The sequence below is a fragment of the Sinohyriopsis cumingii genome, chromosome 4 (assembly GCF_028554795.1).
Source record: "Sinohyriopsis cumingii isolate HCF-2022 chromosome 4, ASM2855479v2, whole genome shotgun sequence".
Lineage (NCBI taxonomy): Eukaryota > Metazoa > Mollusca > Bivalvia > Unionida > Unionidae > Sinohyriopsis > Sinohyriopsis cumingii.
Genome location: NC_142964.1, coordinates 138,717,251 through 138,779,842, shown reverse-complemented (window position 1 = coordinate 138,779,842; position 62,592 = coordinate 138,717,251). Strand labels below are relative to the sequence as shown.

General features: G+C 36.1%; 1 protein-coding gene across 2 annotated transcripts; it reads left to right on the top strand.

The window, feature by feature from the left end:
* Positions 1-29,566: 29,566 nt before the first annotated feature.
* Positions 29,567-57,120, top strand: LOC149802177 (queuosine 5'-phosphate N-glycosylase/hydrolase-like). 2 transcript variants are annotated; one of them, XM_089956593.1, is made up of 7 exons: positions 29,567-29,593; positions 31,856-32,019; positions 43,381-43,475; positions 44,994-45,126; positions 46,688-46,837; positions 54,232-54,355; positions 56,977-57,120. In XM_089956593.1, exons 2-7 carry the CDS (start codon positions 31,873-31,875, stop codon positions 57,093-57,095), a joined length of 768 nt encoding a protein of 255 aa, XP_089812719.1. In that variant the 5' UTR covers positions 29,567-29,593; positions 31,856-31,872; the 3' UTR covers positions 57,096-57,120. The 2 variants fall into 2 exon arrangements, with proteins under 2 accessions (XP_089812719.1, XP_089812717.1); XM_089956591.1 differs by having other exon boundaries at positions 29,573-29,694.
* Positions 57,121-62,592: the final 5,472 nt, after the last annotated feature.

Here is a 62,592-nt window from a genome sequence, read left to right as displayed (position 1 = left end):
GCACCGATGACACAATACACCACGAAGATTTGGCAGAAAAAGACGATTTGCGTTTTAGGCACAGGTTCTCCACACCACACCCACAAGGGTTGTTTTTGTAAATCTTGCAGAGAAGAACTGGGTGAAGGGGTGGTCGCAGTAGCTGAGTCTGTGTGAAAGGGCATGATGGTCACTTCTTTTTATAGTCGATGACTTGCGAAGCGTCGATCCAAGAGTCAAAACTGGGTGGATATCCTTACCAACGTACTTTGACTTCTTTGACACGTCGTTTGCCCACTTTACGGGTTCTGCGTTCGAGAATGCTTTCGATGTCGTACACGTAGTCTTCTTTTCTGGTGACACGTTGTAACTCGGGCAAATAAAACGTTCCTTTGAGCACTTCTCCGTTCATGTCTTCCAATTTATAGACGGCAGGATGACGGCCATGCACTCGTCCAGTGACACGAAACAATTCGGTGGTCCAGTTAGGTAAGTAACCTTTGTCAAAAGTGCATTTGGTTTTGCCAATGCGCACCCAATCTCCTACGGCTAACACTTCACCTTTCTTGGGGACAGCCACCGTCGGGGACCTACCAAACAGGCGATCAGAAACCAGCACTTCGTTGTCGGGTGTCACTTCTTGCGGGGCGCGTCCAATGCTTCGATGATAAGATTGGTTGTACGCTTGCACCAAGTGCGGTAAGATATCGATGTACTTCAGAGTGTGGTGAAAATATTTCCACATGCGTTCTTTCAAAGTGCGTTGAAAACGTTCCACGATGCTGGCTTTGGTTTCGGGATTCTCGGTGGTGAAAAAGTGAATGTCACGTTTCTTTAATTCTTTTTGGAAAGCTTGGTTCAGAAATTCGGTGCCTTTGTCCGTTTGCCATCGAAGAGGGTGACTACCGCTTTGTTTCAACACTTGTTGCAGGGCTCGCACTAACTCGCTGCTCGATTTGGAAGTCAATGGTATGACCCAGGCGAATTTGGAAAAGACGTCGATGACACAAAATAAATATTTGTAGCCAAGATTGTGGGTGGCCAAATGAGAGACATCGGCTAAATCGGCTTGCCATTGATGAACGATGCCTTCCACTAGGGTGCGACTTCTAGAAAACTTGCGTCGAATGGGTTTGTGCAAAGTGTAGGTAGCTTGTTCTTGTAACCATCGTTGCACTTGAGGTAAACGGAGACTTTTCAGTCGAGTTTTGGAAGCACGATACAATTTCTGAACTCCTCCATAACCTGCAGGATGGGATGGATCGTAGTAAATGCTGGCTAACACCTTCTCCATTTTTGTGTGTGTGTTAATAAGTCACCCACTCTTCGGTGATGCTACTGTGGGCGGGCCGAAAGGGTGGTTTGGAAACGGATTTACGTGTCCGATGGGCTACGGGAGTAGAAGTCGAAGGTAGTGGTGGAGGTGCTAATGGAATGGCTATGGCCTTCTTTTCTTGTTTCACTTCTGGTTTCCCTTCTTTCTTTTTCACTTCTGTCGAAGGAGGAGTGGACATCATCTTTTTAACCCAGGCTTTCATTTCTTCTCGTTGGGGTGTGGGGGATGGGGTCAACAAGGACGCTGTAATCTTACTAGAAATGGGAGCTGCTGACGGTGTTTGAAAGACTTCTCGTATATCTTCTTCCTCAGGCCTTCGTGGGGTAGCGTCTCTCACGATCCCTGGGGATGGTGGTGGTACTGGTGGTGGTAGTGGCGTTTGGGATGGACTTTTCATCAAGGTCTTAAAATCTTTCAGAGTGGGTAGAGATGTTTCGTCTAAAGCTTTTTGTTGAAAGAGTTGCAGTCGTTGCAAGAGTTGACCATACTTTTGCGATTTTTCTGTTTCGGACAAATTGTGGCGATCCATCAACGACTGCAATGCGTGTTGTAACTGGGACATCTCGCTCAAATGGGGATTGGGAGGTAAATGCGGGGTGCGTTGTTCTTGCCAACGATGGTATTCCATCCATCGTTTGTAAGGCACTAAAGCTAGTTTTCGTCCTTCCATTCGATGTCAAGGATCAATTGAGATCTTGGGACTTCAGAGGTCCTTTTTATCTTGCTCCCACCAGTCCTCCCAACATGGTTCCCAAGATTCCTTTCAGCAATGGGCCTAACAAGAGGAGTAAAATGCCTCCACGTTGCACCAACATCTTCTTCTTTTGTCCAATGGGAATTTTCTTTTGAACCATTTGGCGAAGAACGTGACGATGTTTGCCTAAGCATTGTTTCCGGTGTTTGGACAAAGGGATTGTGCCTTTCAAGACGTTCAAACAACATTCGCACACGGTATCGATGACCTCTTTGGAGGCTGAATGAATGAGTTTTTTTCGTAGGAGTGGAGAAGCTTTGGACAGGACAGACAACATGTCCCCATATTTGACTAAACGAGGAGGTAGTCCTTTCCTTTTCTTTCCTTGGGGTTTAGAAGACGGATGTTTTCTGGGGGGTGACATCTTTGGTTCCTCAGGAGCACAAAAAACACTGATACCCAGGCTTTGTCTCAGGTCATTTTTATGCTGGAACGCGTCGCCACTGATTGTCTTTATTTCGTATCAACTTGAGGACAGGCATCACACGTCGTGAAGGGGTTCGCAACGGACTAAATCGAGTCAGTTCTGGCTTGTACAAATCCAGTAAACTCTGTAACATGCCCGATCTCTCCTGGACTTTGATTTTGGGAGCAGGTACTTTGTGAGCAGCGGCCACTGGCACTAAGGAAGAGGAGGAGGGTGTCACCCCTGGAGGAGAAGTTCTTGGAGACACGGGCTTCAGTGGTGTCATCAACGGAGAAGTGGATGAACTTGAGGCTGCCGGAGACGCGGTCACCGCCCTCGCAGGTCGTGGTTTGCGAATGTATGGTTGCGTCCTAGCTGAAGTGCCTCTCTTGCGTGTTTTCTGTGGGCGTTTCTTTTTCTGGGGTGGTGACCTGGTCTTGACACCGTGGCTCTTTTTCTTCTTGGGGCTTCGTTTGGCTTTTTTCTTGGGGAGAACTTTGGGAGCATTAGAATCCCATCTTAAGAGGGAGCGAATGATGACCCCACCTAGAGTACCGCTCCCTCCAGGTTTCAAAATGATTTGCTTTTTGGTTGGAGTGTCGATGCGTGGATCGGCCAGTTGGGTCAAAGCGACTTTGTTTCTATCAAAAAAGCGTTTGGTTTGATGAGGAATCTGAATGATCCCTTGTAGTAATTGACGTGTTGTCACCGTGAACCATCGTAAGACTTCTTTGAGACTGGCTTCTAAGACACGAGCACGTATTTGTGGATTTTTTTCTCGACTGATGCCATACAAGGCACGAATCAATTTGACGGGAAGATGAGACTGAAGGGACGTCATGTTGACGCTGTGTGAGACTGACAAAAAGTGTCTGATGTTTTTATAGATTTTTTTTTTGAGTGAAGTTAAGTCGAGGACGGGGAAGTGTAGAGAACAGGCCCTCCGTCTTGACACCAGTGGTGAAACAAATGGGTACGAAATCGCAAGTCATCGGGGGTAGTGGGTTTCAAATCGACGAGTAAATAGGCATGTGGAGTTTGAGTGGCATCGTCGTACGCCTGAGTGAGCCAAGGCGTTCCTAACTGTTTGGCTAAGACTTGCACTTGCGATTTATCTCGAGGGCTTTTAAACAAGACCACGTAATGCGCATTGAGACTGATGGTACGATGGGCTTTACTTTGTTGAAACAAATTTTGAGTGATGTAAACGACACTGGCATTACGGTGATGCCCTTTGCGCGTAAACCACAGTTTAATTTCTTCTTCGTCTTCTCCTAACATGTCGTCGAAAATGACCAAATGGGTTTGACGGGAGTCAGAGACGATTCCGTCGTCTTCTTTAGGAATGACTTCCACAAACACGATGGAATCACCTTGACTTTCTCGCAAGAGACTGTACGCCGATTGCCACTCTATGTAACACCACACGATGCGTTGAGGTGGTCGATCGATCAAATGATGTTTATGTTCGATCAAACGTTTGACGAATTCGGTTTTGCCTGAACCGCTAGGTCAGGCAATGAGCATGTTAAAGGGATGGCGAAGATACAAAGCCTCCCAACTGGCACGATCTAAGTGTTCGTCGATGACTTTGACAGTGGAGGAAGAGGGAGCAGAGACAGCAGAGGTAGCCATAGTGTCAGGAATGTCACTTGTGACACGAAAACAGACAAGACAAGAGTTTATATACTTTTTCAGGACACGTTTATTGAGGTTTCAAAAATAAACACGTAAGACTAAAATACATCAAAGTCAAATAGTTATGTAGAACGATAAAAGGCACATGAAAACGATCAAAGTGAAATAGAAACAAGTCTCTGTTAAACATGTGTTTGGTCACTAAGATGTCTTAGGGACAGAGTGTAATGTTCTGACAGTCTTTACATGAGGTATTGTCACACAAGTGTCCTCCCGAAAGGGTCTTTTGGGAATGTAAACGACAGTCCTGTCCTGAAGGGAATGGTTGTCCTCGGTAACGGGTTCTTCTGACACTTGACCATTTACTATTGGCCTTGCATATGATTCCTTTTGATATACTGACCAATATCGATGTGACCGTAGGCAAAGTAAAGTGGTTGGGAAGACGCACTCGCTTCTGGTACACGATTTGATAGACTTTTTCCAAGGGTCGACTGAGGATGTGGTGAGTGGGTAAACGTACAATCTTGTTCGGTTGGTGGGTGGTCACTTTAAAGTTTCCATCCTCTCCAGACTGCAAGGCTTCTTTCAATACGCCAAAGTTCACCATTCGACTGGTACGATAATTCACAGTCAATCCTTTCACTTTACACTTCGTGTACACTTCTCCTTGTTTGTCACGGTATTCGTAGCCGTAATTTTTAGGACCGCCACTCGCGAAACTTAGAATCTTGTCATCAGGATGTTCGTCTGTCCAGGCTCCTAATCGGTCTCCTTCGATGTTAGGGTGTTGCTGACCAGGGCGACGGATGTAGATGCAACTGTCCGTGTCAAAGTACAGGACGCGATCCCCTAACAGTTCTAAAGCTTCGTACAATTTTAAGCGAGCATGGGCTGTCACGTAAGCCGCAATGATGACATTTCCAAATGGATCGTCTTGTACAAAGTTCAGATCTTCTTCGTAATTGACTAAGATCAAATCCTTACGAACGACGTCCACGTCTTTGATGAATTTCGTTTTGTCGTGAATCATCTGGAAGTAGCGGGAAGGTTCTGTCAAATATTCCGTCTTGGGTAAACACGGTCGTTGTGCCATTTTACCCCACAAGCAATTTAACATCACTTTGGCAAACGATCGCCTGCCTTCATTTTTCTCGATGTGGTCTAAAGTGATGCCTTCTTGTTCCCAGTATTTCTCTTTGAATTTTATTTGGTCTTCGGCAGTGTGACACCAGGAAGGATAGCCGCTGGCTTCTTGCTTCAGTTTCAAAAAGGCATCCACGTAGTCTGCGAAAATGCCTTTCTGAGTAGGGTCACCCTTGTCGTATTGTTGTGTCTTGGGAAAGTGGCAAATTTCGTACACTTCTAACAGTTGGTATCCCATGTCCCGAGCTTTGAACAATTCTACGCTGACCCAGGTTCCCGTCAAGGCTCGTTCTTCCTGGGTGTGATGACAAGGTTGGTCTTGGTTGCACGTTTCGGCACATGTACGACACAAAGGAAACATCAGTTTGTCTTGGCAATGGTGAGGTAAGACGGGATGGTACAAGTCGGTGGGAGGCAAAACTTTGCACTTGATCAAGCCTTCGTATTGTCGAATGTTGGCCAGGTCGATGTGTTCCGTCAACAATTGCGGGTGCCCTGCAGGAAAGTGACAATATTTGCACACGTAGGGATACAGCGAACACACGTCTAAGTATTTGATTTCTTCTCCTTTCTCTTCGTCTACTTGGTACAGCAAACAGGTGGCATTGGTCCTTCCTCCGTACAAACTATCCCTCGGGTTCAGGGGGTCCATCAGCTTGTAACTTTCCACGACACGTTTAAACTCGGGATCGGTTTTCAAACGGCGATCGTATTCGTGTTCCCACATTTCCACCACTTGGTATCCTTGCTGTTCTAACTTTAGGCGTCGCTGACAAGTGTCCTGGTACAAGTCTTCCATGGTTCGTTGTAAAAACTGGTTTTTAGTGCCACGGTCAGGGTAACAGACGGGACATCCGTGAAATAAGCAACCGTTAAACTCGTACACGATCTTGGGGTTTTCTAAGTCCCAGCCATCCACGGAACAATTTCCGATGGCCTTTTCGCCTCCTCCGTTGCGGACATGTTGAATCCATTTGTCTTCTTTATCGCACAAGTAATGTAACCACCGTAAGGCTTTGACCGAGTATTGACGTTTGACATAGTTGGTCGTTTGAGGACTGATGACAGCCACAGTGTTTACAGGCATGAATCGTTGTCGGTAGACTAAGGAACACGCTTTGGCAAGGGTGCAAGCTTCTTTCAAAGGATCGACCCCTCCGTGTTCCATGAACAGTTCTCGAAATTTTCCACAGCATCGTCGTAAAATGTCCACGTCGGAACGACAATACTTTAACATTTCTTCCTGAAAGTCGAAAGGGTCGGAGGCATGGACCTGGTACCAAGCGTAGAAAACTTCTCGTTGTTCGGTACGCATGTTGTCAGGGTCGTAATAGTTAGCCTCAGGTAAATTGGGATAGAACGGCGTGTTGATTGGCTTCCGTATTGAAAAAGTGAGGAAAGTACCCTTTAGCCATTTCTGTCATTCCAAATGTTTTAGGCATTCGACTCAAAGGCATGGCCAAGTAACTCATCGAATCTTTAAACTGTACTTGTCCCACTTGCATGCAAATGATTTTGGCTCCGTTCAAAGTGACTTTAGGGCGCTCGGTGCCATGTTCCGTATAGTATCTCTAAAGAAACTGTCCATCGTATCCGGTGAAATTGTGAGCCATCACCGAGTCATGACGATGACCATCTCCGTAACGTTCGATGTCCTCTTGGCTCCACGTCTTGTCGATGGGGTCTAAGACCCATCGGGCGATATCGGCTAGCGTGTTCGGTCTCCGAAAGATTTTTTCACGCCCTCCGGGAATCTTACTGCAGTGAGGGCAATGACTGAAGGTTCTTGAATGCACTTCTCGCACGCTCGATGAGCCACGCAGAAATTAGGAATGTGAATACCGGTCTCTTGCATGCATTCGAAATCGAAAAAGATGAAATCGCCTTTCTTCTTGTGTCCATCCTCTTTCTCTGATTGGGATTGGTATTTTTGCACGTAGCATTGGTGTTCCAAGTCCACGATGTGGTGACAAATGTGACATTTTTTCTTTCCTGAACATACGTGTGCCTTGGCACTATTGGTACATATGCCTTGGCCATACGTAGGGCACAATCTTAGCAGTTGACAAGCACATTTCTTCTGTGAACCTTGCGTCTTCAAATGTTGTTGGTAACAGGCAGGGCTGACAAACGTGCGCTGACAAGTTGAACAATGCACTGGTTCTTGCCCTTCGCTCAGACGGTGGAGAGGCCAAACATCCTGAGCATTTCGATCCACAATGCTTGTGTTGCTCTCGAATGTTATAACCATAGTCACATTTCTCACAATAATATCTGTATCCCAGGAATGCAGTGATACTGGTAATGGTATCGAAATGTTCATCGTGATAATAGACATGAATGTATTTTCCGTTCTTAAAGTCTTGGCCTCGAAACAACAGAGGTCCCCGCACTTCTTTAGGGTACACTGTCAAGGTGTAGCGTGGAGCTAGGGCATCTTGCAATTTTTGCATATCAGGAATGCCACAGGGTTTGTCTTTGGGCAAGTCGGCTTGTTGCAACAGGAGTTCTGCTTCGTTTCGTTGTTTGGCTCGGTCCGATTTTCGAATGTTCTCCCAGGCTCTTTTCCATTCTACCGTGTCGTTTTTGTCGACATAGGTTCGTCCCACCACGATAGCCCTGGCTAAACACATCTGGTCTTGAGGGTTGTTAATTCGGACGAGACTTGTTTTGGTGCTGCGAAGCTCGTCCACCAATAAGATCTTTTTGCGTCCAGTCCCTTGAGGAGGAGAGACGTGGGTCATGTCCAGTGTGGCTTTTCCATCGGTGATGTCAAACTGGTCATTGGATTGTTGCACGTGTTGAATTTTGTCCATGACTTTGGAAACGGTCAATTCTACAGGGCTACTAAACTCGATCCAAACAGGGGATTTCAAACCGTCGTGTTGTATGGAAAGTCTCAAGCGATCGTCTTCTTTGGGTTGACATTGTCGCTTGAGTGTGGTGAGCAAAGAATCCCACATGTCGGTGATGAACCCTTCTGCTTTCTCTAACGGTTCTTCGGACTTGAAATCTTTAAACTTCACCGTGTATTTGTGAGCCGTGGCTCAAATTTTTTTAGAGGGTCGCTTTTCCGTCTCTTGAATGGAATAGTAGTTTTCAGGGTTGACTAATGGTGGTGAGCTTTGTTTAAAGGGTTTGGATTCTGGTTCACTCATGTCCTCTTCAAAATCACTGGCATGAATTTGTGCCAAGACTTCAGCCCTGGTACGAGGCGATAGATCACGTTTCTGCCTCTTACTTTCTTCTTCTTTCATCTTGAATGAATTGGATCGTTTCATCTTGATAGCAAAACGTCAAATGACTAAAGTTTAAACACCATGGGCTACTTTATATCCATGGCAGACCAAGCGCCTATATAAAGGGGGTGTGTCTTACGGTCCACTATTCATTTCACTCTCACTGGATCAGAATATACCTGGCATAAAAAGTAAGTGTCTCTTTGTTGTAGAATAAGAACATAGGGGCTAACTAAAACCCTAGAAAAGAAACAGTATTCCATTTACCAATGTGTGAAAGTCGAGATTACTTTTTTTGCTAGAAGATTTGAGGCTTTCTATTGTTGTAACAGTATTTATGCTGTATAGTCTGTTGCTGCAAAATGGAAATATCTAGAGCAAAATGCTTACGTTTGTTCAGTTTTTTATTTCAAGCCCTACAAAAGGATACAAGTTTGTCTTGAAAGAGGATTGAAACTCTAAGTTACACGGACGTGAAGGAAAACACCCCCTTTGTTCCTATAGTTAGCTGCCGATGTGTTCATTCTAATCATGCTTGTCGTATATTTTTGTTATTTTAGAAGTCATATTTCTTCTGAAGTAAATACACGCATCAATAGACAGACAGCTTGGGTCACCATCCTTGAGGTTCACTATACTTTAGTTTATTTACTTCATAAAAACCCCAGATTCACAATTTAAAAAAAAAAAACCATGCTACTCAGTACACTTCTGACTCCACCTATGTTAGTGTGTATGTCAAAATGTTTAAGTGAGGTAAAAAAGAAATTGACAATTTCAGAAAGGTGATCCAGTACTGTGACCTTTCAGTAGTTGATACGGTTAGAAGAAATGGTACAATACACAACAGAGCGATTCAAGTTCATATTCAGTCTGTCTGTACTGCAGCAGCAGAGAGGGCGAACAGACCATATAATTCCGACAAACAAATAAAACAAACAAAAAATAAAATCTCGTAGAAAGGTCCAGATTTTCACAAATAAACGTTTCCTTGAGATGATTTTATTTTTTGTTGAAACCAACCCCATCAATAAAACCCTAGCTTGAAAAGGTAGCTGAAAAAATAAAGTACTCTACGTATTTATTTTTTTTTAATTTAATTACTGGACGACCAACGTTGGTAGGCGCCCTCTCTGCTGCTATATTAATTAAAAAATTTTATCAAGACCCACACGATATCTTGTTCTTGGATCATGTAAATTTATTGTTATTAATCCATGCGGAGTAGCTTGCGCTCGTGAGAAGAAATTTCTGAATTTAATTATATCCATGTCACCACCACACCAAGTTTGATGAATATTTCGCAGCGTGTGTGTGTCTACACCATTAAACACAACTAAAATATTGCAATTGTCTCTAATCACCTTCGGAATTTGTGTATATCGTTGAGTAACATAGATCACATCTGTATTTTTATGTCTACCTCGGGAAAATATTCTAGCTGGATTTGATTGTTTATCTAGCATCACATCGTCGTATACAACTAAATTATTGATAAATCCGTCTAAAACATCTACGGACGGTGCCTCATCAATATCGGTTATAAACTCTATAACATGATTACCTTCATCCAGTAATCGCGCGTTTTCACTGAAATCTTTAAGTACATCATAACATCGTTGATCATCAGCGGATGGTGCTACTAAATACAATTTATCCCATTTCAACCATCTCATTATTAAATTAAGTAATAGCTGCGTCTTACCCGATCCAGATGGTCCTATGATAATCATTCTGATGGAATTCGGTAGCGCAGGATGATGTTTAACTGGCTCTCGTTTTCTTGTCGCTGAGAAATCAATTATATCCATATATATTATATCATGAATTTATATTGTTTACGCTGTAGAGTTAAAACTCCAACTGTTGATTTAGCCACGGTTACAACAAAAAATAAAAAAATAGCGTATGGTGGAAAATGTTCTGTATGCGGTAGGAAGAAATTTTCGTTTTTACCTAATAGGCGCGGTGGTGATATTGCTAATTTGATGTCAAAGCTTCCAGGTACTCCATGGGCTAAATACAGCGGAGAAAAACATCTACCAGGATATAATTATTGCGGTCCCGGTACCAGACTTGATATCAGGCTCGATAATCAAGATCAACCAAAACCAGGCGAGGAACCAATAAACGCTATTGATCGAGCTTGTCACGCTCATGATGTAGCTTATAAAAGTAAAAATCTACAAGATAGACATATTGCGGATGTGAAATTAATTCACGCGCTAGATTCTATAAAAAATAAAAATATCAAAGAAAAATTAGCTAATTGGTTAGTAAGATCCGCGATGAAAAGTAAATTAGCGTTTGGGGATGGTAATATATGAATGGAATCGATTTATTATTCACCAAGAGGATACTGGAGAGGCAAAGCAGCAATTGGTAAACTTGCTGATGCAGCAGCGGTTAAACATTCTACTGCTAAAACGTGGTTATCTAAACAAGCAATATGGCAAATTTATCTACCACGTCCTAAACAAATTCAGTACGCGTATTTCGATGTTAGTGTTCCTAATGAAGTTCATCAAGCAGATATTCTGTTTTTACCGCATGATACTGTGCGTGGAAAAACGTATAAATACGCGTTAACCGTAGTTGATGTTGCAAGTAGATATAAAGAAGCAGAACCGTTATCGACGAAAACATCATCTGAAGTAGCCGATGCGTTTGAACGAATTTATCAACGAGGTGGTCTGCGATGGCCACAGCTACTACAGGTTGATCCTGGTAAGGAATTTCTTGGTCCAGTATCATCGTTGATGAAACAACATAATACCAAAATACGACGAGGGCATACTGCAATTCACCGTGATCAGGCAATTGTTGAGCGATTTAATCGAACACTCGCTGAACGGTTATTTGGATATCAATACTCGAGGGAATTTATTCAGGATAAAAGATCTCGTGAATGGGTTGCAAGATTACCAAGCGTGATAGCTGCATTAAATAATGAGATTACACGAACAACCAACATGAAACCCATTAGCGCAGTCACAAAAAAAAATATACCAACACAACGAAAAGATGTTGAAAAACAGAAAATATTGGGTGATGTCACAGTCAGATATTTATATGAGCCTGGTGAACTTGAAGGTGGTAAAGCGAGAGCGACTGATCCTATTTGGAGTGTTACCACACACAAAATATCCACCGTGACGAGATCCTCAGGTAGACCTGCAATCTACAGATTAGATTCGGCTGCTCCTCAACGCGGATTTGTACGTGAACAACTACAAATAATCCCCACGGATACACAACTACCACCGCGATCACTTAACTAGCACTAGTGCCTGCACCCCGACGTCGATTGCACTCAAGACAGGTCAGCATGGTATTTTCTCGTGTATGACCGCGACTATTATCTTTTCTATCTACGGTAAATTGTCTTGAATCATTACTCGAATACCGCCATAACATTATACAATTGCAACTTGTGCAATGATTATTCTGCTGATGTTTTAACTCAATAATAAATTCAACATCAAGATCAAAGTCGCGTTTATTTTTTTTATCAGATTGTTTATATCCGATTAATTTTTTTCTTATTATATCATCATCGATGATGTTAAATTTATCAACGATTTCAGGAATTATAATTCTACGTAATTGAGATATTTTTCTGACCCTCGATACCGCTAAATAGACTAAATTTGACCACTCGATGTGATCGTCTACAATCCAGACTCGTGTGTCAGAAATAGTTAATCCCTGAGACGAGTGGATCGTCATAGCGTATCCCAACACCCATGGAGATTTGTCAGCGCGCAATGCATCTTCGACCACACTGATATCAACGGCGACAATATTATTTAATACGAGATTCTGTTTTTCAGTCTGTCCTGGAATATCAACATTAATATTTTGTTTTCGTGTATCTGATGGTCTATAACACAGCGGTACGGGTAATTCTGAATATTTTTCTTTATGTAGCTGAAATAACTGCTGTTGTAAATCGTCTCTGATTATTTTTCTGCTTGCTACTATCAAATCGTTGGGTCTCCATAAATTTAAAAAATCACCCACTGAGGTCTCTGAGATTACTCTGCGTAATATTTCACACTGAATTTTGTTTGTTTGTAATCTGATTAATTTTTTAAACTCCTTTAAATTTGCATCGAGAGCTCTATGATCATCATCTATTTCTTCGTAATAATCAACGAAATTGTTTAACCAATCATGTGGAGATGGTCCAACGAAAGGCGGCGGTTGACCATGATCGCCACATATTATTATGGCGGTATTTGTCGTCAACAACCAATCAAGAAACGTTTTTAATGTATCTAATGACACCGTGCATATCTCATCCCAAATAATTATTTTAGGTATATATTTTTCTCCCATTCGATCAGGAGTCCATGTATCCCCGCACCACCGAAAGAAACTATGATACGTGCACGATTGTACTTGCCGTTGTTTCATCTCGCGTGCAAGTCTATGTGTCGGTGTCAGCACGATCATATCTGAATTTCTAAAAACATTAATTGCTCGAGTCGTTTTGCAGCATCCACCAGGTCCATTGAGATATACTGTCTTATATCTAGTTATTGGATCACTCACCGGCGGCGCTTTCGACATTTCTGATATTTTATTACCCTCACGATAAAAATCTCTCATTGGAACATCTGCTGATTCTGTGTAATTGTGTAATATTTCTTTTTTTATTCTCCAAGAACCCCATCGTTCATCATTACTTCTAAATTTCATAACAGATTCTAAATATTTACTCGAAATATAAAACGAATCTGTTGCGACTCTGACTGCGGTCTTAGGAAATCTATTAATCATCGATAATAAATTTATAGAAACATAAGCCAACATGGAAGATCTTAGATGAGTATACTGTGGGGAGACGTCATTTATGTAACTAACGATCGTACCCAATTTTGTTCCGTCGGATAAATAAACATCTTCTCGATTTACAAATATATTTCTCGCTGTTGTATCAGCGATTATAAAATCGTACTCGGCATCATCTAGAATTAATCGTGCGTGATGTCTTTTATGATCATATGCACCACCTTGAGTAAATTTACCTATAATTTTTCTGCCGAGATCTTTTGCGGTTTTGAGTTTAATCTCGAGAATTTTAGGAGTTTCTTTGATAATATCATCTTCGGAAACATCAGGACATTTTTCCTTAAACTCTCTAATAACTTCATCGAGATTAATATAATCTGGCATGGGCAACCAAACTTCGATCTGTGCATGATATGATATAATTGCCTCAATGACCACGAACGATGTCAGTATCGCACAATCTAGCATATATCGTAACAAAACTATAGGTGCCCAACGTTTTTCACAAAAATGTCTGCCAAACCAAACATAACAAATCTTGTGAAGATTTTCGTTAAACTCGAATGATTCAATACAAGCAAATCCAGTCAGATCAAAATCAGGTAATGGTCCATTAATTGCCACTCGCGTCATCTCGTTTGTAGGGTGACCGAATCTTTTAAAGTATACAGAACAATCTCCGTATCCTAGAAAACTTCCTGGATAACATGCAACCATATCAACCGAAATAACATCATCGTAATTATATTTGGTATTCCACAATCCGCCATGTCCGTATTCGACGCAACTTGCGCGTACGTCCTCGAGTAAATCAAATCGTGTTGGTTTCCATGAATTTCGTTCTCTAGCGAAATGAGCCGCAACAGATGGAACGGTAAAACAATTAGTTAGTAATTTGTCAGTATTTTCCGCGAAAAACTTATCCGCGAGATTTTTCATCTCGTCATGGAGGAATTCTGTTCGATATATTTCACCATTTGGTCTAACAAACTGATCAAATTCACCTTCCTCATTACTTTTAAATAACCATACCGATACAGGATCGTTTTTACTTATTTCGTTGATAAAATCAAACATACTATCTGGGGGGTAAAATCTAACAGTTCGATCACGTGGAAATATTGTTACTGCGCTGGTCCATGCGTGCGCGTTATGATCAATAATATTTATTGAAGTTCCTTTCGATTTATGTTTAGATTCGTACAGTACCTCTCCCGTTATTGTCGATACTGCTATTGGAAATTTTAATATTTTTCCTAGTTCAGCAACATCTTTTATTGTAGTACCGGTATCCTTAACTGAATCAGCCCACGAGTTTATTTTTTTACGTCTTAAATCAGTTAATCCGTTTCCACGCATCGCGTTTATAAAGTGTTCTATTACTCGTTCGGCTACACAATTTAACCTTGAAAATTTCATGGGTGCCAGTTTATCAACGTTGGGTTTTTTATTTATCTCATAAATTCCATAAATAACCGCTGTTACAGGATACGCTCGCTCATAATACGGTTTGTCAACACCCGTCAATAGACCCGGTCTGGAATTTTTACTTAATATGACAGTTTTATTATTACCAAGGACAGGATCATATTTGTCACGGATAATCCAACTAACTGTTTCTGTTAATACAATAAATTTTACTTTGAAGAAATATTTTTGATTGCCCTCGTATTCAGTGATGTAGTTAATGATAGTTGCCGCTCGCTTGTCATTCATTGTGGCGTCCTTGACAGTATTGCGAATAATCTTGAACGTCGACCATGTGTGAGATGCACCATCTGTGTAAAATTCTTTCTTGGCGTCGTGAATTTTCGAGATCAGACTTTTATTTTTCGGATCAACCAGATCTCGTACTGGTAAGTCTGGAGATAATCTGTCGAGGTTTAATTTATACTTAACAGGCCTAGCTTGGGATAATTTCTCAAACTCGTTCATATAATTAAAACAAATATTTAAATAAAAAATATTATATATACAATGTCTCAATGCAAATGGTTGATGATCGGTTCAGTAAATCGATGCAACAAATCCTGTAGGGGTGAATTTTGTTGGATGCACTTACAGGGCATACGGCGAGGAAGTCTAGGACCAATACCGTGTTTGCGGTGTGGTATTGGAGTGCGAGGCAAAACAAAATTATGTGGAAAGTGCGGGGGAAAACGGTTCAGAGAGCTTAAAAGATATTATGACAAAAAAAATAATAATGGTGAAAACGCTATAAAATCCGTAGAGGATTATATATCAAGATTTCAGACAAACAATGATTTAAACAAATAATATTATTATAATGGAGCAAAATATATTTGTCCCACATCCCACAATAACAAACTATGAATCAGATCGTAATGGCATGATTAGAAATTGCATGTTGAAGAGACCGGTTGGTACTGTTTCTAATACTGGCTATCTTAGATTCACTGCCCTGAAGAAAAGGTATCTCTGTCATCGATTTACGTACGAATGTTTCTTCGGATTGATCAAAGACGATCTTGTTATTGATCATGTTGACGGAGATCCTCAAAATAATAGTTTATCCAACCTTCGTGTTGTCACGCAAAGCGTGAACTCTGCATGTGGTAATACTGGAAGATGTAAAACAGTTTCTAGAAGGGCGGTAAATTCCACAAACACAGAAAATGGCAAAGTAATTATATTTCGTTCGATATGTTCTGCTGCGAAATACTTTGATATTCACCCGTATTCAGTACAAAAAGTAGCAGAAAATATATATAAAACCGCTTTCTCAAAGAAATATAAGCAGAAAATCACCTTTCAGTATCAATAATTATCATCCCTACTTCGCATTAGATTTATTTTTTGGGGGTCAGAAATTATCATTATTATACTACTTATTTTTTGACTCATGAAAGGGAGGTAATTTATGGTCATAATCATATACAACATCCAAGGTCTGTGATGCCTACCCGTTTATGATTTCTAACTTACAAAAATATACAGTTCGTGTATTTTTCTGTTCTTTTCGTGAAACATTTAGAACAGCGCAACACATAGAATACATGTATATTTTATCTAACCTAGAGAAAACCGACATGTATATTCCAGCTTACTGAGTGCAGAATCCAGCGTCTAGTCTGTATCGATCGTGGCGGGTTAATTTTAGATCTAATGTACAGCACATGGATCCTGCATATACTGACTCGATTACAGAAATACGTGCATAATAGTGTTTGGAATTAAAAATTAGTTGCATTTTTCTTGTTCAGTGCAGAAATATAATGCGAGATTGTGTACGTATGTGTGATTATTTATTTATCGAGTAATACTCCCCTTGACCACGAATGGAAAATCTCGTAATATATATTTCTTCATTGAACAGTTATTACGTGGATGGAAAAATCTAGCAATTAGATGATCTGGACCGGATGTTCTATCATAGATGGCGTGGTGTAGTAAATAGAAAATTCCTTAATCCAGCTTTATAAATCTAACTTGTTTGGTGAGAATATATTGTATAAACATATTTCTTGAATTCAGAATTGTCTTTTGAGCAAATATATTTGAAATTAGTTCCTTAGTCATATATTAACTTTCGAAACATATGTTTGTAATAAGATTTAATAGCTCAATCAGTATCGTATTGGACTGTGACGCTCGCGGTCCAGGATCGAATCCCCATGGCTGACAACTTGTCGGTGGTGTACGCATAATTGCGATTTTTATAATTAATTGGGGCTCCGCCAGCCCCTCTCCGCTCAGAACACCATCCTATCATGTCAAACGTGGTAGATACATGTTTTTGTATTTCCCACGGGTTGATTATTTGGTGGGTGGGTGTTCTGTTGAGCGGAGAAAATGGCCTCATTTCATTCATTACATCTCATTTCATTCATTCATTACATCTCATTACATCTCATTACATATATTTCATCTCATTAGATATATTTCATTCATTACATCTCATTACATATTTACTGAACCTGCTAAAAGACTCGAATAGAGGTTCCATTTCATAATATATGTTTGTGTCGTCATTCATTGCATACTTAAACCTGCTAAAAGACTCGAATAGAGGTTCCATGTGCCGTCCATGCATAATCTGAGCTCGCTAAAGACTCGATAGGGGTTCTTCATTCATTAAATGTTCTGTGTGCCTGGTGAACTTGGTAGAATGCGATGACAGTTCTTGGCTGTACTGTCCTTGAAACATCCCGACGAACTCGCTAAAGACTCGATAGGGGTTCTGTAGGGATAAAAAAAAATTTATTTTAAAGATTTATATATTATATAATGAACCATGAAAATATCGAAGACATTATTTCTGCTATCAAAAAACTAGAAGAAAACAAAATTAATATATCTGATGAACTAAATCCTGAAAAAAATAATATCTGATTTTGAAACGTTAGAAGAGCTTAAGAATGAAAATAAGTACGTTCTATCATCTCAATATAAGTTCATAAAGCGGATTCAGGCAGCTATGTTTCAGTCACTGGCTATGGTGAGCGATGATCAAGTAAATAAATTTGTTCCTCTTTCTGTCGCAGTAGAAAAGGTCAGAATGGGATTATCCAGCGAGTATCAAACGAAAAAGACAATCAGTACCCGCATAAGATACTTAAGAAAAATTATGTCAGCGGGTAACGACCAAAGCAACTCTATCTGAATTATTATTTATTTATTCTGAGATTATATTTATTCTGAGATTATATCCTGAAATATTCTATTTATTCTGAGATTATATTTATTCTGAGATTATATCCTAAAATATTATATTTATTCTGAGATTATATTTATTCTGAAATATTATATTTATAATGAGATTATATTCTGAAATATTATATTTATTCTGAGATTATATTTATTCTGAGATTATATTCTGAAATATTATATTTATTCTGAAATATTTCATTTTTTTCTGAAATTGATGGGTTAGTTGGTACTCAGATTTATGTAAAATGATCAAAATTGCAAATTTGATGGGTTAGTTGGTACTCAGATTTATGTAAAATGATCAAAATTGGGTTAGTTGGTACTCAGATTTATTATATTTATTCTGAAATATTATTATTTTTTCTGAATTATTATTTATTCTGAGATTGATGGGTTAGTTGGTACTCAGATTTATGTAAAATGATCAAATTTGGGTTAGTTGGTACTCAGATTTATTATTTATTTTATTTTCTGAATTATCCATCAGATGGGGGGGGGGCTTGATTCTCTAATTGATTTCAATTGAATAAAATACCAAAACCAACAAAAATTAGAAAAAATCAGTAAAATTAGCTCAAATATCAGTAAAATTAGCTCAAATATCAGTAAAATTAGCTCAAAAAATATGTAATTTTTACCGATTTACTGGTTTTTACTGGTTTTGATATTTTATTCAATTTAAATCAATTAGAGAATCAAGCAACTTACCCCGACGATCTAATGGACAAAATCACCCAAAATGGGTAAAATACCCATCAAAAACACGAAATTTGTTGATTTTTCACTGAAATTCAGAAAAAAAATAAAATATTTCTGATAAAATAAAATATTTCTGTTAAAATAAAATATTTCTAATAAAATAAAATAAAATAAAATAAAATAAAATATTTCTGATAAAATAAAATAATATAAAATATTTGTTAATCCGCTCCTTATTTTATTCATTCTGGAATATTATTTTTTTAAGTTGATCAACTTTAATACAGGAGTGTGCATAATTTAGAATCTGATCTCTGCTACAAATGATCTCGATAATATGTTTTTGACGGAGCTCATCTAACTGTTCTTGTGTTAATAAGAAATCCTCACTTCCGTATTCATCAATAACTAAATTAACGTTAAATTGCTCCATGTTTTGTGAAAACGCTGTTCTGATGGCGTTTTCAAGTACTTCTTTGTCGTGTATAAAAACCCTTACGTGCTGGTACATTATATAATATTTACTTGATTAATTAAGATTTCACATACAGATTTATCACAAGCTCCTCTCCACGTATGTCAATTAAGCAATTGAGGTGGTCTGTGAGCTTAAAATTTATTCGTGTTAACATATTATTGTGACACCGCAGATAAACAGGATTAGTTGGTTCTTGCACGATTAAACTTCCGGGGGAAACTTGTGGTGTAAATGTATATAAAATATATCCTTGTTGAGCCTGATTTGATCTTCCGAGATCTATTTGATAGCTGCCATCGACTACGTCACAAACCAGATTGACCACGATCGTGCTGGTTATATTAACGATTCCCGGAGATACATGTCTGCCGCCGCCATGTGGATCATTATTATGTCTGAGAACAGTTGGAGGTGGTGCTAGTTTTTTCCACGCATCGAGTATTTTAGGGAAGTTTTCGTTGATAATTCTGTCTATTTTATCCTTTTTATATTTTGGTACTATAAATTCGAGATTACCCGGTCCTTCATACTCTTTTTCTGATATTGTATAATGATCAAGAAATGGTCTTCTAGGACGGGGGAAGGAAATAGCATGTTTAAGTGCTGCTTCAACAAAAATATCATTAATATAATTAAGATCTGATCCTACTTGATTTAGATGCTGTATTGACTCAATAATTTGTTGTTTTATATCCTCAAAATAATGTTGCGATAACGACGAAAACAGATTTTGTATTTTGTCAATTGATTGCTGAATCTCAAAATTAATGGGATTAGAATACAGTCTAAAAACATTCATGTAGATTATATCATCACTGAAATTATAAACCCGATACGCATCACCGGCTCTATTCCATGGAAATTTTTCTCTATATTCTGGAGTTGTTATAAATTTTGCTTCTTCCGCGAGAAAATCATTTAATTTCGGTTCTGGTGGTCCTTCATACACCGGGGGAACATCCGGCCAACCTAGTACGGATCTTATCATGGATTGATAAATATCAACGACGTAGTCGGGAGAATGTATCTCAACCGTCGAAGATAGCGTCGGTTCATGAACGTTAATTGATATTTTTGCTTCTTTTCCGGTTATTGATTTTATTCTACGCTGAAATTCCTCATTGATATCTTCAATCTCATAACTACCAGTGGGTATTCCAACATCTATCCAGCCAGGAGTACCATCTGGTTTATTCTTGTTAGCAAATACAAGCAAATTATTTGCTGGTGTACCATGAAATGATTTTGATCTGATATTTGGCCAGCTGTAATATACCCGTAATTGAGCTAACGCTATTTCTTTTACTGGAATTGCAGTAGGAAAATTAATACTAAATTCAGGATCAGATGAGCTTACCGAGATCATCGTTATCTTTGGCGGAGTTGTGTTAGTCACGATCTGCTGGAGTAATTCTGTCATTATTAATACTTTTATCTTTAATACCGATACCTTCGTCGTATATTTTAGTTATCATTGAAAACTCGAAATCAGATATAATTCCATCACTGAGACTCGCTGATAACAACGAGGATAATTTCGAGTATGCTACCGTCGCTGTGTGTAATTTTATTATGTAATCGGATAATTTTTCGTTCGTGCAAGTACATATTTTTTTTGCGATGATATTAAGCACACCTGCAGTAGTTGTTGCCGCTGAAATACAAATAGTTACAGCTACTGGTGCCATCATTGTCACCGCTGATAATATAACACCCGTTCCAGCAACAGCAGCGGATACTGAATAAACAATCACGTCGACGATAACTAATCGTCGTCGATATTTTTTTACTTTTACTGTATATTGTTCGACTTGATCTTTTAGCGCCGCCTGCCATTCACGCGCTTGATTGTACCTGTATTGTGCACCATCCATATATTTTTATGCAGTAACCAATTGAGGTGTTTCAGCTACAAATTCCAAACACCACCAGTAAGATGTTGCGGTTAATTTCTTATCAGCTGCTTCCAGGATAAATGTTTCTTCGGTTCCGCTATTTAATATAATAGATACAACCCCGGAAAACCTGTCGGTGGAATGACGCCATGGAAACGTTGTAAATATTTCAAATCGCGCAGCACTGAACACGGACAACCTGTACACGCCAGTGACTGTTGCGGTATATTTGATAGTATTATTTTGCTGCGACCATGTTGCAAATCCCGATGATACTGTGTATGCGATGTTTGTGATATGTCCGGGAGTTATTCCGGTTGGAATTTTAATCAAGTTGGTTTTGTTAACGATCTCAGGAATTCCCGCTACTACGTTTTGCTGTGTTTGCTTGATCGTGTCAATGTTGGTTTTGATATCTTGCTGTGTTTGTTCGATTGTGTCAATGTTGGTTTTGATATCAGCGAGATTTATGTCAACGACAAACGGAGTGCCGAAGAATTCTTCTGCGGTTCTTTGATGGTTTCTACGAAATCTTGCAAAAGCGCCCACGTGAACGTCATACTCAGCCCGCAGCGTGGATAATTTATTATCTACGGTACCATAGCTAATGTCAACATACTTTTTCGTTGCAGCATCTTCACCGGATGTTGGATCTCTTAAAACTACTATTTTATTTCCGTTCATGCTGAGTTCACCCGTCATTGTGTCGCCGGTGTTTCTCACACGATTATCAACGCTTCTTGCAATTTCATCTCTGATGGTTGTAAATGATATACTTGAATCCCTGATTTTGCCGCTGTCAGTAAACACAGGAATATTATCTGTAACTGCACCGAGTACTCGTCGAACTATATCATTCCATTTAATATTGCTCGTTTTTAGTTTACCATATCGATCCTGAAAAATAACAACTTCATCTGGGTCAACTCCAGCCAGGTTCATGATATCAGCAAGTTCATCTTTAGTTGCGTACTTCGACAGATCAATGTCAGATTTTATTTTCTTACTGGTAGAAGAAGATCTTCCGTAAATATCAACCATTACAATAAGACCTGTTGTTTAAAACGCTTTACGCGCAACGAATCGGTTACTTGTATAATCATGCACGACTTTATGTGGTGGTTTGGATGATTTTGATATAGCGTCGAGTACATTAATTACTTCACGGCCACATATTGGCGGATCTGTCATTGTTTGTGTGGGTAACGTTGAATACCAAACTTTACAACCTCTGGTTCTTGCATGGAGTGGTGCGACATACTTGATAAATTCAACGGGTGGAGCTAACCCATACGAATCAAAATAAACGATTCCACGTGGATCAACCGCGTATGATACCCAATGAGTACCGGGTCCTGAATTCGAGTCTAGATTAATAATACCCGTTTCGAGTTTGTTTGGTTGTTTTGGTAATTGATCTCGCATAAAAACACCTCTAAAGGCTTTTATTTTTAATTTTTTAGCGACATCAAGTAAATCAAAATTTGATGCTGGAGTGTCTAAACTGGAAGCCTCAGACCTCTCCCCCAGCGAGATCCGGGTAATCTTAGACCGCGTCCTTTTTTTTTTGTTATATCGTCCACCAGTAATTTTTTCGAAAACTTTTTTACCCGCCGCTTCAGCAACACCTAACGCAGCAGCTTTTGCTAACGCCGGTGCAGCAGCTGCGGCTATCGCAGGTAACGCAGCAGCTTTTGCTGCAAGTAGTGCTGGTATTGCAGCTAATAGTGGGAAAAATCCACCTATTTTAACCATATCTTTTATAGCGCTCGGAGAAAGATGTATTTGAACTCCGGTTTTTGATTCTAGGGCTTTATTGAAATGTTTAATCTGATTATTTGTCAACGATAATTTGTTTGGACCACCACTAATCTGATCTCGTTTTAGTGATATTTTAGTTCCGCATTTGTTGGCGATTTTTGATTGAAGCTTTTTTACCTGACCAGGAGTCAGAGTAACATTAACATGACCATACGACATTTTTATATAAAATATATTTTTCTAAATAACATGATTAAATATTTTCCACTTGTGCATCAACGACCCTCATTCGACCACTACCGCCTTCAAGTAACATGGCTTTATCGCTAAGTATGACCGCAATTGCTCTGTAGGTGCCTCGAATAAGAGGTGGACCAGCTATATCAGGAGGAGGGTTAGTAACACGAGCTCGAAAGTGTATATCAACGACAGATTGCTTGGATAAATCAAGATGTTCCAACGAAAAGTAATAAATCGGATATAAAGTTCTGAAATCTAATTGTGATATTTGCAAACCAGTATCTATATTTTGATCACGTCCCATGAATGACATTAAACGATGATATGCACGCGCTACATGATTTTGATCAAAATTTAACAATATATCTTCAGTTGGTTCTTGATGTCCATTTATCCGTAAGTAAACTTCATTAACTCCAAGGTTGTCAAATATCATATGTGAACGTTCTTGATTATTCGTCCGAGCATTATCTTGCAGCGCAATAAAAATATGTCGTGGTGCAGAAACACCTTGCTGTGATGCTATATGCCATGTAAATAAACCATTAACATTACTTTGAATAGCATCTGTGGTTACTGTTAACCATGATAGCAATGATTTACCGCCTTGATCCATAAAAGAGAGTAATTTTTGTTCCTCAGTAATTGATGGTGTCATTACTGGCATCCAAAATGATAGTTTTGTTATATTTACTTTACCAGCATCAGCAACACCAGCACCTCGCCAGATTGCATCATTATCATCACCTTTTCTTACGAACACAATTGTGTGTTTAGCTCCAAAGATGACCTTTCTAACATTTCTGCAAAATCCAAAGATGTGAGATAATGGAATTGCACATGAAAAATTTCTATTATCTCCTAGCAGCGCTGCTCGGCGTGTTGCAAATCCTAGGTTGTAAGTCGCATTAACACTTTTTATGATTTCAAATTCAGCTGCTGGTCTACCTTCACGGTCTGGCCAGGCAGCTTCTAACTGATTGGCAACAGAAGTATCCCGTGGTGTGAGTAACTTGATATATTGATAATGGTTGGCGTTGTCGGTGATATCTTTAGCGAACATCATTGTTGGACCAGCTGATCTTGTGAAGTCGTCAGAATATCTCGCCAGACCAATTATTGTTGTAGCAACATCGACATCCTTCTGAATTGATTCAATATTTTTTCCGTCAATCATATATGTGGCGCTATCAAACAACGCCATAATCCCGTTATTGACAAAACCAACACGCAGATTGTCACCATATGGCGTATCATCCCCCTTTACAAGTCTACCTTCTACTTCAATAAACGCCTCAGCGGGCAAGAAATATCTACTTGTATCCTGAACCTGTAATTCGATTCTCCCCCGCTGATTTGGTTGTCTTGCGTCATAAGAATAAAACTGATAATCACGTATAGATTCATACTTAAGGACAGGTGCCTCCATATCAAATGCTGGGTCTGATTCGCGCCTGAACATTTTTATTATAGTTACCATTTTTCAAATGATGATCATCGTCGACGAAGACCGCTTCCTGCTATTAAATTTGCTGTTATATTTTTTTCTGCTTCTTCAGATATCGCCGCTAGTTTTTGATTTGCAGCCTGATTTATTATTTTACTTACGTCTGCTGGCATAATTTCAGTACTTGCCAGTTTCACCGGTGGTTGTTGTTTTCGTCGCAATAATCGTGCTAGTCTTTCTTTGATCGCCGAGAACGCCTTACCAGCAACATTGACAATTGCACTAGGAGCTTTATCACGAACAATATCAATAGCTTTCATCGATAATTGTTTTGCAACGGGTGCTACTTTTGGGGCTATTCTTGTAAATAATCCCTGAATAACATCACCAAGTCCATCTCCGTAAGTAGCTCTGTAGATTGGTAATCGTCAGTTTACCGCTCTGACCTGCATGGGTTTACGATGATTATTATGTATGATCATCTTATTTTTATTTACCATTTATTTAACAACTAGTCATCAACAAGTTCATCGATAAGTTCTCGGTAAACTCCAATATCCATGATACCACCTTGAAATAATCGCCGACAAATATCAGATGCTTCATTAATTATTTCTGGTGAATTATTTCCAGCACGTTTTCCTCCTATGAGAACCTCTAACCGTGACACATCATTAATGATATTATCAGGACATAAACCAGATCCTGTTTTAGGTTCATCTTGAGGTGTTTTAAATACTGGTGGTTGCATTACCGGAGAAAGTACTTCAGTGGTGACCGGGGGGTCACTTTTTCGAAATCCATGTGGTGATTCTACCGGTGAATATGTCATTGCCGGCGCAGAAATTTTTTTACGTTGTAAAGGTGGAGGAAGCTGATACTGGGAGAGTTGTTCTTGTTGTTTCAGTACCCCTCTAAGTTTTTCTACTTCTTCTTTAATAATTTCATATTTTTGACCTCTAGCTTGTTTTTTGTTGTAATATAAGCGATATATATATTTAATAAGATTATCATCATTTATTTTTTCATGACGGGGTTTTAAAATACTAGATTTATTAAATATGATATTTAATATTACCTCGGGTAATTGTTCTTCTTTAGTATTTCTAATTTCTTCAATAACTCCTTCCCTAAATTTTGCAATCAATTCCACGTTTACTTCTACTGGTTCGGGTTTACGTGCATGCTCTTTTTGCACGTCGGCGACTTCAGTACGAAGTTTTCCGATTCTTTCAAGTACTTCTTCGCCGACAGGTGGAGGTTGAGCCGCAGCTATTTCCCTGGCTATGCCAGGTGGAAGATCTCGTAAAATCTTCTTTGTTTGTTTAGTTCTTCTTGCTATTTTTGCGGTTTGTTCCGCTGTTTGTTTTGATACCGGAAGAAGATCCTCTTTGATGACTGTTGTAACTTTCTCAGTAGCTGCAGTGACGGGCTTAAACAGTTTTTTAGTGTCCTCTTCGTACTCAACTCGTGCTTCTTGCCATGCTTGTAGATTTTTTCTAAATGAATCTCGCACGGGAAGAAATTTTTTGATTGCTTCTAATCGTTCTCGTGCTATTCTTGCAGTATGAGATTCTGGATGTACCATTATTTTTTAACATAACAATTTTTTAATTAATATAGCAGCAGAGAGGGCGCCTACCAACGTTGGTAGTCCAGTAATTAAACCAAAAAAATAAATAAATACGTAGAGTACTTTATTTTTTCAGCTACCTTTTCAAGCTAGGGTTTTATTGATGGGGTTGGTTTCAACAAAAAATAAAATCATCTCAAGGAAACGTTTATTTGTGAAAATCTGGACCTTTCTACGAGATTTTATTTTTTGTTTGTTTTATTTGTTTGTCGGAATTATATGGTCTGTTCGCCCTCTCTGCTGCTACTGCAATGGTAACATTGCAAGAGCGTGGGCATTATTTTGCCACACTAACTTCGAACAAAACAATGCATCGCTCATCATGAACGATTTCATTGGCTAGACTTATTTTCTGACCGCGTTCACTACGAATTGACTTCAGTATCTCTTCACACAGTGTCGAGATAAGTCGTGTCTCACTGCTAGTCGATTAATAAAATAATTAAAAAAAGTAAAATTAACGCAAGAGCAATCGTACCCTGGGCGATCCCGCAGAAACTGTATCAGTTTTATAGTCTAATACATCACTGCATATTTTGGATGAACTATTCTGTGAGAACTTTCCATCCACGTTATCAAAAAAGGAGAGAATTTTAGTTGCCTAAATCTGCAATTCACTCTGGTGATATTTAATAATGGTGAAATTTTTCTATGGCTGTGATTATCTGAGTGGAATGAGTGTTTCTTTGAATCTTTCTTCATGAAAATAGACTGTAAAAACAAACGTAAGTGTCTTGATATGTTCTACAGTAGGAATAACTCTCTCTCTCTCTCTCTCTCTCTCTCTCCGTCATAGTAGTGTTGTTTGAAATCTTAAAGGTATCCGTTCCCGTGTGAAGATACCTCTCCAAAATTGTGACCAGTAGTCACCCTATTTCTGTGAAATGTTCCGTTTGTCATGTAATTTTTTTTTTTATTTTTTTTTTTTTGAAACACTTACATCCTTACAAATTGTAAATCAGTAAATCGGTGGATGAAATAAAATCTGGAGTGGACGAGCTTGTACAATTCAGGTATCGTAGCTTTCTCTTTATTTTGGCACTGCAATGTGTCACGGAAAAATTCTAACCTTAGATCTACCGTTTTTTCAAGAAAGGAAACAAACACAAGGCTTTTTCAAGAATGACGCGAGTGACATTGCGCTGTATAACCCTGCTTATGGTTAACTCTGAAATCTAAAACCAAAACACACGTTCGGAAAAAAAATTGTAACAATGTTGAAGAATGACGCGAGTGACATTGCACTGTATAACCCTGCCCATAGATTGTGGTTATGTTTTTAACTTGTCAGCGTGTGAATAGAATACTGGGGTTTGATTTGGCTGCTTAGCGTGTGTGGATCGTAGATTAAGGTTTGATTTGGCTGATTAGCGTGTGTAGAAAGTATATGATTGGGTTTTGTATGCCTTCACGTACGTTTGTGTTGATAGTATATGATTGGGTTTTGTATGCCCTCAGGTACGTTTGTGTGGATAGTAGAGTGTGTGGTTATTTAACCTTCCCCTTCTATGTGGATAATAGGGCTTGGGGTTAGATTTGGCTTGTCAACTCAGTTTTTGTCTCTTGTCTGTGTTATTTCCATCTCCCATGTTCATTTTCCCTTGACGCTATGCAAACCCAAGATATATTCCCATGTTCATTTTCCCTTGTCGCTATACAGACCCATCCCTGTTCAAATTCCCATGTTAAATTCCCATTGTCGCTAGACAGTCCCTGGCGACAAGGTGAAATTTAACATAGGCAATACACCCTGGTTAGGGGCTTGTGAATAGTAAAGCAAGAGTTTGTTTTGTTTCTAGCGTGATTTTTACCATTGTCCCTAGACAGTCCTAATACCTTTTGTCTCTCTATAGTCCCACCCATGTTAAAGTCCCATTGTCCCTAGACAAACCCACCATGTTACAGTCCCATTGTCCCCCAAGTACCGGTCCTGTATTCCTATGTTACATTTCCACTGTCCCTATACAAACCCATCCATGTTCCATTCCCTTGGGACTGTAGAGCCACAATGGGAAACTAATGTTATTTTCCCCCCATGTTCAATTTCCTTGTCCCTATAATACCTATGATTTTTTGTAAAGTTATTTGTACTCTAGGGACTATGGGAAAATAACATTATGTTGTCCCTATAGTACAACGGATTTTTTCCTATAGTCCCTACGGTACAAAACCCATGTTTTTAATGATAAGTCCCCTAGTCCCTACGGTATCCCCATTTACTACTTCTGTCATCATCTTGTTATCAGCAAGTGTGAACTTCACTCATGTCAAATGTAATTTATTTTAGACTCCAGCCAACTGTCCAGTTATAACGCCCCTATTTGAGTTCCCTGTTTTGATACGTTAGCTTTAATACAGCATTAGATAGTAGTTCTATATTGCTAAATGCATATTAGAAGTAACATTGATAGTGACTCTGTTATATATGTTTGTAAACGAGCATGGAAGTTTATACAAGCATTTAATCATAAAATTGATCATAATTAACACAAGCCTTGTGTAAATAACATTCAAACAACAAGTTGAAGAAATCTGTATGATGATCAGGTTTTTTTTTTTGGTTTTTTTTTTTGTATTTTATATTTCTTGCCATCTCTCATCTCTTTCATCAGTCATACTTGTAGTATTTTATCATCCAATTAAAAGGTCTAATACCAAAATTCTGACTTTATATTTTATGCTAATATCTAGTTCGACTGAATTATTGACGTCAAAATAGTTAAATAATTTCATTCTTCAACAGGTCTCCATCTCTATACCATCACTGAGTCTCTACCTTTCAACAAAAATGAAGATGGAACATTCATAGTCATAGATGAGCCTGTAAAGTTCATTAAATCTGACCATTCGATTCATGACAAGAAAAAAATTGTGAAGAAAGAAAATATTTTACAAGAACTACAGAGACATGATAATGGTATAACACAAAGAGAAGAAAAGGTAGACTCAGGCGTCGATCATCAGATGGTCTACACTTAAAAACTGGCCTCTTGGTATTGCCATGTTAATTCATCACGGAACATACTTAACAGAAACTACAGTGGTCTAAAACAAGATATTATCACGTTATGAGTTGTTCATAAACTACTATAACATTACAGCTGGTTTTGTTTCTTTCCAATCACACCAGCTTCCAATGTAAACCAAAGTCTGCGAAATGGAGACTCACGTCTAAAGAAAGCAGCCGATCCAGAGCTTTGTCGCGTTAAAACACATATGAAACCGTATCCACCATGCTACGTAAACTCAAGTACATACGTATTGGTCGTATGAGCAAAAAGTCATAAAGTTCATGTTGTAAATACATTTGTCAGTGTGCTTTATCATTATCTTTCATTAAAAAAAAAAATTCATTGAATTTTATAAAGAAGAAAGAAAACATGGGTTCTTTTCGCACTTCTTTCTTCTTTCCGCGAAAAGAAGTTCTTTTCGCACTTTAGTACTACCGCCGCCCGGAACTACACATCACATTAAGTTTGTAACGTTGGTTTGCGCATCTCTAAACACATATTTCGATTTCGATGACCAGAAGTTGATTTTGAGTTTATGTTGCATTTGCTCTAAATTTTCTTATGGTATTGATTGTCAAAAATTGGATTTGAGTGTTGTCACAAGATCTGCACTTCTCTGTTATATGAGTATCGACAGCGAAAGCTGTTGATGTTTCACGAGTTAAATCACACTCACAGCACAGGGGTTCGTTACAAAGAAAATCGAGTGTTATATTATTACGGGTTAGAACCCCCATCCCTTGATTTTCTTTGTAACGAGCCCCTGTGTTCACAGTGTGTGTGTGTGTGTGTGTGTGTGTGTGTGTTAATGTGCCCATCGCATGGTCGACCATTATTCCTAGGCTCTACAATCTAAGACATCGACCTTTATATTTATGTTTTGGGGGTCAGGCCCCCAAAATTTACATGTCAGTGTCGATGTCTTGCATTGTAGGACTTAGTCCAACAATGTAAGACATAGCACATGTTTTTGTTTTAGTGCTATGTCTTACTACCCAAAGAACGGCCTTGTATAGCGTGTTCCAATGTCGGTTGACATTGGACTGAGTAGTCAAAGTTTCAGGAATATCTCACACACTTGACAGCATATGTCGACACTCTTCCACTAATTTATGTGTAATTATTATACTTACTGTGCTGTCTTTATCCTGGTGGAATGAAAATATGACAGTAGCAAATGAACTCATTTTCATGTTCCATTGACATACATTTGAATTTGTTGGTAGTTGAGGTTTACCAAAGTATGTTTAAGTAGGTTCTTGTGGGGGATATGTTTCTTGAATGAAACAAAATGTTGCTTACAGTTCCAATAGGAATAATATATTTTTATTCATTTTGTTAAAGAATGATATTTAAATCTAATATGATTTTGGCATTCATCGCTTTCCAGCGAACTGAAATTTATGCCAACAAAACTTGAAAACAGGTTCATTTCTTTTGTGAGAATTTGAATTTATTACAGAAAAGACACCATGGTAAGTAAAGTCTAACAAAAACATTATAACTTTACTTTGTAGAAAGGCATCATTATTGGTTGCCAGTTGTGTGTGATATTCCTGAAAATTTGACTTTCATTACACTGTTAGTCGACACAAAAACACGCTACACGGCGCTGTTAGTTGACCAATAACACCCATCACCCCCCAGAACAAAAATATAAGGTGATGTGCCTTACATTATAGGACTATGTAGGATTAGGTCGATCTTGATATGCATGGTCAGCTGTATCAGAATTGACGTCGTACATTGTGTTAGATTAAGTCATCTTCATATTGAAAGAGAACTGGAAGGTTGATTGAATTGCTTCATGTGTAGACCCCATCCTTAAGAAAACCAAACTCTGCATATTCTTATCTCGTGACCCTAAGTCCTACAAAGTAAGACATAGCACATGTTAATTTTATCTCATGACCCTAGTCCTACAATGTAAGACATAGCACATGTTATTCTTATCTCATGACCCTAGTCCTACAATCTAAGACATAGCACGTTATTTTTATCTCATGACCCTAGTCCTACAATGCAAGACATAGCACATGATAATTTTATCTCATGACCCTAGTCCTACAATGTAAGACATAGCATGTTATTTTTATCTCATGACCCTAGTCCTACAGTGTAAGACATAGCACATGTTATTCTTATCTCATGACCCTAGTCATACAATGTGAGACATCACATGTTATTTTTATCTCATGACCCTAGTCCTACAATGTAAGACATAGCACATGTTATTCTTATCTCATGACGCTAGTCCTACAATGCAAGACATAGCACATGTTATTCTTATCTCGTGACCCTAGTCCTACAGTGTAAGACATAGCACATGTTATTTTTGTTTTAGTGCCTGACACACACAACATAAATATGTGTCGAGGTCTTACATGTTGGACTACTCATGACCCATACCTAGTTGGAGATGTCATTTATCAGTGCTTAGCGCTACCTTATGAAATGTACGGTCATGTAGTCTTTCAGATTTGTTTCACATTGTGCAACATTGATCATTGCACATTTCTTGTGAAGTGTCGGCAACATCAGCGTGAAATAAAAATCCTACATGCATTACGCACAGTTTAAATATAGTGACATTGGTACTGCATTTAACAGTTTGTCTCATTTTAAGTTGTTCCATCTACAGTATTATTCTTTTGCACTCTTGTATTTTATCTGTGGGTGAAACATTATTGAATGTGTTATTCAGTTTTATGTTTCTCTTTCCCAGGCTAATACTGTGCTTTAATGATCAAGAGAGCATATATGATTGCACACCACATTCACCGAGGTATGGAGGGGATCCTGAGTCCAAAAAGTACAGGGAAGCTGATTGCTGAAACCAGCAAAGATGTTAAAATAAATACCAACAAAATTAAACAAGTTGCAACAATGGTAAGAAAACACCATACACACATTCTGTAAATTTCACTCTACTTCTTGCTTAAATATGTAAAAGTATCCTGTGTCATGCAGTTGGAATTAGTGTTTTTGGCGAGAAAGATATTGCCATTTTTTGTTTTAACTGGTATAATACAAGAACTCGGATCAGTCCATCATAACTATTTGAGAACTGCCAGGTTGAGAATATATATAGTTAAATAAAGGAAGAGCATGAATGCTTGTGGTAAGGGTTGAATATATCTAGTCAAATAAAGGAAGAGCATGAATGCCTGTGGTAGGGGTTGAATATATATAGTCAAATAAAGGAAGAGCATGAATGCCTGTGGTAGGGGTTGAATATATATAGTCAAATAAAGGAAGAGCATGAATGCCTGTGGTAGGGGTTGAATATATATAGTCAAATAAAGGAAGAGCATGAATGCCTGTGGTAGGGGTTGAATATATATAGTCAAATAAAGGAAGAGCATGAATGCCTGTGGTAGGGGTTGAATATATATAGTCAAATAAAGGAAGAGCATGAATGCCTGTGGTAGGGGTTGAATATATATAGTCAAATAAAGGAAGAGCATGAATGCCTGTGGTAGGGGTTGAAAAAATATAGTCAAATAAAGGAAGAGCATGAATGCCTGTGGTAGGGGTTGAAAAAATATAGTCAAATAAAGGAAGAGCATGAATGCCTGTGGTAGGGGTTGAATATATATAGTCAAATAAAGGAAGAGCATGAATGCCTGTGGTAGGGGTTGAAAAAATATAGTCAAATAAAGGAAGAGCATGAATGCCTGTGGTAGGGGTTGAAAAAATATAGTCAAATAAAGGAAGAGCATGAATGCCTGTGGTAGGGGTTGAATATATATAGTCAAATAAAGGAAGAGCATGAATGCCTGTGGTAGGGGTCAAGCTAGAGTTTAATTTTAGGGAGAGGTGACTTTTGTTGGACAAAATTAGGGAGGAGTGAGAGCTGAAGAGGAAGAAATGGGAGCAAAGCAAGAAAAGCAATATACACATATACCTGTCTGCAGCGGCAACCCATGTTGAAAGAAAAAAGTGACCTAGTAGCACCTAAACTGTAAGGGATATCACTAGTGCCTTGCATCTCTTATGGATTAAATGTATTTTTTACTTACTTAGAGATAGCTTTGATTCAAAATTTTAAAATAACAGTTAATGGGTTCATCCTAATAGCAGTGAAAAGACACTGTATTATGGTAAGTGCAGCAAATTATGAAATGTTTAAACATTGAATCATGTAATATAGCTTTATATATACCATGCTTTGCTCATGAAACAAAAGAGGTTCATTCTGCATACTTGGAGCAATCACTGCTGATAAGCTTTAGTGACCATGGAAAACAGGGTGAAACCACTGCATGGTTAGGAAACACATATTTGCTGACTGCAGAAGACATTACATGACATAAAGATAAGGAGGGGTAGAATGGAAATTTTTACCAGGTTTCTGCTGATCTTGGGTGACCATTAAGACAGGTTTGACTTGTATGTGTGTGTGCTTTGGTCTCGTATTTGAACTATGTCATCTGTCTCTCAGCATGCATATTTGCATTTAACATGGTTTTGAGCAATATTTTATTTTTATGTCGAAATTCTCTGTGTTGTTTGTATATTATAAACACATTTTGTATGTGTATGAATGTTATTATATTCATATGCAGTGTAGTCATACTTTAAAGCTTGCTTGTTAGGATGGAGAGGTACATGAATCATTTTTGTCAAATGACTTTAAAAGAGCACAGTAGAGCTTTACATTGTAATTAATTGTAACTAATTTTGATCAACTACTACAGTACTTAAGACTTTTTTACTTTCTTAAATTGCATTATAAAATGATTTCAGAATTTGTTTGAAACGACTGCATAACAGGTACATGAGAGCTCATGCACATGTGTCTTGACACCATACTATTTGCTCCAATTTCATTCTTACTGATTAAACATTACCATAACTATCCGTTGATGACAAACTGAAGCATTAAAGTCAACATATGAATGAACTAGCCAATTCTTTTCAACCGAATTGACACAGGCAAGAACAGATATGATGCGCATGATATGTGGGTACATCTGTTTCTAGAAAAAGGGATTTTCTTAATACAACCACTCATATTGTAGCTTCTGGTTTTAATATTTGTATGTGTACTTTTAATATCATTGTATATTGGTTAGATATTATTTAATTTACTGCATTTTTCATATTTACAAAAAAAAATCTGAAAATAACATTGACCTTACTGTACAACACTTCTCAAATTCCCCAACATAGCATTGCCCTTTATGTTCCTGACCCATGTATTTATATTTTTAGGCTAAATCTTCAATCACATAATATTTAGATTTGCTTTCTATGAATTGTATATTTTCCCTAATTTATTTGCCCAACGATGTATGAAAACATGATATAACGAAGCGGTACTTTCTAGACAGCCATGTCTGTCATTATTACTCCAAAGCAAGTTGACTTACGGTTTTATGAACAAATTTCTATTTACATATTGATGTTTTAAAAAACCCACAGTTGATATGTTTTCATCATCAAATGATAACTTAATACATCTGGCAGTGATTGCTTGAGAAATAGTCAATGGTCAGTCCGCTATCAAAACACATGCCTGTGAATGTGCAAGAGTTTGTTTGTTGGTGCAGTTGATATCAACACCAGCTACATGTATTATTAAGATTATGAGACTTTGCTGTGCAGTTTTCATACCCTTGAGAAATGCTGTGACCAGTTGGAATCTCGATGGAACAACTCAATATTTTACAGATTTGATGAACTGAATGATCATGAAAGCTGGGAAGATTGCGAGGAGAAAATAAAAACATACATACAGGATGTACATGAGATGAACATTGATCAAGTACATATGGATTGTGCACATAGACTTGGAGATGTTGCCAAGCCATTACCAGTAACTGCCAAATATATGAACTTTAAAACAAATGAAGTGTGCAGTCATATCTTGAGATAATAAAAAAAAACATAAAGGAAGTCACATCTTAACAAAACGCATAAAGGAAAAAGTACAAACTTGTCAAATCCCCACCATATTATGAAATATTGTGTACATAACATGAGAGACAATAGGAGGGCATTGGTATAATTTATTATTAAAGCTGGACACGATAACTAAATTCATTGAACTAGTGATAGGCTGAAAGCCATTCAGGAATCCAGGAAAAATCTGGGGGAAAAATACAATGGAAGCTGTACATAATCTGAGCAAGTATGTGTTGGTGTGCATAGCAGTGTTTACCACAACCCACATCAGGGATGGTCCTGGCTTTTAAAAAGCTGTCGCCAAAAAAATCGCCAACCTCAATATTTTGTCGCCAATTTTCAAAAAGTGTTGCCAAAACAAGTAATGTACATTTTTCCAAGTGTTAATTTAGTCTTTTAATGTAACAGGCAATGAAAATTACAAAAGATGGGTTAATTAATACTTTAATTACAACAAGCATTAACAAAATGTTACAAAGTGTTACATGAAGATCCGTCACGATTTTAGGGCTGCCCACTTGTTGAATGCAGTTTCAAAATCTAATTTTTCACGTCTGTACATGCTGATTCTCATTAAATTCTCGAGAGATGAGATGCAGAGTTTATTTCTGATGTCAGTTTTTATGAGGTTCATCTTACTGAATCCACATTCACAGTCTACAGTGCTGACAGGTGACACCAGTAGTCTCTCAGCAGCCCCCCCCACCCCCTTATGGCTAGCTCCACAAAGCTTGTAGTGACTTGCTTCCTAAATCCCAAGAATGATCACTGAATGCTGTATAAATTTCCTTGACAAGCAAAATAGGATCTCCATTCCCACGAATGAAACTTGCACGAGTCAACACCTGGCAATATTGGACCGTATATATAAGCATAAATTCACACCCAATTTAGGGATTCTTTCACTCCTGTATTTTGAGAAATAAATAATTATTATTAATTATGCAAAACTGTTTGTTTTTTTTTTGCTATTTCTTGTTGCGAAGTTTAAGTCTCTGCAGCCATAACACGGAATGATGGCAAAAGGAAAAGATCAATGAGTAGAATGCTGCACTGGTGACAGATATAATTGTGATTGAGATTTTTTCCATTTGCTTTGTATTTATACACAGTAGTCAGTACTCTGTTTTCTATGAAGGTTCAGCAAAACTATTGTATTGGTATATGTAAAAAAACCAAAAAAAACAAACAAAAAAAACCAGAAGGATTAGCCATTCAATTAATTGTATCTGTTCTATTCGCGTCTTCAGAAGTCGGTCAGTTGTAGGTATAGTTCGGTAGCATGATTGACAGTATCACAGCATACAGTACTCAGCCCAGATGTCAGCATAAGCAGATTATGATGTAACAATGCACTGTAAAGATGGGGTTGTCAATACGAACAAAGGATCGCTTGTGTAACAGATTGATTCCAATGCATTGCTTAGTCAAGTTTGTGGCTTCCATTCGTTCTCCCTTTTAATTTATCCAGTCCAAATCCATGATTGTATGTACAAATTAAATAACCAAAAAGTCTGTCTCCAAAAAAATTGCCAGATAGGATATTTTTGTTGCCAATAAGGAAAAAAAAATCGCAATTTGCGACATTGGCGAAGCCCAGGACGATCCCTGCCACATGATGGCAGCAGAATACCCATGGACACTGGCAATACTTAGCCATTGGCCAGAAATAATCAACCTGAAATGTGGAAACAGCAATACAGATATGTATTTGGAACATTGAAGGATTGCTTGAATATACATCAGAATCAATCTTGTAGTTGTTTACCCCATGATTTGACATCTGTGCTTATATGAAACTTGGGTCTAATCAGAAAGTCAGTTTGATTGTTTTGCAGAAGAATATGTTTAAATTTTAATAGTAAAATCAGGAAGAAAACAAATGTTTGGCAGATACTTAGGAGGTTGACAGTAAGTCGAAATTGGTAGTAGAAATATTGTGAACAAAAATTTGCCTAAAATTGGAGGATTGCATCTATCTTCACTATTAAGGAAACCATTGAGATTTAGATAAAGAGTTGATACTGTGCTTTGCATATATATCACCACAAAAGGTCTCCAATATGGCTCGATTAACGATTAAGAGAATGGGATTGACTTATTTGAAAAAATAGTTCTGTCAAAAATAGTAACCTCCTATTACGATGCTTGTCTTGTTTTGGCCAGATACTTCATTTATAGAACTGGTGAACTTTATGGGTTTTTTTATATAGAAAATGGTGTTGCTGGTTTTATATTAGAAAAAAAATGCTTTCAATAAATCAATTGATTTTTACATGGAAAGAAGATCGAAGAATCTGTTTATATTGCATTCAGTATATCACTGATTGATGTATGTAAAACATGCTTTATATGTGTTCTAAATGGTAGAATGCACTAAGATCCTGAGGGAAACTTAATATTTATTACAAAAATGATCAGGCTGGCATAATTGATTATATGATTGCTTTAGCTTGCCTAAATTTTGTTCAGATTTTGAACTTTGTTCTGTGAGTGAATCTGTATACTTCCCTACCATATGTGAGGTGCAGCTAGATGGAATGAAAAAAAAAATTATTTATTCATTACAGCATTTGCTTTCTAAATTTTGATATAATTTTAATACTTCTTTGTCTCATGGGATTGATGAAGCTGATTTGTGAAGGTGGACATTGTATCATTGATAAGTATCACAAGTCAGCCCAATGTATGTTATAATGTTAAAAAAATAAGAAAATAGCTTTTCTGGTGGGATAAACAGTGTTATCTTTTTTTTTAAAAGGAAAGAAAATATATCCTCTCCATAAAATTTAGATTTAAGCAACAAGTCTCTGTGAACATTGAGTATTATTCTATGTAAGTTTGGCAGAGTTTCTGTGACTGAAATTTCCAAATTAGTTAATGCTATCATCACACATGTATTACCTTATGCCACTGAAATTTGGGGGTATAAATATTAACATACAAATGAAAAGGTACATGATTTATTCTGTACTAGGTTGCCGAACCTTCTGAGACATACATATAGAGATCTTAGGAACAGATTCATGACAGGGATTTTGTGGCACAAAACACCCATAATATCTCAACTTGCACAATATGACTTTGCAGGATTCCATAGAAGACATAATGTACATGTAACTATATTATTTCTTTTACCTTTGTGCAATATTACAGCTGTGTAATTCTATTTTAGTTTTATCTTCTTATATACTTCTGCTGTGAATGCTGGATTATGCATACATGCCAACCATTACACTTTTGGCGTAATCATTATGCTTTATTTCAGAAAATTATGTTTTGCGCAAGACTGCACATGGATTATGCCTTTTTGCTACATCACAAAATAAAATTAAAATAAAGCAAAAAAAAGTTTTTTTCGTGATTTTCTTATTATTTCTTTAATTCCGTTCATATAAATTTGAGAATATTCTTGAAAAGGTTACTGCTACATAAGAAAAGCTTTAGAGCACTTTCCTTATTTGCTATTTATAGCAACTTTATATGACCCATTTCCAAGGAAAAAGACAGGGTTTCTTCATAAGTGAACTTTACTGATCAGATTCATTTTGTTGATAAGCTAGCTACTTATTGAACCTGTCTATTTTTTAAAAAGAAAATGGCACCAGACGTTAAGTGAAATGCCATGTCTTACAGTTTTAATTTTGGTTCATATATAATTTTGGTTGATATAAGCTTGTATTTTGCATTTATGTTAAGTTACTATATCACAAACGTTTCTGAGGTCTTAAATAAAGTTAGTTTTAAAATCAACAATGATTATTCTATGGCTTTTAGGGGGCTGAAAATTAGTGCAATTCCAAATTTCCCACATTGATCTACTGTATGTACAATGTTCATTGACCTACAGTATGTAAAAATGATAAACTCCATTGGCCCTTGACCTTGTTTTGAAAATAGTAGAAGAAAATCCCTGTAAATCTAGTTTGAGAGATTACCCTTCGGCCAGAAAAAGTTGTTCACGCTGATAACAGTACAGTCAAACCCGGTTATCTCGATTACGTCGGGGGTGTAAAAAAATCATCGACATAACCGGGTCCCGAGATATCCGGGTTCATAAAAACCGGTAATTTTAAAAATGTCCTTGAACATTACTCCTGTCTCTTGCTGGTGTTTACTGGAATCCCCTCCCACTGCATGTTACAATAAAATAAACAAAACGCTTAATTGATAATAAAATGAAATGAACTAACCTAGTGTTGTTATCATTTATTCCTTTTTTATCATCATAAGTAATTTATTAAAGAAAAAATATATCTATGAACTCCTTATATCACATGTAGCGTATGCATCCATTACTGTAGTGTGCATCACTTATGTCAGATAACACACGACGCATTTTTATAATTGATGTGAATATTGAAAAACAAATCATGTTTGGTTGTACTCAGAGGTTTGAATATGTTATCAGATTGAAAAATGGATCAAAGAAAATCACAAACGAGAGAGTGAGAGAGAAACATCCACCGATTGCTTTCAGGCACCCGCCATTCACGCATAACGCGGTGTTAGGTGCAAAATAACCAAGATTGTATTATATCCAGGTTAATATATGACAGTATCTCGCAGATAAAGATCAATAAATGTTTTTGAAAATACATGTACATGTACATGTACATTGACTGTGAGTGCAAATGAGGAAAAGCGATCCTATAAACCAACTCTGCTAGACGCCATCATGTATGCCCGTGCAGCTTGGAACAGTGTATCGCCGAAAACCATTCAAAACTGCTGGTTCCATTGTATTTTTCCGGAAATTTCTGATGAAGAATTTCACCAGCAGTGTTTAATTGCACAAGAAATTAAAGAGCCTCAATCAGAAATAGGTCTTGAAGCGATGGCTGATGAGATTGCGGACTCCATAGGCATTGCTCGGGATGAATTTTCTAATTATGTTCACGTGGATGATGATGCCAATGCCTATGGTGAACTTACTGATGAGGAAATAATCCAATCGGTGACAACGAAGCAGATACAATCATGCAAGCAAGATGATGATGATGATGATGATGATCAGCCTATCACTATCCCAAGCTACAGTGAAATGGCTGAATGCATTAAAAAAATGAAATTGTTTGTGGCAAGTGTCGACGGTGCCGAGCATATGTATGAAAACGTAAGTGCTTTTGAATCGTTCGTTACAGATCAGCACCGGAGTAAACAAAAGCAGACTGATATTACTTCATATTTTCTACAAATCGATCGCTTTTGCTGACTATTTCTTGTACAATTTCTGTGAGATTGACGTTAAAAAGTTGCATTTCGTCGAATTAAGCGGGTCCACATGTTACTTCGGACCGAAACTTATGCCCGACATAACCGGGTTATCGACTTAACAGAGGTCGAGATAAGCGGGTAAAAAATAGCATAACAAAGAAGAATTTTTTCGGGACCGGACCAAAACGCTCGACATAAGCGGGTTGTCGAGATAACCGAGGTCGAGATAAGTGGGTTTGACTGTATGTTATGGTCAGAGCATATCAGTAATGTTACCAAAAAAGATTGCAAAGAATATCTGGTTACTATAAAAAATTAAAGAACTTCTAACCTTAAATCACAGGATAGTTTAAACAAAGTTATATTAACCTTCATCTGCAGTTTTGAAAGGTGGGTGGGTAGCAGGAATTTGTAAGGGCTGTGAGGAATCTTAAAATATATCTTTATCCTAAATGATCCATATTGAACATTATACTTTAGAATCCTACAGAAATGTACTGTTGACTTTGTATTTCCATTTATCAGATATCTTTTAATGTCTGAGTCTCATTTTTAATCACCCATAACGATTCTAGGAATTCTTTACTGAGAGAAGATTGGTACATTCTGTTTGAAGATTGCTAATGATAACTGTGTTACATCTTTGTTCTTTGTATTTACTTATACATGTAGTAAATGTGTGAAGATACTGAAGAAGGACATTTTGTTAAGATAAGATAAGAATTTTTCATTTCAGACTACATAGTCCATATATCTAAATTAAAATACAGATGTAAGTTAAAAACATTGTAAACATCAAAGAACATGTATATCATATGTGCAAGAATACAAATACATCTACACAAATAACTGCACCCTGCATTGTTAAGAATGAAATTAAGTGGCACATTTAAAGAGTAATTTGCTCCATCTGCTAATAATATAGGAATTTAAATGAATGTCATAGTTTTCCAAAGAGATTTCAGTTAACAGTTCTTACTAATAGATATTCTTGTCATCATTGAGAATACATACTGGTAATGGTAACTGTGTTACAGATGTACAGTATTTCCTATTTACTTAAAAATGTTTGAACGTGTGAAGAAAGAGACTTTGTTAATGATAACTGCGTTACATCTGGACAGTACTTCCTGTTTACATACAGATGTTTGAATGTGTGAAGGACACTTCTTCAATGATAACTGTGAAATCTGTACAGTACTTTCTATTTACTTACAGATGTATGAATGTGTGAAAAAGGACATTGTTAAAGATAACTGTGTAACATCCATTTTTCCTATTTACTAACAGATGTATGAATATGTGGAAAAAGAACATTGTTAATGGTAACCGTGTTACAAATGTACAGTGCTTCATATTTACTTACAGATGTATGAATGTGTGAAAAAGGACACATTGTTAACGATAACTATGTTACAGCTGAACAGTACTTCCCATAGGTGTCAACCCCTTGAGATGAAAACCTGTACACCATTCCAATAAAAACCTTACAAAGACCAAACAAACCTTACATGAAAAATGTATTCATTCATTATATAAGATCAACAGTTTTAAAACAACAAATGCTATACACAAAGTATTTTTACACATATTTACATAATTAAATTTCTGAAACTTTATTTCATTCTTTTTACTTATAACACTATCATCTTCCTGCTTTGGCTGAGCAAAGAAGCTTTTGATGGAGTTTTGTCCTGAAGTGCTTCTCCAGATCATATATGCTCGACACCATCACTTTAATGTCTTTACTGCATATTTTACAAAGAGCATGGGAAGATACTAACTTGGATATATCTACAATGCCAGGGAAGACTTCAATCCAATCAGCCTGAAACTTGCCACGACCTCGGTCAGTGCCTTCAAGCCTGCGTTTCTTTGAGTTAGGCTCAGCCATTTGATGGATGGAATATTTCAGCTAGATGAAAGAAAAATACATGTAACTTAAAACTTTAGATTTGATATGTGATATAGGAAGATCTCGTGATTACAAATATGTTCCGAAAATTTATATTTTTCCCCATAAAACCCAAGATATTACGCCAGGAACTCTCCAAAAATTGAAATCTAGAAATAAAAAAATTGACAAAGTAGCAGTCCAGAAGTTTATACCTTGTAAGCTGTTGATTGTTTCTATTAAAATTGCGTATCTGGTGTTTGAAAAATTATGAATTTGCTATATTGTGTGCCGATTTTGGTCACAAACTTGATATAAATTGGCAGTGTTACATATTTTCGAGCCACGAGAACGACGACACTTAGTATCTATGTCCGTCATTATGGCAATGCATCTTCCTGTTTGCATTATGTATCCAAGAAACTTAACTCAAAACTATAACAGCACGATAAAATACTGGTACTAAAATCAGTAGAGTATATATTTTTAATTAGTTTATTGTTAAAAATTTTAATAAATCTCTTCACACAGAAAAGTCAGACGAATTACGGTTACACCAACATGATTGCCACACTATCTAAAGTATGAAAATTGATGCAAACTTTATTCATTTGATCCTAACAAGTATAAGTAGTAAAATAATAATGTATAAAATAAAAAAACATACTTACTACACAGGTAGTTAATCAATATTAGAAATCCGAGTAAGCGTCCAATTTCAGAGCGATAAACGACAAGATCTTCACGCACAGGAGTTGAGCCATGAATGAAACTCGTTTCATTATCAAAGGAAAAGTGTGATTTTGATCATGATTTGATTGGTTGTTTCAGACCACCCTAGTCTCACTGAATTGTTGTTAAAAAAATAAATTATGCCCAGAGTTCCGGATGCACACAAAACAAAAAGAAATTATTTTTTTAAGTACAAATTTTTTTATGAAAAAAACTTACAAAATAGTTGTACAGCCGTACACTGACGAATGATAAAAAAATCATACAAATTAAGGGTAAACCATACAAGTTGACACCTATGACTTCCTATGATAGCTGTGTTACATCTGTACAGTACTTTCTATTTACTTACAGACACATGAATGTGTGAAAAAGGACACATTGTTAATGATAACTGTGTTACATCCATTTTTCCTATTGCAGATACATGAATATATGAAAAAGGACACATTGTTAATGATAACTGTGTTACATCCATTTTTCCTATTTACTTTCAGATGTATGAATGTGTGAAAAAGGACACTTACAGCATTAAATCATGGAAAGAGCATGAGTTGAATCCTAAATCAATGAATGAAGATGCAGTTGATTGGTAAGAGTGAAGAACAGAATTTTTTTTAAATGCTGGAATTGTGTAACAGGTAACAATTTTCATTCAGAAAGGAACAGAAAATATAAGCTAGAAGATCTGGTTTTGCATCATGCTTACTTAATATTAACACGATTTGTTGAGTAAATAAATCAGTTATCATTAGATAGATAACAGCTGTATTGGAAAATACCTGTAATAGCCACATAAGTCTTGAAAGGCGCCATATATACTCAATTATAAGTCAGATTCAGTGGCAGACTCTTCAGACCCAGGTTCTGCCGTTGTGTGATGCACAGACAGATCTTGATCTGTTCATTTTTTTTAGGAGCAGTCAGCAGAACAAACAACATAAATCCTGATCTGCCAGTGCGTTATGCAATGACAGATTGGCATCTGTGTACTATGCAATGGCAGATCGGCATCTGTGCATTATGCAATGACAGATCGGCATCTGTGCTCGGCAGTTGGACCTGACTTACAAGTGAGTATAGACAGTAGATAAAACAATAGCTTGGGCTCTTAGCGTTTATTACTGTACAGTATTTCTAACTGAGATCAAATTTGATACTGTGAACATTGATTTATACTTTTTTGAATGGCAAGACTTTGTTGTATCAGGTCATATAACGTGCATTATTTGCCCTATTTTGAAACATTCTTACAACAGGTATAGTTCTACAATGTTTTCATTGCAGTACTTTTAAGATTCCCTGTATTGCCTGCATAAATAAAAACCTACATCACATCATTTTCCAGTTACACATAACCCTGGTGTTTACATAGGTGATAGTTATTGTCTGTTTGTACAGTCATCTGCAATCATCAAGACTTGTCACATTTCAGAATTCTCAGTTTTCCAGTGATAATGATGCTTGAAATAGCCATGACATAAATATTAAGGTCACTAATTAAATTTTGTACAGGTTATACCAGGTATATCTTGTGCATTAGATGCTCTATTCAATTTGGTAAAATATTACTACATGTAACGGCCAAAAGTATTTTAGGTTTCCTTTATTGCCTGCATAAGAAGAAAACTAAATCGTGTTATTTTCTATTTTTGACATAACCCTTCTATATGCACAGGTGATGTATAATAATTGTTTGTACAGCCATCTGTAATCATGGAAACTTAACAGTGTGATTGATCATACTGAAATACAAGTTGTTTACAGGTGTCTCAGTTACATTATCTGTTACCTTATTACTCTCAAGAAATAATTAAATACCAGTTTTATTGTCATACTGGTTTTTCCTTGGTCTTTTTAAATGCAATCAGACTAAATTGAGTAATTTTTAAATCCAAGAAAATAAAGGCTGCTGTGTCTCTTATTATTTTTTTGTAAGGTGAGTTTTTTAAGGGAATTTTCTAATCAAAATATTGGGTAAATTTTTTTGGGGATTGGGAATAAGGCCAATATTTGGCTCCAAAATTGATCAAGGAATTTCCACCAGTAAACTCTCTTGTATTGATGTAATCATTTTATAACAAGAGTCTTGCCTTTGTATTCTTTGCAGGATATTCCTGGCTGACACTCTGAATTTCTCCTTCTGGTCAATGGATGAGGAAAAAAAGTATGTGGTGAATTATGGTGGAAAGCAGCATTCTGGCTACTGGTCATTGTGTGCCGCCATCAACAGAGCCTTGGATGTATGTACCTGACATTAGGGGGATAACGTGGCCTCAGTTTGAATAACAACTTCCACGTTTATTTCTTAGTAGATTTCATGTCATTGTCTGCTGTAGCAGATATTGAAATTAATTCAATGTATGCACTTGAGTAGTTTAGGAAAATCAATAGTGAGGGTCAGAATTTTTTTTATCAGGATCAAAACTTGGCACAGTTTCTGCCCATAGACTCAGATCCTAAGGATGGAATTTCTTGTTCCATTTTCCATCCCAACACTTAAGATGGATTATTAGGACCTACTGTCTGCTACATTACTATCAACATGAAGACCTCCATAAATCCAATGAAGGTCATTGTGACCTGAAACCATCAGTCAAGAAAGTCATTATATAAGTAAAGTTTTTACTATTTGTGGTCAATATTATTTCTGCTTTTGATCAATATTAATGCAAAAAAATGTCCAGTGTGGATTTCACTTATTCTTACCTTTTTCTCCAACACAGTATCATTGGTAAATTGGTACATGTTTATTGATTGCTGTTAGATCACACACACACACTATATATATATATATATATATATATATATATATATATATATATATATAATCTGTTTAAATATCAAGTGATGTTATTGTGTTTTTGTGAACACTTTCAAACTGTTCTTGTTTGTCAGTTTTGTTGTTTCTGTTCGACTGCTTCGTTGGCCTTTGTGGTTAGAGAGTCTGTCTTGGATGCAGGAGGTTGCACATTCAAACCCAGGTGAGTGATACCAAAGACTAAAAATGGTACTAACAACTGCTCACTTGGCACTTAGCATTAAGAGGTCAGTGTTAGGACTGGTCGACCTGGTGTCAGGATAATGTAACTGTTCAGGATGTCATGCCACACTGCAGACATTGTAGCGATATGACTGAAATTTTTTAAACAGCTACATTAAAAAGCCAAATCACACACACTCATTTCTGTTAAACTTGACAAAGAAAAGTAGTAAATTCAATTTAATGCAAGCGATGACACACATAAGATGTCTCATAGGTACCAAATGTTTTTTATCAAAAGCGTGCAGTGCATGCAATTTATGGAGAGAAAGTATCTGATCTGCAGTGTTGCATAAAAGTATCAGAAACAAAAAGAAACATGAGAAGTCTCAAACAGAACAATGTGATGCATTGATAGTGTGCATAGTGGGGGATATCACCATTCATTCAAAATTAGATGCATGATGCTGCCTACAATGATTATTTCAAGAGAATTAGAGGAACACTGGGTTGCGGAATTCCTGTTCTTGAAATCTTCTTTATTGCTGTTAGAACTGCAGATGCATTGAACGACGCAGGAATCAGCAATGCAATTACTAAAATTTTGGTACAGATTTTGACAGTACATTAATTACAAGCCTGCATGGATAATTTGAAACATTGGGTCTCATTGTTTCTGCAGGAGTATCCTTTTATGCTGGGTATTTATATTCATAGTTTGAAGTAACCTCATGATCTGCCAAAATTGACATCCCACAAAAAATAGTAAACAAAACATATTTAGAATTTTATTTATTTATTTATTTGTTTATTCCTTGCAGGAAGGCATTCCTGTTACGAAACCTAGCTTCTATGCCAATGTGAGCAAAGAACAATTTGCACAAATTATGAGGTCAGACTCTGACTATGGCATACCCTTGTTGGAGGAGAGACTACAAATCCTACATGAATCTGGCAAAATACTTCTTCAGGTACACTTTATATCAAGACGGGCAAGTCTGTCTTCAGCAGCCAACTGAGGGACATTGGAAAAAATGGCTTTTTATGAAAGCTGGTGGCTTAATACAAGTTTTCTGATTAAATAATCCGATGTTAGAAATATCGAAAAAGTGTCTGTTCAGGGCAACTTGCCTTTTCAGCTCTAGCTTACTATATTGTGGTAATTTAGGTCAGTAACTTCTGACTATGGTTGGTAGCTGATTACTGTATGAAACTAAAGATTTTAAATCATAAAAAGCATAGATAAGGAAAATGCCAAACCAGTATTAATGTACTTGAGATATTTAATTGTCACATTATACTTATTGTTGACTTCAGTTGATCAAATAAATGCATTTATAAAATAGTGATATGATCTTGAACTTTGTTTTCTGAAGTCAGTAATCATCATATATTTGATAGATCCACATTTCAAGATACTCCTGAAAAAATAGGGCTCTTCTTTCATATATGTTTCAATCAGTAGTCACATCTAATTTGGTTCTGATTTGGATGAGTGAAAGTCATTTTCGGTCAGAATTCATGCAGAAAAACCCTCAATATTTCCATCAGTTTCTGTGTATCAAAACTTCTACTAAAACCATGGAGGACATGAGCAATAAATCACATTTATATCTTGTAAAGATGATATAACAAGGATCTTTCCAAGATAACGTCTATTAATTATTCCATTCCTGTATGGCAACAATGTATCACTGAGTTGAATTAAGCAGACCCATTGCACTGTTTTGCTCCAGTATACATAATGATTAATTAGAGACTAATGCAGATTGTAACAATGGGTTTCAGCAATGCTCATCTTGATTGAAATTTTATCAGGACTTATCTTGTTTAATAAATATTTAAAAGTATACATTTATTTACTCATGTTAAATGAATATTGAAAAAGACACCAAACTGTTATAATTAGGGGCTCTAGAAAAGAGGTGAGCTAAATTGCCATATTTGATATTAACAAAGGAAAGCTGAATTTAAATATTTGATAATAACAAAGGAGAAATGTATTTCCATATTCGATATTAACAAAGGAGAGCTGTATATTTTGATGTTAACAAAGGAGAGCTGTATATTTGATATTAACAAAGGAGAGCTCTATTTCCATATTTAATATTAACAAAGAAGATCTGTTATTTCCGTGTTTGATATTAACAAAGGAGAGCTATATTTCCATATTGGATGTTAACAAAGGAGAGTTGTATTTCCATGTTTGATATTAACAAAGGAGAGCTGTATTTCCATATTTGATATTAACAAAGGAAAGCTGTATCTCTGTATTGGATGTTAACAAAGGAAAGCTGTATATTTGATATTAACAAAGGAGAGCTGTATATTTTTTATATTAACAAAGGAGAGCTGTATTTCCATATTTGATATTAACAGAGGAAAGCTGTATTTCTGTATTGGATGTTAACAAAGGAGAGCTGTTTATTTGATATTAACAAAGGAGAGCTGTATATTTTTTATATTAACAAAGGAGAGCTGTATTTCCATATTTGATATTAACAAAGGAAAGCTGTATTTCTATATTGGATATTAACAAAGGTGAGCTGTATATTTTTTATATTAACAAAGGAGAGCTGTATATTTTTTATATTAACAAAGGAGAGCTGTATTTCCATATTTGATATTAACAAAGGAAAGCTGTATTTCTGTATTGGATGTTAACAAAGGAAAGCTGTATATTTGATATTAACAAAGGAGAGCTGTATATTTTTTATATTAACAAAGGAGAGCTGTATTTCCATATTTGATATTAACAAAGGAAAGCTGTATTGGGGGCGCTCACCAATTAATATGTACTTTAGAGAGAGTGACTTATGTAACATGAAGTAGTTTGCATTTAAAACATGCACAATGGAGAGAATGTTGGCATACCTATATGCTACAGTAATGTAATGTGGATGATATTTCTTTGGATATTACACTGCTCCCTTGTGTTAAAAAATCAGCATGAATTAGTCTAAAGTACACTATACATAGCAGCTATTAAAATAGGAAAAATGAATTTTGCCAGACTAGACAATACAGCTTCTGAAAGTGCAATGAATGAATTACCAAATATGTAAAATGTAAAAAAAGTTATTGGCTCTTTTTCATACAATTTACCTCTGAAGTTTAGGAAGTGAAAATGACCAAGTAGAGCTAGCACTTTTTTGAAAGGTTCACATTTGAAGTAAGGCCAAGCTGTATACTCTATAACCCATAGTACACCCATCAATCATACATCAAAATAAAGGGAATTAAAGGTTCTTTGAATTATACCTAAGATATATAAGGTCTTTTTTAATAGCCAGTATAACCAGTGAGGAAAGCCTGGGAAATTCTTTTTCTTTAAAATCTTAACCCTATAGAAAATGCGAAACTGTATAGCGTTACCATTTCCATATTGGATGTTAACAAAGGAGAGCTGTATATTTGATGTTAACAAAGGAGAGCTGTATATTTGATATTAACAAAGGAGAGCTGTATTTCCATATTGGATATTAACAAAGGAGAGCTGTATATTTTGATGTTAACAAAGGAGAGCTGTATATTTGATATTAACAAAGGAGAGCTGTTTATTTGATATTAATCAAGGAGAGCTCTATTTCCGTATTTAATATTAACAAAGAAGATCTGTTATTTCCATGTTTGATATTAACAAAGGAGAGCTGTATTTCCATATTTGATATTAACAAAGGAAAGCTGTATTTCTATATTGGATGTTAACAAAGGAAAGCTGTATATTTGATATTAACAAAGGAGAGCTGTATATTTTTTATATTAACAAAGGAGAGCTGTATTTCCATATTTGATATTAACAAAGGAAAGCTGTATTTCTATATTGGATGTTAACAAAGGAAAGCTGTATATTTGATATTAACAAAGGAGAGCTGTATATTTTTTATATTAACAAAGGAGAGCTGTATTTCCATATTTGATATTAACAAAGGAAAGCTGTATTTCTATATTGGATGTTAACAAAGGAGAGCTGTTTATTTGATATTAACAAAGGAGAGCTGTATTTCCATATTTAATATTAACAAAAAAGATCTGTTATTTCCATGTTTGATATTAACAAAGGAGAGCTGTATTTCTATATTTGATACTTACAAAAGTATGTCCATGTTTGATATTAACGAAGGAGAGCTGTATTTCTATATTTGATATTTACAAAAGTATTTCCATATTTGATATTAACAAAGGAGAGCTCTATTTCCATATTTGATATTAACAAAGGAAAGCTGTATTTCTATATTGGATGTTAACAAAGGAGAGCTGTATGTTTGATATTAACAAAGGAGAACTACATATTTGATATTAACAAAGGAGAGCTGTATTTCTATATTTGATACTTACAAAAGTATGTCCATGTTTGATATTAACGAAGGAGAGCTGTATGACCATATTTGATATTAACAAAGGAGAGCTGTATGACCATATTTGATATTTACATGTCCTATCCTAGCGACTCAAAGTTTTAGCCATCTTAAGCATCTGTGATGTCTTTACAACCGACCCAGACAGACATACGGTCACAGGTAGAGCAAGGATTAAGCTTTAACGTCTTATAAAGTGATGTATAATCACCATTTTACAGAATTTCAATCAAAACAATTGTCAGTGCCAGGTTTTCATCTTAGGCCTGGCTTTTAGCAGGTTTGGATTTTAGTCAATCTTCTCATAAAGGATAACAAGTTTTGTCAGAGTAGCACCATCACAGGTAAAGCTGTCAGGAAATTATGATGATCATCGACATAAATTTTGTTGTTGTTGAAGTTTTGTGTTAAAGGATTTGCAAGTCAAATAACAGGAGATGATGGATGCGGATCTGCAACACTTGGGATTTTTCTTAGGACTTGAGCAATGAGAGTCCCGTCAAGAGTCCTAATGCTATTTATTAAGGAGAGTTCTAATGCTATTTATTATGAAGAGTTCTTAGAGCTCATTCCCATTATACCAGTCATAATAAAATCCCAAAACACTTTGTAAAACTTGTATGTCTTGCTTTAATGTTGGAAATTGTAGCCTTGTGAAAATTCTTGCAATTTATGGTATGTGAATGAATCTTACCTGACATTTATTGGAATGGAATAAAACTTAAAATTCTTATTTTCAGAAAATTTAAAATTTTATATTTCATTTGGATCAAAATTGAAAATATTATTGAAATGCTATTTTTTTGAAAATTTCACACATTGTAGGATGATACTTAAACTGTGGATTTTAAGAATCTGCTAAAAGTTGGCTTTAGACAGTTTTCTCAAATTTTTTTGTTACCGACAAGAAGTTATGTTACCGACAAGTTTTGTTACTGACAAGACATTTTGTTACAGAAGTTTTGTGACTGACAAGAATTTTGTGTTACTGACATGAAGTTATGTTACCAACAAGAATTTTTGTTACTGACATGAAGTTATGTTACTGACAAGAAGTTCTGTTACTGACAAGAAGTTTTGTGACCAACAAGAATTTTTGTTACTGACATGAAGTTATGTTACTGACGAGAAGTTCTTTTACTGACAAGAAGTTTTGTGACCGACAAGAATTTTTGTTACCAACATGAAGTTATGTTACTGAGAAGAAGTTTTGTTACCAACAAGAAGTTCTGTTACTGACAAGAAGTTTTGTTACCGACATAAAGTTCTGTTACTGACAAGAAGTTTTGTGCGCAAACTGTCAACAACATTAACTTCACTTTCTAAATGAAATTGACAGAAGTATAATTTGTTCATTGCAGAATGTCACAAAAGTGTTAGCTCAAATTCAGGCAGCATGGTATGAAAAGTATGTTACAGATTTCTTGCTCTGACAAAGTTACTCCATTGTTCGGTCTTATTCCTGTACAGTATGTAGCCATTCTTCAAAGAACTTCAAATAATACACTTCATAATTTTTGACATTTTTTGAAACTTTAATCGTTTGATGTCAATGTTAGGAAATTAAAATAATTACAAGAAAATAAGTGTTGAATTAATATTAGATATATCTTAGTGATCGGTTTAAGGTGACTGTTACATACATTATAAGGACAGTAATGTTCTAGAAAATCAATTTCCACATATTGAACCTCCGTTATGAGAAGTTAAATACAATTAATTACACACACACACAATTATTTTGAAATTTTGAAAAGTGTCATGCAGTTACATCAAATTTTAATTAAATTCTTTCTTTCTACACCTATTTCAGTGACTATAACTTTTGAAGGCCATGAGAATTTCAGATGTACAACTGTACCTTAATTTCAGTTTCTTGTGGTTCTGTCAATTATGCATAGCTGTTTCTATCTTTCAAATTTTGTCTTAATTAGACATGAGTACTTTACAGTTGTTTGTCATTTCTTTTAACAGTCACATAGGCCAGCAGGTAGTTAATTGTATACTGTTTGAATAATTTGATAATTGCTTTTGCCATAATAAATGTTGCTTAATACTGATGCTTACAAAATGAATATAAATTCTTAAACCACTTATGGTATTTATTACTAGTTCTAATTTCTTTAGCTTCTCGTGGGTCTGTGGTTCTTTTCAGGGTTTTTCTGGGTTCTTCCTCTACCATTGATACTGGCCGCAATGTATAGCCTATCTTGTGCTGAAAAATGGCGCAAAACCCTACAACAACAATAACAACTAATTTCTTTATCAAGAATAATTTAATTAATACACAAAATATAAGCCATCATAAATATATCTGCAGTAGTTATATATTCTGTCTACCTGTCTCTTTTTTCCACCATTTTTTACTCACACATACTGGACTGTTTTGTTTGCTTAAAAATAGTAATAACGAGGACTTTGTATAACGCCTAATCTTTAGAAGCTCTAAGCGCTTTACAACATTAGACAACACCTATAAGATAAAAAACATATAATGGTATGATTACAAAAACAAACACCATGAAATCAGAAAACATAAGAAAATATGCTGAGAATATTTAAGGTAGGAAACATTATTAGGTCTTTAAGTTTGTTCTTGCAGTCGAAATAAGTGAGTTTTGAGAGCACTCTTGAATGGGATCACTGTGTCTTTGTGTCTAAGTTCAGTGGGCTATTCATTCCATGTTGCTGGGCCCTGGTATGCAAAAGAACGCTGTCAGCAAACATTTCTGTAAATAAAAACATTTTTTGAAATGCATTAAATTGATAGTTTAGGAGGAATTAGCATCTTCTTTTAGAATAAGGGGGAACGTTTGGAATATAGAACAGATGTATAGAAGAAATAAAGGTAGGGCTTGAATTAACCCCACATGGTTTTCATGCTTTCTGCTGATTTTTCTGCATCATGTTTTAAATACTAGTGCAGGTTGTGAGATTGTATAATCTTGAAATGACATGCCTGTAGATATATTGACTCTTACTATTGGTAACATACTGTGAATTTAAAAACAAAATTTTTGTAGGGTACCAGTTGCGAATGGGTACCAGTTTTGGTGGATTTTATGATCACTACCAACAACAAATTTAAATTCATGACCAATAATTATTTTTTTATAGAAACAATAGGCCTCATTCTCTAGCAACAGTATGACCTCTTTCCGTAAAAAAATAGGACCTGTTATCAATAGAAGCAATATGACCCCTTATTGCAGTTCATGAATTAACTACCAATGAAAATGTCTTTTTCTCAAAACCAAAAAAATTTAAACTTTAAATAAATTCGCAGGATTTTATATCATAAATATCAAGGGATTCAAACTTTATTCGTTGTTTCCCTTTACTACCATTTATGCACCAGTGACCACCAAATGTTTTATTTGTTTTTCACTCAATCTTACCCCCAGTTCTTGGGTTCGAGTCTCGGATTCGGCCAATGTGGATATGTGAGAAACCTTGCCAGTAGCTTCTCGAGGGTCGGTGGTTCTTTCCGGGGATTTCCCGGTTTCTTCCTCCACCATTAATACTGGCCGCCATGTATAGCCTATCGTGTGCTGAAAAATGGCGTTAAACCCTACAACAACAACAACATAAAAGTTCTGACACCTAGACATAGTGAATAGATAGCAACTTGACTGCTGTACTGGTGATGACTTTAGGTACACAAGATGCGTAGTGCAAGTGTGCTGCTGAAGGGCTGTTTGAATGAATCATATATCCTCATTTTCCCATGATGAATCAATTTCTTCACCTTTTATTTTTTTTTTCTATTTCAAATTCACTATGTCTATTGTGTCTCTAGTAAGTCATTATAATTTTGGAGTTTATTAGACAAGTTGAAGGAAGTTTCAACTCAGCCACCACATCTTTCCAGAAATGTCTAAAGTGTATATTATACATGAATCTTTACTTTCATGACATAATTGTAAGCACCAAATGAGGTTTATGTTTATTTTAAATCTAGACTTAAGTTACATTTTTACACAGCCTTTTCTGTTTTATTTTTCTAGAAATATGATGGTAGTTTTGCCAACTGCATTGGGAAGTGTGATAGGAGTGCACAGAATCTATTAAAATTAGTTGTCACTGATTTTCCATCGTATCAAGATGTGGCAGAGTACAATGGCAGGAAAGGTAAGTCTTGTCCTTGGAGAAAAAATGAATTGGTTTAATTGTTTGAATCAGTTAGACTTTGCAATTTGTAAATATTTGCCTGAAAGATAAGACAGACTTAAAACCAATATACAACACTTTATGCTTCATATTCCAGATTTGATTAGCAGACTGTGTACTTAATTCAGAAACTAAAGTCCTAACTCTTATTACAATGCCTTCTGAACTATTGCTATCAAATCGAAATGCTGGTATATTTTGTTTGCAATATAGGCAAATTTGATCAAAATCATAAGATGGTGATTCATTTCAGTGAAAACAACTTATGTGTGATTAAACATTTAGGGGGTTGTGTTTTTGTCCAGTGGTTGTTGGACAACATTTAATGTCATCTGCTTGCAGAGTGTTTTTGTCCCCTGATTTTTGGACACCATTTATCTTGTTTGCTTGTGTAGTGTGTTATTGTCCCCTAATTTTGGAGAACAATTGATGTTGTCTGATTTTGTGGCATTTTGTTGTACCTTGATTGCTGGACAACACTTGATGTCTTCTTTTATAGTGTGTTTTGAGATTGGATGAATGCTGTAAGAGACTAAAAGAACATGCAAAAATAGACTTACAAGTTGGATCCAACTGCAGACAACTTAGACCTTGATCTGCCAATGCATAATGCACTGGCAGATCAGGCTCCATGTTTGTTTGTTCTACCAATTACTCCTATCAAACTACATAGAACCAGATCTGCAGGTACATTGGAAAATAGCAGTGTTGACTAAGGTTAATTAGTAGCCAGAACCAGAGTGGATAATTCTATAGTTTGGTCCTTTTCTGGTACTGTAACATTAGTTACTTGTATATGTCAGTATTGTTCAGGGTCACACATTGGTGATTACTTTTGGAAATTCTCCAAACATTCATGAAATTGTTTTCCACTGTGATTTGCTCTTTAAATGTTTACTCAACATTTGTTTAAAGTATTTGTTTTCTCTATCAGCAATAATTGTTTAAAGTAAATACCACCAAGACATGTTTATTATCTTAATTACCAAACTTGTGGTCATTGTGCATCTTTGAAAGTAAACTACTCACTGTCTGACAATGACCATTTTCCAGGGTATAATCGAGTTTAAAGTCTTGTTTGGGCTTTTACTTCAGTACCGTGTTGTCTGTTGACTGGCAACTGAGTTGATATGAATGCAGCATGAAAAAAAGACATTGTGCCTGAGAAGCAGTGTTATATTTTTCATTCTTTTTCACAAAAACTCTTGTGACATGAAAGATGATTCAGCTATCAAATGATATAATCTTCTTGAGAAAGATCAACTTTAAATGGTGGCCAAAAACTTTTAATAGCAATGATCAAAGTGATGATAGACATTGTCCCAAACACAGTTGTACTGTAAGTTTCAAATGTTAATTACTATACATACTTACTCATAGCTGCCGACCCTCATGATTTTGGCATGAATTTCAATACTTTTTCAGCGATTCATGGATTCACGCTGCATGCCAAAAATCAAGAATTCCCCAATTTTTAATTATTTTAAATCTTTGACAAAATAATCGATTTTCTGTTAAGCGCTAATCGTGATATCGGCAATTGCCAAAACGGTCCGGTACTGCTGTTCGTGATATAAGTGGAACTATATAGCTGATGGGTACTGTTGGCCCAGTAGCAAGCATTTTAGCTTTTGTTAATCTATATTTATTAGAGTAGTTTTACATATGCTTTTGAGAGAAACTGAGACCTAACCGGAAGTTTGCTCCATGCATGCGCCGCAAACACCGCATCTTGAAAATGTCATCAACAAGGAAAACGAAATGTATTGCACAAAAAGTGAAGATTAGTTTGGAATATACCAAAATTGGTCCTGCATTCAGCTATCAAGCATCAATATACATCATGCTTTATGGATGCATTGTGCCACAAATTTTAGCATTGGGCATGGTGGCAGAGATGATGTGAGGAAGCACATTGGTAGCAAAAAAGCACATAGAGGATGGGAAAATTGAGAACTTGAAGCAGATTTCATCTCTCGATGGAAGATCTGCAAGCTACCTTTGCTGATGCATTGTTTGTGAGTTTTCTTGTTGAACACAATCTACCTTTATCAGCTGGAGACCATGATAAACATTTGTTCCATCAAATGTATCTGGACTCGAAGATCGCTTCACGAATTCGTGTCGAAATTTGCTAATTTGTATCCCTGTTGTCACTAATTGCGAGCCTGGAGGGTTGGCAGCTGTACTTGTTTGTCCAGTTAAACTGCAAATTGCACAGACCAAAACCTGCCATAACATAGTATGCCATTAGAAATGGGTCTATGCAGTTTGTTCTGAGTAATCATTTTGAACCAAAAATATAGACCCTGATCTGCCAGCATATTATGCAATAGAAGATCAGGGTCTGTGTTTGCTGACAATCTTGACTTATAAGCAAGTACATATGGTATTTTATTCTGCAAAAGTGGTCATGTTGACAGTTGTTGTAGACCTTTTTTCTAAAGATAATAGAACATTAGACCAATAGATATATGGATTCCTGATCATTAGATTAGAAATACATGTACTTAAAGACACTCTTTTTATACTATTAATTGATTTAATATTGATTTCTAATTACTGATTTGCAAACATTTCAGTTGCTTTCTACAAGAGGGCACAGATCCTTGTGGCTGACATATGGGCTTGTTTTGAAGGTCAAGGTTATGGAGAATTCCATGATATTCACACAATAACCATGTTTGCTGACTACAGGTGAATCATTTCTGTGCTAGTATTTTACCATCCATTTATCTAGTTCTGGAAAAACAGCTTGTCAATGAACCATCAGACATATGGGTGGTCTCTTTTATCAGTTAAGGTTGCTTAAGAATTTCTCTGACATAGATGCACAGGGCTTGTTCATGCATTTAAATTGTAAAGGAAATTTTGGAGAAAGTATTCTCTTGTCTAATCTGTCATTTGTAATGATTGTTCAGAGGCCTAAATAATAATTCAAAAGAATTTTGGTGTTACAAAAGTGATGAAAAAGCCCAATTAATGACAAATGTGTGCTCACATTCTTGTCTTAACTGTAACTGAGATTGGGCTTAGGATTATTGTAGTTCCTTGTCACTTTCCACTAATCAGTTTTTCAGAATTCAAGTACCTCTCAATTCTATACATTTATTTCTTGAATACCCTAATTTGGTCACAGTGAAAGAGATCAGAGAAGCAGTCTATTTATACAGAGATCTTGATTGGATTGTAATGAATTGGATATTCTGAATTGAATTGTGTGTTCTGTTTTGTGTTTAATTAACTGGGTATTCTGTTTTGGAACTAATGGTGCTTCTGAAAATCTTAGGATATTTTATGAACAGCATGGAACACAAATTTACAACTGAATACAGACAAAACTCTTATCAAGACATTTATCATGTCTTTAAAAAATTATTAATCATCTTGCTGGTAACGACCAGCTCTGTGTACACTTGAATAATTGTATTTATTTTTTAATAATGTTCTCACCATTCTTAAGTACTATCAAATAGGCATTCAAAGAACATGTGGAACTTCTCACAGTTTCTTAGAATATACCATTATCAAACATTTACTGTGCTTAAGGCAGAACTAATATGAAAACAGCATTGACCTAAGGGCTTAAAATATGTCAAACGTTTTGGTCACCAAATGCTTAAAATTTAAAACATTTGATACAATTCTTGTGTTTATTGTTATTATATATGCATAAATTAGATAAATATGCTGCTTATTTAGAACTCTGTAAAATTTAATGCAGTTATCTTGTGTTATTTACAATATGTGGTTGTCAGAGATGGCCACAGAGGGTGTCCTAAATTCTTGGACTTGCCACATGCAGTGTTCCTTTAGTTTGGGGAGGGTAGGTTTTTTTTTTTGTCATAAAAGTTTATTCATTTTTTTTCGGTGTGTTTATTCATTTATATAAACACATTTTCATTATGCTCTACATTTCATGTTGTAGTTTTGAGGTTGGCATCATTTATTAGGTTTCACTGCACAGTTGCACATTCTGCAATTTTTTAATTAAGAAAAAATATGCATTTGATGAATGGGATTATATTTTATTCAAATCAGAATCTAGGAATGTATTTGTTGGCATTAATTGGTTTTAGTTGAGCATTTAAAGTGTGCAAGATGATGCAGTTACCAAATATGATTACCATAGGGTTTAAATACCAGATACGATTACCATAGGGTTTGAATACCAGATATGATTACCATTGGGTTTGAATACCAGATATGATTACCATAGGGTTTGAATACCAGATATGATTACCATAGGGTTTGAATACCAAATATGATTACCATAGGGTTTGAATACCAGATATGATTACCATAGGGTTTGAATACCAGATATGATTACCATAGGGTTTGAATACCAGATATGATTACCATAGGGTTTGAATACCAAATAAATTACCATAAGGTTTGAATACCAGATTTGAATACCATAGGATTTGAATACCAAATATGATTACCATAGGGTTTGAATACCAATATGATTTCCATAGGGTTTGAATACCAGATATGATTACCATAGGGTTTGAATACCAGATATGATTACCATAGGGTTTGAATACCAAATATGATTACCATAGGGTCTGAATACAAAACTTTGCCCTCTGAATAATAGACACAAGTTTTGAAAGAAAAAATATGTACCACATTTTTAAAGTTAAAAAGTTTAGTTATGGAATTTTCTTAAATTTTCATCTACAGCAAGACAGAATAAGGGACTTCATATTCTTTTTATAGGTGGTGCAGGATAGTTAGTTTTTTAGAACAAAAAGATGGTACAAATTCCAAATGCAGGCTATTTTTTTATGGTTTTTTATTTGTTCACAAGCAGGATTTAAATAAGTGCAAAATTATTTTGATCTAATAATATAATAAAACATAAGACCAGAAGAGATTAAGCAATGGCTGACTATTGGTCATCTGTCCATTCATAATTTAGCATAAGTTTGTTATCACTAGAGCTGCTGAATGTATGGCAGACTTTCAACAATACTTTATGCTTATATTCATTCCAGGGTCTATATGGTTTGAATGAAAATAATGGAGGGGTGACATCAATGTATATACATGACAGCTTGAAAATTTGTTATCACTACATTAGAACAGATAGTCATATCAATATGAAGTTTGACCTAAATACTTCTTAAAATATTTTGTTGGTCCTTCATGAAACCGGTACTCAACAGGTTTCCAAAATGGCCTTCATGGCAGCCATTATAACATTTTTGTTTTTTCTACTTCTCTGAAATGAATAGTTGTATCAGCATAGGGTAAAAGACATGTTAAGATATATAGTTGGCCCCACATGAAGATGGTACTGATCAGTCCTCCAATATGGCTGCTATTGTTACCATATCCAAAAATCTAGCTATTACTATTTTTCCTGAATGGATGGATGGAGTGATGTAGAGTTTTCACTCTTATAATATGTTGCTGGTTCAAAATCAAAATCAGATCTCCATCATGTAGGATGTAGCACTGAATTTGAAAATCTTATTCATCTTGAAGGAATGGTTCTATAAACATGGAAATTTCACTCAAACATTTATAACTGGATGTAGTTGATCTTGAATGAAAATAATACTGCTATGACCTCTAAAACTTGAACAAACGGCAGCCGTTATCATAATTATCTTTGCAACTACTTCTCCCGAGCAGATGGTCATACTTACATGTTTCTTGGAATGTATTTTGGTTCCTATATTGAAATCATTCTGATCCAACTTTCAAAATGGCTGCTTAATGGCAATGTTGAAAATAACTTCTTTTCTGGAATGATTGGTTGCATCAAAATGCAGATTTCATGAAAACACTGTACCAATGCATAGCTGCTTCTGAATGAAATTGGGGCTCATCTGATATCCATCATGGCATCATAATCACCATCATTAGACTGCTCCAGTGGCTTAGTGGTTAGAGCGTATGCCTCGGATGTAGGAGGTCATGGGTTCGATCCCCAGCCGAGTCATACCAAAGACTTACAAAAATGGTACTAACAGCTACCTCACTTGGTGCTCAGCATTAAGAGGTTAGTGTTAGGACTGGTTGGCCTGGTGTCAGGATAATGTGACTGGGTGGGACATCATGCTATGTGTCTGCGGCATGATGCCCCAGTGCTGGACATCACTATAAACTGCCACACTGCAGACATCGTATTAATATGACTGAAAAATTGTTCAAGTTATGTTTTTTTTTAAAAATCCAAATCACAGTCACCATTTTTGAAATCATGTTTATCACTACCCCTAGATATGCCACCCTTCTGATTTTGGTGGAATCTTTCATTTTTTTTAAACCTCTGATTGTGCCATTATAATCACCATTTTTTCGGATCAGATATAATTTTAAGTTGGTGAGCTGCAAACTGATCATGTAATATTTGCTTGTGATTGTTTTTCATAATCATGTTTCATAAAAGAAATGGAAATATTAAGCATCAGAAACCACTTTAGCTTAGCTGCATGATTCATCAGAGAAAGTTTTTAAAAAAACATTGACTTGAAAGTGGCTGATGAGGATTATAATTGCATTATTTGTGCTACAAACATTATAAAAGGAATACACATTATATTACCAATGGACAAATCCTATGCCTTTGCAGTCTTCACAATGGACTCAGCACATCACAAGGTGTTAAAGAAAACTGTAGCAAGCACAATTAAACCAAGACCATTTAAATCACTAAGATTTATTGCTTAGTGTAAATTGTTGGATACAATTTTGAAGAATTCCTTTTCATGTGTTCAGATTCCACTTTTTGGAAGGAAAAACTGGCCTTGTTTGTTAGATTATTTCTTAAATTCTTAGTTTATTATTTAACTTTACTGGTTATAGCTACAATAATGTTCACAAGAAACTTCCTCACATGTATGTATATCCCTCGGGTTCATCTTTTGTGGTTAGAACTGTAAATAATTGGCCTTTTATTATGTTCTATGATCAGTGTGTTAGATCAAAAAGCTGCAAATAATTATCAGGAGTCCATTTCTTCCATTTTCTTAATTCATTTTAACTGCTGGGGATTGCAACAATATCAGATATCTTGAGAATCTCTAACATATCAAATCTGCTGAAAAAAACATTATTTTTATACATTTGAATTGACAGGTGTTTAAAAGATATTTTCAAGTACAGTACAGAATTTGTTGTTATGGCCTTTGAACTTGAACCTGGTATCATAGACACAGAAGATCAGTGAAATGTCTCAGACACTCAAAATGCCACTAAAACACACAATGCAAAATATATACATAAGCTAAGTTTGATTAAATCTATAAGTATCGTACATTTTAATTTAAAAAAGTTAAGGTACTGAATTTGGCACCAATCAAGGTATTCCTCAGATATGTACACAATATGTGTTTAATGGAAACATATTTAAAACTTTATTCACAAATAAATTTAAATTTAAATTTATTTGAAAATGTATTGTCATGGTCTTGTTGAGCTGAGTTTAGTAAAAATTGAAGCAACAACAATTTACTTGGTAGGACTTTAGTAGCAATGGCAACTTAGCCACAACTCATTGGAAGATGGAGGGGGAAGAGATGGAATTAAAATGACATATGTAATGATGCCTTACTTCAAATAAGGTAACTGCAGTAGTAATTACTTAAATGGTAGGAGAATTATAGTCATAGAGAAATCCTTTAGCAAAACTTAAAGCAATACTGACTATTCCCCCATTTTTTTATGGTCTGCCCCCCCCCTTTTGTTTTGTACTTCTGGCATAATGTGGTGTAAGACTGTGTTGTTAGTGAAACTAGTTCTGCAGTTTTTGATGGATTTTCATGAATGTTGCAAAATATTATGATAATCACCTGAAGATACGCATATTGACAAATTGCTGTTTATACAATTTTTATATAAGTTATTGCCATTTTTTGATTTGTGGATAAATGCAGTGCACAGCATAATTTTATAAATGCGTTTGGTCTCAGAGATTTCATTAGATCTCCATGCACACATTGACACATTGACAAATCACTGCATTCCAGCAATTTATAGAAGAGTTATTGCCCTTTTTGAATTGCAGATAAATACATTGCAGAACATAATATTTTGAATACAGCTAGTCTCAAATTCCAGTTTGTTGTTGCAACTTTAGCTAGAGTTATAACCCTTTGTCTTGCAGCTGATAGTAGTACCAAACAAAATCTTGTGAATGCAACATGTTAGCATCTTTTTTTATTTTTATGGGCTGCTGTGAACTT

What these genes read in the sequence shown, in the direction of transcription:
- LOC149802177 (XM_089956593.1), top strand. Translation starts at nt 31,873, where the DNA reads ATGATCAAGAGAGCATATATGATTGCACACCACATTCACCGAGGTATG. An exon ending in AATGAAGATGCAGTTGATTG is followed by an intron (nt 43,476 to 44,993) that starts GTAAGAGTGAAG and finishes TATTCTTTGCAG; the next exon opens with GATATTCCTGGCTGACACTC. An exon ending in CTGGCAAAATACTTCTTCAG is followed by an intron (nt 46,838 to 54,231) that starts GTACACTTTATA and finishes TTATTTTTCTAG; the next exon opens with AAATATGATGGTAGTTTTGC.